At 44.8% G+C, this 70,661-nt stretch overlaps 2 protein-coding genes across 3 annotated transcripts; one reads left to right on the forward strand and one right to left on the reverse strand.

Moving 5' to 3' along the window:
• The first annotated feature begins 4,546 nt into the window (after positions 1-4,546).
• On the forward strand, positions 4,547-29,867 carry CAP1 (cyclase associated actin cytoskeleton regulatory protein 1). 2 transcript variants are annotated; one of them, XM_074305250.1, is made up of 13 exons: positions 4,547-4,746; positions 16,151-16,275; positions 16,769-16,872; positions 17,982-18,059; positions 23,105-23,248; positions 23,326-23,411; positions 25,226-25,331; positions 25,620-25,794; positions 26,525-26,709; positions 27,123-27,246; positions 27,366-27,448; positions 27,828-27,971; positions 28,589-29,867. In XM_074305250.1, exons 2-13 carry the CDS (start codon positions 16,164-16,166, stop codon positions 28,670-28,672), a joined length of 1,425 nt encoding a protein of 474 aa, XP_074161351.1. In that variant the 5' UTR covers positions 4,547-4,746; positions 16,151-16,163; the 3' UTR covers positions 28,673-29,867. The 2 variants fall into 2 exon arrangements, with proteins under 2 accessions (XP_074161351.1, XP_074161350.1); XM_074305249.1 differs by having other exon boundaries at positions 4,624-4,746; positions 16,154-16,275.
• Positions 29,868-29,923: 56 nt separating this feature from the next.
• Positions 29,924-57,449, reverse strand: PPT1 (palmitoyl-protein thioesterase 1). The gene is made up of 9 exons (XM_074305251.1): positions 57,239-57,449; positions 54,820-54,929; positions 53,428-53,555; positions 42,344-42,414; positions 40,929-41,031; positions 35,049-35,139; positions 34,382-34,480; positions 33,307-33,378; positions 29,924-31,110 (listed from the first exon to the last, which is right to left on the reverse strand). The coding sequence occupies exons 1-9, from the start codon at positions 57,366-57,368 to the stop codon at positions 30,988-30,990; spliced, it is 927 nt and encodes a 308-aa protein (XP_074161352.1). The 5' UTR covers positions 57,369-57,449; the 3' UTR covers positions 29,924-30,987.
• Between the last annotated feature and the right edge of the window lie 13,212 nt (positions 57,450-70,661).

The raw sequence follows: 70,661 nt of genomic DNA on the forward strand, positions 1-70,661 counted from the left end.
AGATCCCCATCAGTTGGGGCATGGCTGAACAAGCTCGGGATACGATTGTGGTGGAATACTATTGTGCAAAGAAATAATGAGCAGGCAGATTTCCAAAAAGTCCTGTTTTACATGAACTGATGCAAAGTTAAATGAGCAGAACCAGGGGGATATTGTACATAGTAACAGCAACATCGGACAATGATCAACTATGAGTGACTTAGCAAAAACAATGCTCCAAGACCTTTCCAAAGGACTTTGTGAGGAAAACTGCTATCCATGTCCAGAGAAAGAGTGGATGGAGTTTAAATAGAGATTTAATGAGGGAAAGGAAAGGGGGAACCCCATTTCTCGGCGCATAGATGATCCCATGAGGCGCAGCGTCCCCTGTAAAATGAATTTACAGGCCCGAAAACCTAGATTGAAAAATAAAAGGTTTATTGTAGGAATTTGGAAGTAAGGCTCAGTTAGAAAGATGCCAGGGCCAAAGGTGGCCGTTGGCGGGCAGGGACCCTTACATGGCCGGAAGGATACCATGTGTTGGCTGGGAGGGCTCCTGCAATGAGGGCGTTCCAGCTTGTTTTTTTTATACCCAGAAGATGATGGGCGGTACCCAGTTCTGGTGGGCTTTTCAGCTAGCTCAGATCAGGTGAGGGCTGGGGGAAGCTGAGCTGAGAGTGGGGGGGCTGGGCCCGGATATTCAAAGGGTGCCTTTGACCAGGATTTGTGAATCACGGTCAGTCATGGGCTGGGCAATTAGGAATCTTAAAGGGATCCCAACCCTCATCAGATTGAAACATACTATTTTCACTTTTTTCCTTAATTTTTTTTTTTTTTTTTTTGCTTTTTGGTCTTTTTTTTTTCACATGATCATATAAAAATACGATTTACATGATTGTATATATATATATATATATATATATATATATATATATATATATATATATATATATATATAAAACTTGAATCCAATTGCTTACTGTTTTAGGGAGGAAGGGAGAAAAATTTGGAACTCAATATTGTTTTTACATGAAGGTTAAAGATTGTCTTTAATATGTCATTGGAAAAAATAAAATCCTAATTGAAAAAACTAAATTCAAAGCCTAGAATGTCACTCAGCTCCACCACTTTGGCATTGCTCAAATGCCCCGTTTTTAAAAGTCATTTTTTCAGAGAGAGGGAACTTCAGGTGGGGGAGTGAGAGACTTGAGGGGGGAGGTGAAGTCTGGGGGAAGGTCGTCACTTGGCCGCTGATCTCTGCCGGGTTCCTGGGCTGGGAGGCCGAAGCGGGCTTCGGTCTGGCCCAGAGTGAGGCATCTCGGAGGTAATTTTAGCATCAGAGGAGGAATGTGCTTTAATTCCATTCATTTTCTCCCTCTGTGTAACCGGAGAAGGGAAGGCCCCACCCATCACCCAGGCTCTTGCAACAGACTCCAGAGATCCCGTCACAGCCGGCTGCTCCACACCAAATTTGACTGGTGTTTCTCCCACAGCCGCAGAAACATTACCATCTATGGTAAGACAGCTTGAAGAGAAAACAGGAAGTGGTGGGAAAGTCAAAAAGGGCCCACTGCTTTTCTTCCCCTTCCCCGCGGTCCTGGGGCTGCTGAAGCTGCGGGGCTTCTGCTCCTGGGCCGGGCCGCAGGTGAGGGAGCTCGGAGCTGCAGAGCATGAAGTGGGGGATTTAGAGCCTCCTCTTCTCAGAGAGGAGACGGACAGTGGTTTAGGTGCGCACTGAGCAAGATTTGAATCCGTGTCCCAGATCCCAGGCTCTCAGAGCTAGGCCAGATGCAGGGCTCATTCGGACTAAGGCAGGAATCCCGCTGCAGCATCCCCAGCTGGGGCTCCCAAGCCCCTGCCTGAGCCTCCCTCCAAAGGCGTCTGAATTTAAGTCCATTCATTCATGCTACACAGTTTGTATCTTGCAAAGCTCAGCTGCGCGGGGATCTGGATACCAGAACTCAGTCTGTAAGGAACGTAGGACAAACCCAAATTCTGCGTTAGGCAGGAGCCGCGGGGGGTACATGAGAGGGTCTCAGGTAACTGCGGCTTGTCAGACTTCCTGAGCCAACCTCATCACCGGTTCCCTTTGTTGGGGGGAAGGGGAAGGGGAGGGGGAGGGGGATGGCCCGTGCCCATTCTCCCAGCCTCCAGAGCTGACCCGACCAGGGAGGGAGTCCCCACTCTTCACTACCAAGGAGAGGCAGCTGAGTCCAGAGAAGCAAGGAAAGCGTGGGCACGGGGACCCCCTTTGGCCATTGGGTGCTATCGCCTTCTGCTGAAGGACAGAGCCCCCTTTTTCTAGGGGTGACGGGATTCCAGCTGCCCCCCTCGGCTCTGGGGAAGGCGGCTTGTCGCTGTCTCTGTTCCAGGCCCTCCTCCTTGTCCCCATGGCCCGGGATTCACTCTGCTCTGCTGCCCGCGGCCCTCACCGCCCCCGGAGCAGCCTCCTTCGAGGCTCTCCCTCTCTGCCAGCAGTCTTCACTGTCACTGACCGCCCTTGTGAATAAATCTTGTGAATCCCGTGTTTCAGCCTCCCTGTGGGCCCCGCATTCCAAGCTCCCCAAAACTCTCCTGCACCGTCTTACACTTCAAATTCTGTCTCCAGAAAGCATCTCTGTTCTCCCTCTGACTGGATTCTCTCTCCCTGTCCTCTCTTCACTTGTCTGCTGTTCTCCCCCTCTGTCTCTGCCTCTGTCTCAGTCTCTGCCTCTCTCTGTGTCCTTTTTGTCTCTCCTTCTGGGTGTCTCTATCTCAGTCTCTCCCTGTCTCTGTCTCTGTGTCTGTCTCTATCTCAGTCTCTGTCTCTGTGTCTGTCTCTATCTCAGTCTCTCCCTGTGTCTCTGTCTCTGTGTCTCTCTGTCTCTATCTCAGTCTCTGTCTCTGTGTCTCTGTCTCTGTGTCTCTCAGTCTCTCCCTGTGTCTCTGTCTCTGTGTCTCTGTCTCTATCTCTGTCTCTGTGTCTGACTCTATCTCAGTCTCTCCCTGTGTCTCTGTCTGTCTCTGTCTCTCTGGGCCTCTCGTGCTCTCTGAGTCTCTGTCCCTGTCTCTTTTTCTCTGTGTCTCTTCCTGTCTGCCTTTCCTCCCCACACTTTCTTCTATTCTGCTCTCTCTCTCTCTCTCTTCAGTCCGCTTTCCTGTTCTTTCCCACACACTCGCCCTCTCTCCCCTGCACTCTCTCCTTCCTTTCTCACGATTTTGCTAATTCTGTTCCCTATGACCAGAATGTTCTACCTCCCCCGCTTGGCTAGGGAACTCCTACTCAGCCTAACTCAATGCTTCCTACTCCGGAAGCTTTCCCTCTTCCCCTGTTTAGCTGCAACCTTCCTCCACCCTGGCTGCGAGTTCTGGTCTCTGTGAAGCATTTATGGTGAAACGCTGCGTTGTATTCACCGTACTTATGTCTGACTATCCCAGGGGACACGAACCCTTAGTAGATACATGAACGAACCATTAATGTCTGTGAAATCGTCTGGTGAAGGGTGGCGTCCCCAGGGACAAGAGAGGCTGAGAAATAATAAACACCCAGGAAAGGGCCCAGAAGCCGCCGCTCCTCTCAGTCAGGGCCCGAGCCCCCCGAGGGCTCCTTGTACACAAATACCCTCAGAAAGAACTGGAATCTAAGAGGAAAGTCCCCATCCCGTGAGAGGAAGGAGAAAAAGAGGCTGGTTTAGAGGTCAGAGACTTCCCTTTAAAATCCCACCTCTAATACCGTGTGAGCCTGGACAAGTCACTCTGAGCTTCAGTTTCCCCTGCAATAGAATCAGTAGAGGTGGGAACGAAGAGCCATAGTGATCCTGCAGTCAAGAAGGCCTAAGGTCTGAGCGTGGTCCTGGTGAGTTCCTCTCTAGTCATTCGCTACACAAACAAAATTAAAGTTCTACATAAAGGTTTTTTTTAAAAAGGGGGATACCACATTAAAGTTTGTGAAATGCTTTACCAATATCATTTCATTTGGCCCACACAACAATCTTGGGAGATAGGGGCTGTTATTGTCCCATTTTACAGATAGGGGCTGTTATTGTCCCATTTTACAGATAGGGGCTGTTATTGTCCCATTTTACAGAGGAGGAAAACTGAGGCAGACAGAAGTAAAGTGACTTGCCTAAGGTCACCCAGCTAAAGAAACGATATCAACAAACCGCTCGAAGGACAGCATGGGTAAGGGGGGAGATGCTAGATTCTCAGTTGAGGGAGAATAGGACGTTAAAACACCATCTGTGACGAGGGCAAATCAATGCCCTTTCTCTGAGACTCAGTTTCCTAATCTGTAAAATGCAGAGAAGTAGCGTCTACTTTCCTGGTGGTTGTAAAGACAACATGAGATTATGTAAAGCGCTTTGCGACCCTGAAAGTGGTATATAAATGTCAGTAATAATAATAGTGATCAAAATGATTTTTTTAAACTGAGGAGTGATGGACAGCACCTCAGCTACTCAGAGCTTCTCTCTTCTGGGGGCGGGCTCTGATCAGATCCTCATCCACTCTCCCAAAAGGGGGCGTGGCGTGATTTGGCCCCGCCTATTTGTGTTGCGTAACTCCTGGGGGCGGGGCTCAGTCGAGGTTGAACTGGCTCGGGAGAACTGGGCGGGTGGTGGATCTGACAAGCTCCGCCCCTTGCTAACGTACTTCCTATCACCGCCGCTGCCGCCGGCACCGCCCTGGAGAGGGTCCGGAAGTGGGTCGCGCGGAGCTTGCTGGGCGGTTCCTGCCGGAAGTGAAGGGCGGCTGAGCGCAGGCAGCAGCTGAGGCGGACGGAGGACGGAGGTGAGGCGGTCGCGGGGCCAGCTCGGGGACGGTTTGGGTTGGGACTGGGGCCCCCGAGAGAGCGCGGCTCCTTCCAGCGCTCGGGGCCGCGCCCGTCGGACCAGCGGCTGGGCCGGCTCTGTCAGGGCGGCCAGTGCTCTCCGAGGGGCGCCGGGCTCTGGGTCCCCTTCCCGGGCTCGGCCTGAGGGGACGAGGCTCCGCGCTTCCCTCTCCGAGCCCGAGCCCCCGAGCCCGGCGCTGCAGTGTGGCGGGGCCGGCTCTCCGCGGGGTCCGGACCCCGGGACTGCAGTGTCCGGGGTCTTTGACGGGAGTTTGAGGAGAGGGGCTCCTCTCAGTGGGGTGGAGGGGACTGGGCGCCCCCGGGGCCGAGGACCGACGTGGAGACGCTGGGGGACCGGTCCTTCCCCCTCGTGGGTCTGGGCTGAAAAGTTGGGGGCTGGGTTCGGGTCCGTGGGGCGGGGTCTCCGAGGAGGGCAGGGGGCAGGGCGCCGTGAGCCCCGGCTGAGCTGATTCTCCTTGGTCTCCTCCACTTCCCGGTCTTCCCCGGGGCGCCTAATTTGTGCAGGTTCCTTTTCCTCCCGCCGGGAGCCTTGGAAGCCGGGCAGGGTACAATCCCAGCCCCAGCTCGGGAAGCTGCCTTCCGGTGCAAGGCCGCCGGACTCCCCGCCGGGAGCAGCGTTTTCCCTTCCTCTGTGGCCTGGATGCTTCTGCTTTTATTCGCGTTGGTTTAAAGGGGGGAGCGGGGTGGGGGGGGGGAGGAAAGGCCGGAGACTGGTATGCAAATAGTTTGCCGATTTCCTTTGTTTGGCCAACTTTTTGAACCCTGGGAACCAGCCACTCTTTGGGGGTGGACTCGGCCACTTTCTAAGCAAGATGTGTGGATTGGGGGGAATCAGAGGAGAGAGTTCATTAAATAAATATTAAATCAACACATATCATGCCCCCTTCTGTGCTGTGTGCAAATCACAAGATAGACAGGATACAGACCCAACTCTGAAAAAACTTTGACAAGGAAGATCTCTAGTTTTTCAGAGAGCGCATTTATCTGTGCACGAGTCAATTCTGCAGACATTAAGTGCTTACTATATGCAAAAAACTGGTAATATAAAGAGAAAAAACGACTCTCAGAACTGAAAACCTATAGGAGGCAATAATGCAACTTGTTCCCTGAGAAGGAAACAAAAAGTATATACAAAGTCATCGGTGAGGAGGGAAGACCTGTAGGAGGCTGCATCTAAGAAAATTCCACAAGGGATAGTAAGAAAGGACTGTCTTCTAGATAGGGAGGACCACTCTGTGGTGGCGTGGAGTCTGGAGATGTGATGTTGAGTGTAGTGTCAGATACTCTCTAGTGTCCTGTTACGCTTGCAGGCCTCTAATCTCTGTAGCATCCTTGACTCTTTACTCTCACTTACCTCACATATCTAACTTCTTGCTCATTGCTACCATTACATTTCATATGGATCCGGGCTCTTTCACCTGGACAAATGCAGTTTCTTCTGGTTGATCTCCCCGCCTCACTTCTTCCCAGTTTCTACTTCAGTAGTCTTCCACTCAGCTGCCGCATTGATCAACCTGAAGGACGGTCCCTGATCATGTCATTTCCCTACTCAGACCCCAGTGGCTCCCTATTACCTCAGGGATCAAACATACAATTGTCTCAGCATTTAAGGCTATTTGTAATCTGCCCTCTTCCTGTCTTTTAGTCTTATATTTTGCTCCTTTCTTCGTACCCACTCTGACTCCCCTCACAAACTGTACTTGCTCTTCCTTGCACAGTATGCTGTCCTGTCACTTGGCTTAGCATTGACTATTCTTCCATTAGATTTGTTCCTTTCAAGACTCAATCCTACTTCTTGCAAGAGGCTCTTCTGGTATTCCTCTGCTTTATATGAACCTGGTTAGTTTGGATGCAAGCCCCTTAAAGGCAAGGACTATCATACCAGGCCCATAGGAAGCAATTCATAACTGCTTGTTGATGGACTAGTAGGCCAGTGTCACTGGAATGGAAAGCAATATGAAATAAGAAAAGTAAGAGACAGATTTCAGCATGCTTGTGTATGGACACTGCACAAAGCCCTTATATTATTTTGGACATTTGGGATGGCCTCTCCAATTGATGAGTGCAGTGGACCCAGAATTGAACAGGAGGAGGAGAGGGCTTCATTGGGATCCAATAATTAAATAGCTCTTTTACAGATCCCAGGCTACTCAAGAAGGCAAAGCCTCCTCTATTTTCTTTTATTTTTTTTTAACTTCATATGTTACTTCATGCCACAGCAAGCATTTATTAAGTGCCAACTGTGTGCCAAGTATGGAGCCAAGAGCTGGTGGAATTCCTGAGGAACTTAACAAGTTTAGAGAGTTGTTGAGAGTATTGAGAGATTCAGTGACTTGAGCAGGGCCACAGAGCCAAGTAATACTTGGCAGAGGCAGAATTTACTCCCCCACTAGGTCCTTTCCCAGCATCTTTCCACCAACCCCAACATTTTTTCAATGCTAATTCTTCTGGTATTGTTCAGGGAATGGACTATCCATAATCCAAAAGGAATACTGTGATAAATATAAAGAATAGTCCAGATAAAACACTACTAAAAATTTAATTTTTAAAAAGGGGGAGGGGAGACTTAGATGAGATGTGCACCAAACAAGTGATAAGTTGTTCTTTGCAAAATGTCCTGCCCTGATATATCCATTGCTACAGTGACTCGCCTTTCTGTCATGCTTTCAATATTACACAGACTATCCCAAGGACAGCTTTGTGAAGTTTTGACAGTACAGTTCTTTTCATCTGTTTTTCTAATGAGATAATTATTTTAAAATAGCTTTATTTTTCAAAATACATATAAAGATAGTTTTCAACATTCACCCTTGCAAAACTTTTTGTTTGTTCCAAGTTTTTCTTCTTCTCTTTAGATAGCAAGTAATTCAATATAGATTAAAGATATACATTTCTTCTAAACTAATGAGAAAATTGAGGTTCAGGTTATGATTTAACCAGAATCATTCCCCTCAGGTCCAAATGGGTACTGAAAACCCATGCTTTCTGACACTTGGTATCAATGTCTTATTTATGACATTCTGTTGCTCCCAAGATAGCGAATGCTATTTTGTTAGCAATCCCTAAAAAATTAATGTTTCCTAAACTTGGTATAGCCTCATTAGGATAAATGATTAACATGAGGTGCCAGTAAATTATTCTCACTCCATCCCATTTCTTGCCAGAAATTCGTAACTGGCAAACGTTGAATGTAGGTGGCTCTTCTACCACTGGGTGACTATTATGAAGATCAAATTTTATCATGTGGCAAATTCTATGCAAATATGAAATGGCACCTTCGTTGTTAATATCTGAGATAAATGCATCTGAGCACACTTTGAAAAGTGTGGTATATAGTGTAAAAGTATTGTTTCTAATTTGAGGAATAAAGCCTTCCTTTTGCACCTTGCTTGTTTTAAGTGTCTTCCCTTAAATTACATCTTATTCTGTAGTTTTAACCATGAGATGTGCTTGTTAAAGAAAAAAAACATTCTTAATTGATTTCAATTTGAGAGAGAGAAACCTCTAATAGTGCTGACTGTGTATAAATTGAGAGTTGTAAACCAGAGTACTGAATCATGAAACCTTATCTTTGACTTAATGCTACATATTCACCAAATACTTATTAGTTTTTGTTTTTTTATCCCTTTTTCTTCTAACACTATTTTAGTCCAGGCCCCTTCTAGCTTTATCCCTAGATTACTGGCCTCTAACTCCAGTATTCTATTTCTGCTGTCAAACTATTCTTTTTTCTATTTACTACTCTGCTCAAAACAATATAATAGTTTTAACTAGTCTAATTTACTTGGCTTTATTTTTAAGTTTTTTCCTATCACAGCTCCCACATAATCTTCCCCAATCAAGTTTTTACTGCCTCCTGATTAAATCATATTTATTCCATTCCTATGTTTGCTTATGTTCTATTCTCCCAGAAAGCCCTCTTTTTTTTCTTTCTGCTCCTGTAAGCACATTCCTTCATAAAAACTCAATGCATGTCTTATTTTCTCTTACAAGCCTGGGACAGAGCTAACTAAAATCGGGGTTTCTCTCATTCTTAATTTCTCTCCAGTAACACTTGTTTTTTGCCACAAATTCTGCCAGCTATAGTATTTCTTGTTTTCCCATGTTGATGCATGTAAAATCCAATATTCTCAGGAATAGGCTTTTTTTTTTTTTTTTTTTTAATGTCCTTGACACCCTAGTATCTGTCATGGTCCTAGATGTATGTGATAGGTGCTTTATAAAAGTTAGGCAAAAGTGTAGCTGAATTGAGCTGCCTTTGCTTGAATTACTCATTTGGATGTAAGGTAGATAGGAGAAGCCTTATATCTGATATCACCTTCTAATTATGATATATGAGGGACAAAGGGCCAAGTAGTTGGAGTAAGGTGTGTGGGCTATAAAAGAATTTTTTTTCTTGGCTTGATGACAGTTCATTTTATATAGAGAGGTTAAAGGTATTTAAAGAAAATAATTTTTATTGAGAGTCCTGGAAACAAGGAGTATTAAAGACCTTGTGTACCAGCCTGAGCCTTGTCAGTACCCCTTTAAGGGATTAAGTTCCTTCCTGTTTGAAAAGTTTCTGATGCAACTTTATGATCCCCAAAAGTCAGAAAAGTGACTCAGCAGCTTGGCTTAAGTTTTAATTAGCTTTTGGGGAACGGTCCAAGCAGTGTTTCTGATTTGAATTTTCTGAAATGTAGTAGCAACTCCTAACCTACTACCTTTTTTTTTTTTTTTTTTTTTTTTTTTTTTTTTTTGCTGAGGCAATTGGAGTTAAGTGAGTTGCCTAGGATCACACAGCTAAGAAGTATTAAGTATCTGAGACCAAATTTGAACTCAGGTCCTCTTGAATTCAGGACTGGTGATCTATCTACTGTGCCACCTCACTGCCCCCTACCATTTCTTTAAGCATCAAAAAGTCTCTGTCAAGGAGAATCTGGATTTTTCTTTGTTAGATTCTTTGACTTGCTCACACTCCTTGAGGGACAGGGTCAAATTATTTTGCTATTGGAGAGCAGAAACTTAATATTTTTACAAATATTTTTTTTAACCTAATAGGAAATGAATATTGCAGACTGCAGAAAATTATATGTGGAAGTTGAGAGTTGGAAAAAACCTAAGTCCAGCCATTGCATTTTGCATCTGTCTGGAGAAATCACTTGCCCAAAGTAGAACAGGAAGTTAGTGTTAGAGTGGGATTGGAACCCCAGGGCTTCTGACTTCCCGAAGACTACTTCCATTACATCACACTACTCCAGTGGTGGGGGATGGTGTAGATAAAATCCAAGTCTCTGCTTCCTCCCACTAAGACAAAACCAAAGAGAAGGTGTATGATGTCCTTGTTGTCTCTGTGTGCTTGTTGCCTGTCTTTAGATTATGTGCAATTAGTGAATGGTGACTATTTTTGTTTTAAATTTCATATATCTGATAAAGTGACTCAATTGATACAGAATTCCATTGTCCCTACATTAACACAAGTAGCATTCATCAAGAAGCAATAGTTTCTTTTGATTTACACCATGTCAACATAATTAATGAGTGCTCCAGAAACATTCCTCCTCACAGTATAGCTTTGTTTGCTGTGCATAATCAGTCTTAGTCTCAGTGTCTTAGGGAGAGAGAGGGAAAAAAAGTACTGAACTGAGAACCAGAAGAACATGGTTCAGGTCATGCCTTCATCACTTACTAAATGTGCTCTGGGTTATAGTACTTTTCTAAATCTCAGTTTATCTATAAATGGGAGTAAGAGTAGTTTCCCTCTCTACTTAATGCAGGCAGAACACATTGCAACCATAAACATATATATATAACCATATAAATGAGATCTTTATTATTTTTTAAATAGATATAGCTGAAATGTCTAATGGGGGAAGGGGGAAAGGGGTGCAAGCATTTGTGGCCTTTAAAGCTATTATTTTGAAGTCAATCCAAGCGATTGCTGCCTCAGTAGAGCTTTCCAGAGCACCTGGTAGGTTGGCAAGATACAAATGCCTATTCTTTAGGAAATGTGACTGAATTTGTGTATCAGGCCAAAGAGTAGAATTGAAACTAGATGGATTTTGGTCAGAGCTTTATATCACAGACTGGAGTCAGCTGGCTCAGTCCCTCCGTTTATAGACTGCCTGTTGAGCCTAAATTACTATATTGGTTTAAGCTCACCAACGATACAAAAATACAATTTAGTTTTATGCAGGAAGCAACAGAAGTATTTTTTGCTGAAGGCTCACAGAATCATTCAAGAACACCCACTATTGAGCTTATTTATTGGATTCAAGGATATATATTCTTCATTCCATAAAATTTTTCCTCTAAGGTAAGCTTTGTCAAGTCTGTTGTCTAAGGACCAGGTTAGCTAAGTACAAAGAGATTTTCACTTGGTGATTACTTTTTTTGTTTTTTGGACATGGTAAACTTAGGAAACTATTAAAATTGGAAGAGTTGTGATTTGCATGGAAGGAATTTGGTTGTGATTGGTGGAGGGAATTAACCTCATTCATGAAATTATATATCTTTTGAACTATTATTTACTTGTTCTATTTTTTTTTGGGGGGGATACTTCTTTTTGTAAAAGACTTTTTAAGGAGGAAATAGGACTTAGTCATTTGTATCAGATTGGATCCTTGCTATTCTTAAAAGATAGCATTTTCTTTAAAAAAAAAAAAAAAAAAACTTTTAAACTCAGGTGGCACAAGTAGTGAAATGTCACTGGTTTAATCGCTGAAATCAAACCCTGTGGGAAAGACAGTAAGTAATTCCTGTATTGTGCTGAGTTTAGATGGTAACTTAACTAATGTAGAGTTTTGTCTATTATTGGTTAAACCTCAGGCCTTAAAGAGTAGTTTGTCTGTCTTCTGCTCTCTAGCAGAAGTTCATGTCTCCTGTTGTATTGTCTAGTTTTTGACTTTGTGATATGTAAGAATCTGGTTATGAAAATTCATGTGCTTTTGGAAATGAAAAAAAATGGTGCTAGGTAGTCTAGTGGTGGCTAAAGAGTGGTATTCTGTCCTAGTTTCAGAGTCTCCAAGGGGAACATTTGAAATAGCTGTCTAGTTATTGTAGAATAGTTTGTCCTGTAGATTCTCCATCCTGCCAACTATGAAACATGGTAGTTGTACCTTTCAAACACACAGAGGAATGTTTGAAAATATACTAAGCACAAATCTCCTGTGCCAGTAGTGACTCTTGCTTAATCACCCAGGGAGACAGACCGAACTTCAGAGGAGACTCCCAGGAGGAGACTAATGAGCCCACAGAGAAAATTGACCTTAGCCCTGTCATAACAGTATTTTCGTTAAAGCTCTGAGCCTTCCTTCCAAGCTCTTTGTCCACCCCCAACTTCTCTCCCAAGCTCATTTTGATAAATTGTTGTCAACTGAAACTCAAAATATCTATGATTGGTTTTTCTAAATTATCCCAAACCATCAACTCTCTCTAGACTCTGTGTATAGTTAAAAAAAAGAGCAAATACAAGTCTCTTACCACCCCATCCCACCCCCATCTCCAACAGAGCTAAACTCAGGGTTTGTTTCAGTGAATATGTGATCTTATTGATATTGTTGCCTTCCCTTCAGATCCCCAGTTCTAAGCAATTCTTGTCCTTATCTTCCCATAGGGTTATAGATAGAGAGCTAAATAGGACTTGAAAGGCTATCTTACTCTATCTTATTTTACAAATCTAGGGAAGGAGGTTAAGAGTCAAGTAGGCAGTAAGCCTCAGAGATGAAGTTTGGACCCAAGTCCTCCACCTTCAGAATCAGAATTCAGAATTCAAAAATGTTCCAAACCCTTGGAGCAACTAGCCCTTCTAGGGCATAGTTGTTTTGACTTGGGGTCTGGAGAGCTGTATGCTTATTTTAGGAGACTAACCAGTCCTCCTTAAGAGCTTAGGAAATTGCAACCAAAAACAGAAAGGAGATTTAAATGGAGTGAAACTGGTATAGAATTATGGCTTTTTGTTTTAATAATATTGGCCCCTTGAAAAGACCCTTATTTAGCTAGCTACCTTACAATTCAATTTAAGAAATATTAATTTTAAGGTCCTACTGTGTGTAAGAGGCTCTACTCAGTGCTAGATATATTAAAAATGAAAAAATAACACTGTTTCTGCCCTTAAGGAGAGATTGTTATCTATGGAGGTTGCTATATATACACAAATCATATGTAAGGTAGATTCTGATAGAGATGGATGAAAATTCCAGAAGAAAATTGAAGAAGTAATGATTACTTCTAATTGGAGGATCAAGAAAAAGTGTCATAGAGGAGATGGCACCAGAGTTGAATTATAACAAAACTTGAAGGAATGAGCTTCTGAGTGAAAGTGGTAATAGATTTGAAGTAAGGGAAATAAAGATGATATTAGCCTTTAATAGGGGGCTAAAATGTTTATTAATTGGTAAATTCAGTGGGCTTTTCCTTAGTTCATATTCTTGACTGAACTCTATTGCATTTTACGTTCCCTTGGATTTTTTAATTATTTCATTTTACTGCTTCTGGCCTATCTCACTGCTCCTTTTTAAAATTCCAAGCTTGACAAACATTAAACAAAATTGATATTTCCATATGCATCGTTGAACCAGAAAAGGAGGATTATATATGAAAATGCAAGTGTTTATTAGTCAGTTTTTTATTTTTAACTAGAAAATAAAACCAGCATGTAATTTTCAAAGTTGTCTTGCTTGTCATTGATTCTTTCTGTTCTACATTTTGTTGCTTTTTAAGAAAAAAAAAAAATCCTAATGATCCTTTTTTCTTTTTCAGCACTATCTTTACATATGGTAGTGTGCTTGGCATTATGTAGAATTTAATGTAATAATGTAATTGATCTTCTAGTCACATTTTTTCCAATGACTGTCTTTTTGTCTAGAATTGTTTTTCCTTGTGTAATTTCCTAGACAGTAGTTGAGAACACTGGCTAGAATGAAGTTTTTTAACTTCATTATGATGACATGTCCATGTTTATATGATAAATACTAGCTTTCATTTCTTTAGAGCTTTATGGTTTACAAAACACTTATTAACACTTACTTTGGAATATATGTGGTACCTGTCTGTCCCCATTTTACAGATAAGGAAACGGCATCTGAAAGAAGGAAAGTCTTGTAGCTAATTGGTATTCAGATGGATCTGAAATCCCCCCCCCCAGGTTTTTTTATTCTAAGATCCGAGAGTTCTTTTCACTGTACCCTGCTAATTAACTCTCTTAAGATGCTTCTACTTTTACAGACTCCAAAATATCTCTTCCTGGTTTTGAGTTTTGACTCCTTATCAGTGTGTTTTCTAGCTTCAAGCCATGAAAAGCATTAGTGTTATGGAAATTAAAGCATCCTGGAATTGGAGAGGGGAATGTGTATGTGTTGATTGTGGAGAAGGCTGTAGAAGAAACCCTCCAGAAGCCAATTGTTGCTTTCATCTTTTGATTCAGACAGGAAAACCTTAGTTCACTCTTCATTCCTGGCTTCCAGACACCTAAAATCTTGTCAGTAACTTTTTTTTTTTTTTTTTTTTTTTTTTTTTTTTTAAGTTTGACTTTAGCTAGATAGAAAGAACTATAGCTTACTTGGGCTATTCAAGTTCTTTACAACAAAATGAATTATGGGGAAAGGGAGGTAAAATGAAGCCAAACAGTTCCGTGGAGAAACTGTCTTGCTCATCTAAATTGGGTAAGTGCACTCCAGCAGACAGACCTGTATGCCATTTAGAACATTGGCACTTGTATGTCTCTAGAGAGGGGAAAATGGCATGCTTTTTCCTATGACTTCAGCAGTTATCTTTGAGCTGACTAATGCTGGCCTTGGCTTGACTCTTCCATCTGCTGAAACCACACATTTCTATAGCAAACACTTGGGACAGTATCTGCAAAGGAAAGTTTATTGGATATTAGTAATCTTTTCCAGAGATCCATAGGGTGTGGTGGATTATGGCCTTTGAAAAATTATAGATGTTTAGGGTTTGGAGGAACCCCAGAAATCATTGCCAATAACTTTAATTTTTATAAATGAAATGAAGATTCATTTTAAGAGAAAGGGGAATTACTGAAGGTCATAGTCACACTGTGGAGCCTATACAAGAACTGAGGTCGCTAGACTTGGGCTGTTTTTTACCTTGTATATGTCTCTAAAGCAGGTATCTAAGGCAAATGTGTATCCAAAGATCCAAAGGATCTCAGGCCCTGTGGTCTCTTTCTTATTTTGAAGTTGGAAAAACAGGTCTGGGACATTTTAAGTGACTCACCCAACTTACACATAGATAAAATAGAGAGATCATTGCATTTTGTCAGAGAATGTAGGTTAAAACCTGTTTCTTCTAGTTGCTTGATTTATTTATTTATTATTTTTTAAACAAGACAGTCTCAAGCTAGATTGAATTAGAAGGGGGTCAAGGTAACTCTTGAATTCAGATGTTAGTATCATATTTGCAGAAGTAATTAATGTAGGTGAGAGTGTATCTGGTTTTCTTTGCTTGCATTTCTATTCAAAGTCTGGGTTTGGAAACTGGTGTTAATTTTCTAATCAGACAAGTTGGAAGGATTATTTGGTTTTGGTTTCTAATTTTCTCCTCTATCTTAAACAATTTTGCCAAACCCATCTTCCTTTTTGTGAGACAACTGGAGATCTGTACTGGTATCTAAAAAAAAAGTGAACAAGGAATGTTTTTGTTTTCTTTGCTCTTTTTTGACCAGCTCCTTATCTTTCGTTTTGGCAATACAAATGTGCCAAGCCCAACTGTCCTGGTATTCTAGATGTTGTCATTCTTTGGATGAATTTCATTTGATGTGGGAGTCTCAAGCAGTAGTTGATCACTCAGCTTCATCTCTCGACCTAGTTAAATCATGAATGCAATGGATGCTCTTGAGTGGAGCAGGATGATAAATGGACAGCAAATGAGATTGGCTGTTGGGAAAGCTGGGTTGTGGTCTCAGTTCTCCCACTAACTTTTTGTGTCATCTTGAACAAATATTTAAACCCTGTTTCTACCTTTAAAGCAAGAGTGTGTAGACCAAGATACTTTAGAGAGTGTCCTTTTCAGTTCTTGAAATTTACTTCCCTTTCTTAGTTACCAACTCATACTTCAACATAATGTTAGATAATTGGATGGGGCAAATTCTGATATCTCCCTGCTTGTGAAATAGGTAAGAGAGATAAGAATTCATTTATTTCATATGTATTTTTTACCAAGTAGGTTTAGTCGAGGAGTTAGTTCCTCATATAGCAAGCATTTGTGCAAAACTAGTTAGATTGGTATTATCAAATGCTCCTCAGAATGGATATTTCTTTGCCATCCCACCAGTTTAAAAAACAAAAAAGGGATCTTTTAGTAGGTGGTGTCATTTTCCAACAATAGCTGACATCTGATCTGTCTTAGCAGGTGGTGAGCTATGGCTGATATGCAAAATCTGGTGGAGAGATTGGAGAAAGCAGTGGGCCGGCTGGAGGCGGTATCCCACTCCTCAGGCATGCATGGAGGGTGTGGAGACAGTTCTCCAAAAGGTAAGTGATCTTGGGACACAGTGGAAGCTTTTCTTGTTTCAGGAAAAAGCCCATTTTCTGAGCTTACTGATTTGAGTATCAAAAATTCCTGAAATTAGTTGATCTGACTCCTGAAATTGATGTTGCTTGTGTGAGTACGTAAGTAGGGAGAGAGGAAACGACTTGTGTAGGAAAGCCTGTGGTTAAGCTATTTTAACACCAGAGCTTCCTGCTAGTGTAATATTTCCTGTTTTTCCTTCAGCAAAATGGCTGCATTTTGTCAGATGAGTATTTATACTAGAACTCTCCTCTCCCATTCTGCCCCCTCCACCCCACATTTGCTCACTCTCTTCAGCAGCTTGCTGGCAACTCAACCATTTCAGACCAACCCACATACGTTATAATTGCTAGGGATGTGAATTTCTCATTTAAAGGGGGACTAGAACTGTGTTTGGAAAAGTGCTTTTTCTTTCTCTGGCTTGCCTTCTAACTCTTCTATGTGGTCTTTCTTTAGGAGGAGTAGCCCCATATGTGGAAGCTTTTGACTCTCTACTTGCTGGACCAGTAGCAGAATATCTAAAGATCAGCAAAGAAATTGGGGGAGATGTTCAAAAACATGTAAGGATGACTTGTCCTTTCTTTCTAATAAGAACTGATTGACTTTCTCCCCCAGATCCCATTTTCTTGAGTTTAAAAATCATTTGCCCTTGTATTTTATTGCTTCCAGTAGTCATATAATGAATCCAATAGTCATAGACCATAGAATTTGGTCTTCGTCACTATGTGATGTTGGGCCAGTCACATAAGTTTTCTTAGCTTCAACTTCCTCTTATGAAATGAGGACATTATACTAGCTTTTCTCAAAGGCTTCTTCCTGCTGATATTATACTGTGCTATAAGTAGCCTTGCTAGTGAGAGATGCATCACGTGTGTCTCAACACATTGTGTGGGTTTTTCCACAGATCAAACTTCACCAAAGCATGAGACTCCACTTTGTTCATTTCTGTACTAGGGAACCAGTTACAGTCCTGATCTTAAAATATTATATAACAAGAGGATTCATTATCATGCTTTGGAATATGCAGAGCTATATTTTCATATAAGTAATTATGTTCCTTAATTATTGTCAGGTTTGTCCCTGGCAACATTGTAAAATAGGCAAAGACCTCTCTTTTCTGAGGCGCCTTTTTCTCCATACCTCTCTATCCCTCCTGCAGGAACCACCACTGTTCCATCTCACTAGGAGAATGGTCCATATTCATGACTTCCTCCTGTGTTGTTACTCTTTCCCTAGCCAGCTTTTATTACCTGGAGTAATAAGCTGAGGGAAGGGGAAGGAATTAGCATTTATTAAGTGACTGTTATGTGCCAGACACTATGCTAAGGTTTTGATATATACTTTATTGATATTCGGAACAAACTGATGAGGTAGATGCTGTTATGTCCAATTTCCAATTGAGGAAACTGAGGCAGGGAGGTTGTCCAGGATCACACAACTAATAAATGCCAGAAACTAGATTCTAACTCTGGTTTTCCTTATTCTAGGCCCAAAACACTCACTTAATTATACCACCAGCTGTCTCTTATCAATCTAGGAAAACTTGCATAATGCACTATAAAGTGTTGGACTCAGGCTAGAGATATAGAAGTGTCAGGTAGAGTGGTTCTCTTACCCAACTCCATGGGCTGTGGTGTGTTATAGACAGCTGTCTCTCTTCTTCCCTTAGGCTGAGATGGTCCACACAGGTCTGAAGATTGAACGCTCTCTTTTGGTGACAGCCTCTCAATGCCAGCAGCCAGATGGGGTGAGTTGTACTTCCAGTAGCTTCAGTTGTAATGCCTAATTTCTTTTGGGTCTGGAGGAAAGATGAATTGACTGAGATGGGGATCCTACAAAGCCAGACAGTATCCTGAGCTAGACACTATCTCATGGCCACTAGCAATAGACCCATGTTTATTAACAGTGATGGGAACATGCTGCTGAGTCTACTAGGGGGTCTTGGTTCATTCACCTAGGCTACCTGGGGCTGGATTGGGACTCATTGTTGATTCAACTATACTCTCTTATTGGCTAAGCCTCCAGCCTAAGCTGGCTGGATCAGTGAAAGATTGTGTGGCTTCTTAGGGTGCATAAGTTGGTCCTGCTGATGCCAAATGTCAGGCCATTCCTTGGCAATCTAAGGAGCATTGTCAAATAGGTTTTGGTGTCATTTAGTTATATCATGCAGCTCAAATAGAAAAGATTCCAATTTAGAAACATGTCTTAAAGTTAAAATGCTTTTTCTTCCTTTTCCTAGGGATGATACTCAGACAGTTCTTCTCAAAGAGAAGTCATTTTGATGAATCACAGCATCAAAACTCTGGCATTAGAACTTTTAGCTTACTTCACTGCACTAGCAAACATTCAATACATTTGAGTCTAATTTCTCTTCTGGATTTGTTTGGTTGAAATGCCTTGTCTAAACATTGCCTTAGAGTCTATATTTTCTGTAGTAAGTCAGGCAGCTGAGACCCTGGCACAAGTCCATGGCTTCAGCTTGCTCTCCTTGAGTTGAGAATTGGCTTCTAGGAGACATAAGGATGGAAACATATTTCCTTAGAGCACAGAAACATGACCCACCCACCATATGAACTTAGCCAAGGTTTCTGCCTGATTGCCATGGTCTGTAGTTGGATTTGAATGCCTGCTGTTTTGGGTCTTGTATGGACTACACAAGATCCAAGAATTACTACCTATTCTTTTTTTTTTTTTTTTTTTTATATCACCACAACTTCCCCCAGTATCCCTCCCCTTTTGCTTCCCAGGGAGCCATCCCATGTAACATTTTTTTAAGACAAAAAAAAAAAATAGGATAACTTGTCATTACATTTTTTTAAAAGTGAAAATAGATGCAGTAGTGGATCTATTGTTCTGCAAAAGAATAGGAGAGGATTATTTTATTCATAGCTCTTCTTTCAAATCAGTCTTGTTCTTTATAATTTTTCTATATTTACTTGAGATGATTGTGTTTCTTTTGCTTTACATTGTTTTAGACATAGTTTTCTTTGCTTACTTCACTCTGCATTGTTTCATAATAGATCTTTCCAGGGTTCTCTTTATTCATCAAATTCATAATTTTTTAAAACAAGTTATATTCTGTTATATTCACGTACCACAATTTATTTAGCCATTCCCCAGTTGAAAGATAACTACTTTGTTTCTTTGCAGTCACAAAGAAGTGCTGCTTTAAAATATTTTGGCATATAAGAGAACTCTATTCTTTTTAATGGTTTTCTAAGGAATATAAGCCCTACAATAGAATCCCCGGCTAAGAAGATACAGGTATTTTGGTTACTTTATTTGCATAATATCAAATTATTTTGCCAAATGGTTGTACTAATTCACAGCTCCACCAACAATGCACCAATCTGCCTCTTTTCTTACAATCTTTCCAACATTGCCATCTTTTGTCATCCTTGCCAATTTGCAGGATGTGAGATGAAACTTCAGAGTTGTTTTGATTTGCATTTCTTTCATAATTAGTGATTTGGAACATTTTTTCATGTGGTTAATATTTTACAATATTTTAAAGAATTGCTTGCTTTCATATGCTTGAACAACATATCTTTTTTAATTATTATTAAAGCTTTTTATTTACAAGATATATGCATGGGTAATTTTTCAGTATTGACAATTGGAAAACCTTTTGTTGAACAACATATCTTAGATGGCTTTTAGTCAGATGGGAGGTAAGAAGGGGGGGGTTAGTGTATATACACACATACACCCTTATAGTATGATCTTTCAAAATAGTCACATATCTAATTAGAGTGTACTAGGAATATGGTATATGGTTGTTGGGCTAAGCCTAATTTTTGCCACACTGCTTTCCAGTTTTCCGAGTACCTTTTTTTTCCCCTAAGTAATATTTATTTTCATGTTTATATACACTGGGTTATTGAGTTGTTATTTTTGATCCTTCTTTGTCAGTCTATATCACTGATCTAATTTTCTCTCTCTTTTTTTTAAAGCTAATATCAAGTGGTTTGATGACTACTGTTTTAAAATATAATTTAAAGTCTGGAAATTCCCTTTCATCCCTAATTTTAAATGATTTCTTAGTTATTTTAGGTATTTTGTTTCTCCATATGAATTTTCTTATCATTTTATCAAGTTTTATAAAATATCCCTTGGATAATTTGATTAGTATGGAATTAAAAAGGTAAATTAACTTTCATAGGATTGTCATTTTATTATATTGGTACAACCTAGCCATGAACACTGGCTGCAGTTCCATTTATTTAAATTATTCTTTATTTCTTTAAGGAGCACTTTGTAATTGAATTTATACAAGTCTTTTTTGTTGTTTGATAGCTTGATTCCCCCAATTCCCCCCCCCCCCCAGGCTGGAGTTAAGTGACTTGCCCAGGGTCACACAGCTAGGAAGTGTTACGTGTCTGAGATCAAATCTGATTTGAAGTCAGGTCCTCCTGAATTCAGGGCTGGTGCTCTATCCACTGTGCCACCTAGCTGCCCCCGATTCCCCAAATACTTAATGTATTTAGTAGTTACTTAGAATTTCTCTTTGTGCCTCTTGGATTTTGTTATTGTTTTCTTAAAATGTAGTTGACTTTTGAGGATTTATTTTGTAGCCTGCAACTTTGCTGAAGCAATAAATTGTCTCAATTGGTATCTTTACTGATTTTCACTGTTTTCCAAGGAACTGTTCTCTCCTCAACACATCTCTTTGCTCATCTCAACACTGCTTACTTATCTAGAGCTGCCAGTGTTGTTTCTTAGGTGGAGCATAAGAGCAGATCAAGTTTTTTGTTTTTTAATATCTGCGCAAAAATTTTAATTTTAATTTTCAAAATACATACAAAGATAGTTTTCAGCATTCATGTTCCAAGTTTTTCTCCTTCCCTTCCCCTCACACTCCTCTCCTAGAAAGCAAACAATCCAATATATGTTAAACATGTGCAATTCTTTTATAGATATTTTAACATTTATCATGCTGCATAAGAAAAATTAGATCAAAAGGTGGGGGGGAATGAGGGGAAAAAAAGAAGGAAAAAAAAGCAAGCAACAACAAAAAAAGATGCAAATACTATGTTGGGATTCACATTCAGCCCCCACAGTCTTCTTTCACTCCACCACAATTCCATTGGAATTGATCTGATCATCTCATTATTGAAAAGAGCCAAGTTCAGCACACTTGATGATCACATAATCTTATTATTGCTTTGTACAATGTTTTCTTGGTTCTACTCACTTCATTTATCACCTATTCATATGTCTCTCTCCAGGCCTTTTTGAAATCATTTCTTATAGAACAATAATATTCATATGCCATAACTTATTCAAGCATTCCCCACCTGATGAACATCCACTCAATTTTCAGTTCCTTGCCACTACAAAATAGGGATTCTACAAACATTTTTTCATATATGGGTCCTTTTCCTTTTTTTTTTTTTTTTTCTCCTGAGGCAATTGGGGTTAAGTGACTTGCCCAGGATCACAAAACTAGGAAGTATTAAGTGTCTGAGGGCAGATTTGAACTCAGCGCCTCCTTAATTCAGGGCTGGTGTTCTATCCAACCTAGCTTCCTCTTTTTTTTTTTTTTTTTTTTAAATGATCTCTGGGATACAGGCTCAGTAGAGACATTGCTAGATCAAAAGTATGTACAGTTTGATAGCACTTTGGGCATAGTTCCAAATTGCTGTCCAGAATGTTTGGATCCATTTACATTTCCACCAATAATGTATTAGTGTTCAGATCAGTTTTATAATAAAGGGAAAAGAGGGAGGAAGGAAGCAAGCATTTAATAGTATTTCCTTTAACAGTCTGATACTAAACATGGAGGTTACAAAACAAGTCACAGATCTTGCTTTCAGGGAGCTTACATTGTAATAGAGGAACACAAGCATTTAAAAAAAAAAAAAGGCTTGAGTTGGGAGAGGAACATATATGGCAATAGCATGATCTGGAAATAGTGACCTGGTTCTGGCACCAATAAAGTGAGGATCTCCTTGTGTTGTGCAAGCAATAAGTGTTTAAAGGAGTTTTGGGAAAGGAATGATCAGAGTAGTCTGGGATTACCTCAGAAAGGAAGTGGTGAACCAAGGCTGAAATAACTGAACAGTGTTTCCCAAATGCCAGGAGCCAGAGGGCAAGATTTGTGGTGGAATAGCAAGGCAGTAAATCCAGATTGTGAAGGCCTTAAAAAACAGTCAAGAGTGTTTTATTCACTAAATATTTATTAAGCATTATGCTAGGCCCAGGAAGAGACAAAATAAAGATACAATCCTTGTCTTCATTGACTTTATAATCTAGTCGGGTGAAAGATACAGATCCAGGACTATACTATATAATTTTACGTGGAAACTTGAGGCTTTCAAAACAAAGTACAGTGTGAGATCGCAGGAGAAAAGGTGGCTGCCAGTAGCAGAATCAGGGAAGGTTTCTATACCTTTTGCTTTGTGTCTTTGAAGGCTGAGTAGGAATTCAGGGGGAAGGATGCTTGTTCCAATTTGATTCTTAGGTAGTGTTATGTAAAAAAGTTAGTAATAGAAGGTAAGACTAGAAAAAGGAAGGTTGTAGGTGACTTTTGGGTGCTAGGCACAAGAATTTGAACTTTATCCTGAGGATACCAGGAAGTCTTTGAATTGGTAGGTTGGTTGGAGAGAGACATGATGAGTATGGAATATTTAACAAGCTCTGCATGTTTTCACAGTTGAGGGTAGGAATAAGGAAGAGATAACATGCAGGGAAAGAATTTATAACCATTTCTAAATGTACTAAGCTTCAGAATCCATAGTGTTTTATAGAAATCAGAGTCTGACTGTCATCCAAATCTTTTCCCCCCTTCAGAATAAGCTCTCGTCTTTGTTGGCACCTATCTCTGAGCAGATCCAGGAGGTTCAGAACTTTCGGGAGAAGAACCGAGGCAGCAAATTATTCAATCATCTATCAGCTGTCAGCGAGAGTATCCCTGCTTTGGGTTGGGTGGCCATGGTGAGCTGGTTGCATTTGGGAGCCCCTGGGAGGAGGTGGACCAGAGGATCGGGTATCTAATTGCCTTATGTCTTTAGGCTCCAAAGCCTGGCCCTTATGTGAAGGAAATGAATGATGCTGCCATGTTTTATACAAACCGGGTACTCAAGGAGTTCAAAGATGTGTGAGTACCTTCTTTTTGGCTTGCTGTCCCTATGGAAGAGTGTGCACAGTGTTGTCAGCATTTGCACAAATAATTGTATCTTGTACCTACTGCAAGTGAGTGCTTTTCATTCCATGTGGTTGGGCCCCTTTCTCATGGGCATTTTACAATATGGCCAACACATAAAACTTCTTGGATAATGGTTTTTAGTGCATGGTAAACATGAGTGAGCACTTTGTATTGATATACTTTAGATACTTTAATCCTTCAACAGATTGATTTCTTTGGTAAGGACATTCCTTTCATGGATTGCATCCCTTCTGCAGCTCAGCAGATAGTTTTCAGGAATTAATGTGGCTGAAAACTTTTCATTGAAAACATTTTCATTAGCCATCCTGCTGATGTACCTGCTACATGTACTTCTATAAAGTGTTAGGTGTTAGTAAAGTGTTTGCCCTATTACAAAAGCCTAGAGATTATTGCCCCATTTCACAAATGGAAAAAAAGTACAGTGACTTGCCCAGGACCTTACCAGCTAGTGAATGGCAGTGTGGATGCACCCAAAGTTCTGACTGCGGATTAAATTGGTTTTCTAATACATTATCCCAGATGTCTTCTTTTAAGAAGAATTAAAGACAATATTTCTTTTTTCCCCCCTCTTCCTGCTTTCTGTTGTTCCTACAGTGTCCCCAGTTCTTCCCTTTTTCCCCTGTCCCATCCTCTCCTTTAGGCTCATGGAGTTAGGAACCTTGCAGCAGCAGGTAGGGCTGATGAGGTGTTCTTTAATTCACCTTCTTAGTTATTGGTTTCTTTGAGGACTTTTTAGCTGGAATGATGGCCTTGGGTTAGGCTTTTTTCAACCCAGAAATCTGGCTGAATCAGCTAGCTAGATATCTAAAATTACCTGAAACTGATATTTCAATTCATTTTTTTCAGTTCTATGAATCTTTACTGAGTGCCTGCTGCTGTTCATGACCCCTGTTAGATATTTTCTGGAGGTTGGTTGACAAGCTGGTGCTGCCTGATGCTGCCTTCTCTCTTGCCCTTCAGCCTCCCTTCAAAGGCCTACCAGCCCTGACTACTTATTTCCCTTTTCTGGTTCTGGTTTGGAGTTGAGGGTAGCAGGTGTTTTAGGCAGGGGCTTCTTTCTCACATAGCTTTTCTAAGCCTATCTCTCTGTTTTCCTGTACTTACTGAGTGGCATCTGCTGAGCTCTGGGAGATTGCAAAGCTATCTAGACCAGGACCCCCACTTTGAAGGAATTCACGGTCTTCACAGAGATGGGACATAACAAGTCTTAACATTCATTTTTTAAAAATTTAATTCCAAATTCTTTTCCCTCTGGCCTTTCCTCTGTTCATCCAGAAGGCAAGCAATGATACTCATTATATATGTGAAATCATGCAAAACAGTACATTTCCATATTAGCCATTCAATAGCCGTATTCTTTGAAAGATCTGTGATTATGTCAGTGTGGATACTCCCACAACTAGTTCAGAGCACAAAACTGTGCCCACAGTAAGTGCTCATATATGTTTATTAAATAAAGGGGTTTTTAAGACCTGAAGTGACTGCAGAACCCATCCCTTTGTGACCAGTATTGTAGTTTCACTGAAAGGTACATACCAAGCTTATACTCCCAAAGCACTTAGAACTTGGTAAATCCTGATAAAGACTGCACTCTTTGGGTATTTCAGCACGAATCCCAAGATGGGAGTAAATGACGTGTGTTGTGCAACCAGATACTGAATTTAATGATTTACAGTCACTTTCTGGCGTTGCTGCATTTGAGGCCACTTGCCTAGCTGTGACTGCCCTTTCTTTTTTCTCTCTAGGGATAAGAAGCATGTGGACTGGGTAAAAGCTTACCTGAATATCTGGACTGAGTTGCAAATGTACATTAAGGAGTACCACACCACTGGCCTAGCCTGGAGCAAAACGGTGAGTGTTTCCCCCTGTATCCCTCCATCCAAAAAAGAGACCAACTACCTTCTTAGACCAGAGTGCCATCAGCAGGGCAGAGTATTGCCTAGAGGGACCTCACTGCTTGATTTAAGTCCTAAAAAGTATAGACAGAAGAAAAAAAGGAGGAGTAATGGTGGTGGGTCAGGAGAGAGAACAGAACGGTTCCTGTGCTGGGATATGATGGGTATCCCCAGGACACAGAACAATGACAAGATAGCTGATTGTCTTGCCCTTTGCTAACTAATCTCTTTTTTGCTCTCCCAGGGACCACCAGCAAAGGAACTGAGTGGCGCGTCATCAGGCCTCTCAGCTGGATCAGCCCCTCCTCCCCCACCTGGCCCTCCTCCTCCACCCATCCCCACCAGCGCTGGCTGTGATGAGTCTGCCTCACGGTCTGCACTGTTTGCTCAAATTAATCAGGGAGAGGGCATCACACATGGTAAGTGGTTAAGGAATGTAGCTTTGCCATCTGGTCAGCCTGTCCTTCACTGCCCTGGCCATCCCCCATGCCCAGAATACATTCTTTCCTCACGTCTATTTCTGAGCATTTCTATGGTCCTTCAAAGCTCAGCTCAGGTGCTATTCTGCAAATGAAGCCGTTCCTGATTCCCAACAACCCTTGTCCTTGCACCCAAAATTTTCTTCTATTTGATTGTTGGTGTATAATCATATATGTACATGTTGTCTCTCCTGTTAGGGTATAAGCTTGAAAGTAAGGACCATTTGGTTTTCTTCAAGTCTCTAGGGCCTGGGATGTAGTCACCATGTAATGGGTTGACACTTTTGGTTAGCTTTTAGGGAAGGTGGACCAGAATTTGGACAGCAGGTGCATGGCGCATTCTGCACAATCTGAAAGGAAAATCTGGCTTTGGAGCAAGATGGAGACTTCCTTGGTTGCCCTTTGTGAAAAGACCACAATGGCTAATGATTAAATAGGGTGTGAAAATAAGCTCTTCCCCTGAGGGAGACTGCTTGGCCCGAACAAAACCACATTTTTAGAAATCTAACTGGTGCCTTTCCTCATAACCCTTAGAGGCATCTCCAGAGAGGAACTTCCCATGTTCCCACTTAGGGCTCTCAGTTCTGTCTTGACTGGAACACAAGCATTGACCATGTTCATCCTGACCTATTTCATTGCTAACAAACTGAAATTTTCTTGCTCTTGGCAGCTCTGAAGCATGTATCAGATGATATGAAGACTCACAAAAACCCGGCCTTAAAGAGCCAGAGTGGCCCCGTGCGTAGTGGCCCCAAGCCTTTTACAGCTCCCAAGCCTGCTGGCAGTGCTGCTCCCAAACTAGTCGCCAAAAAGGAGCCCCCAGTGCTGGAGCTGGAGGGCAAGAAATGGAGAGTGGTGAGTCTCCAGACCTGGGAATAAGGATGGGACTTGGAGGACTGAAAGAGTTTCTTTTAATGAGTTGTTGTTGGATTTTTTTTTTTTTTAACATTTTTTGTTGGTTTGACAAGGCTCTCTAGTGTTTGATGTAGGGAACAGAAAAATCAAATTAATTCTTGCCCTAAAGAAGCTTATAATCTGGTTTTTAGCCAGAATGTAGGATTGGCAGCAGCATGAGAGTAACATGGAAGGGGAAAGTAAGGCTGCCTCATCCAAAGCCTCGATGCCCAGGAAGATTTTGGACTTTGAGAGCCTTTGCAAATAGGTTAACCTGAGATTCTGCTCAGAGATCACTAGGTCCTCCTAGCAGCAGAAATGTTTTTTAGCAGACTCTAAAAAGGAAGATAATGGAGGTGTTCCATCTCTAACAGGAAAACCAGGAGAATGTTTCCAACCTAGTGATAAGTGACACAGAGCTGAAGCAAGTGGCTTACATATACAAGTGTGCGAGTTCTACACTTCATATCAAAGGCAAAATCAATTCCATCACATTAGGTGAGTGCAAAGGGTCCTTCCACATGGGGTTTCTGGATGCCACAGTGTATCAGAACCCAGTCTCAAGAGTAGGAGACTTTATGGGGTGTGCTAGTAACAACAGCCCCTTCTCTCTCTAGATAACTGTAAGAAGCTTGGCTTGGTGTTTGATGACGTCGTGGGTATTGTGGAGATCATAAACAGCAAAGACATCAAAGTTCAGGTAACCCAATCTCTTGGCTTCTTCTCTTGGTCCCAGAGGAACCCTGGAGACAGACATAGGAGCTCTACCACATGTTACTTTGCATTCTTTTCCTTGATGGCGAGTCAGATTCAGCAAAGGGCTGAAAGCTGATCACTTGGATGGTAAGGGTAGAGGAGCAGGAGCCCCCTCAGATAACCTCTGAAAGTACATTGTGGAGCCAGGTAAGACTCATGACCTCAAGATGTCAGACCTGGAATAGACATAGAGACCACCTAGTTTAGTCCTGTTTTACAGTGGGGGGGAACTGAGGACCAGAGATGAGTGTGAATCTTGGCCCTGCCACTTAATATCTGGCCCTTAGTGTTAGACTTAAATCTTCTGTTTTCTTATTCTTCAGGTGATGGGTAAAGTGCCAACTATTTCCATCAATAAGACAGATGGCTGCCACATATACCTGAGCAAGAATTCTCTGGACTGTGAGATAGTCAGTGCCAAGTCTTCTGAGATGAATGTCCTCATTCCCACAGAAAGTGGTGACTTTGTAAGTGCCCTCCCCCTCGGAGTTCATGGGAACGGTTTCTTGGAGTAGCTAACTGAGAGCAAATCTTCACTGAACAGCAAATAACTCAGTGCCACTTGTGAATTGGGTCCGGATGTGCAATCCAGACTGGAGATTCTTCCTCCGTGGCTCCCTGAATGGGGGTATTGCAGGGAGCAGCCCACCTCAGTTCCCTCCTGTCTTAGCATGAGAACTTCAAGGAGCTAGCCTAGAGCTGGGCTGAGGCCAGTCTCTGGGGCACACTCAGTAGTATGGGGCATAAACCTGGGCTTTGACATGGGCAGCAAACAGACTGCAGTCCTTTTTAGGGGTTATTCTTGTTTCACTTTGTTACCAGCCCCAGTCCCTAGTCCCCAGGATCCTTCCCATAGGAACAGAAGGAACCCAGGTCCAGAATCTAATCATTTAGTGCTTTCTAAAACTAAAGGTTTTTCCCTCACCAGAATGGCAGGGAGGGAAAACAAGGTTCATAGGCATCTAATAATTGATCTAGCACCACAGAGCTTGAATCAGTGTCTCTTGACTTCACGTCTAATGTCATTAGACCACATTGCTTATTCAAGTCGTTTTACTTACAGTCTCTTTCGCCTTATTCACAGAACGAGTTCCCTGTCCCTGAGCAGTTCAAGACGCTTTGGAATGGGCAGAAGTTGGTTACCACAGTGACCGAGATTGCTGGATAAGGAGAGTGCCACTGGGTCCTGTGCCCTCCCCCCTCCCAAACCATGGGATACACCTGCTTTCAGACGATTCTCTTCCTAGATTTCCTCTACCTTTCTGCTCTTAAAGGCTTCTCTCTCCTTGGAGAAGTACAGCTACCTGCCTTCACTGAATATACCTCAGGCTGAGACGTGGGGTGGGGCAGCAGGTCAGTTGGGCATCTGCATGTGATCTGCAGGAAGGTGCGTCTTCTCCATGTCGGCTTGAACCACACCACCAATCCCTCCTTGGGGAATTTGAGACCCTTGCGGATGGGCTTCAGCTTTGGGAAGGGGGACACACATGGGTCCCTCTGGATGAATGGACCAACTTGTTCCTGCAGGGGTCAGGCTTTTTTGTAATGCTTTTCAGGAAGGTAGTGGAAGCTGATGTGTAACCCCAGCTAGATATTCTAACCAAACTAATTCACTGGCACCAAGTGATATATGTTCCTGGGCCTGGTGACATGGCTGCCCTGGACCAAAGGCCGACACTTGGGCACACAGCATTCCAAGCCGAGTTGTTTCCCTGTTAGCATTCCTTTTATTCCACGTTTCTTCTCATTCTGTCTGTGCCATGCCAGGAGGTTCCCTTGTACCAACTGCCAGAGGAAGTCGGGGCTACAACTGACAGTCCACTCTACAGCGGTTAGGTGAAAGCTGGGCCCTCATCATGTGAGCCTTTGGGGTGTTGGCCAAGCACCTCCTTTCAGAAAAGTTTTTTAAAAATCATTCCAAGGAATCTGGCATTCCTTCTTCCCCTCCACTAACTATTATGAATCTTGACAGGTGCCTGTCATCTATTCTCTTTCAGAATTGTCTTGGCTCATGTCACATTTCTTGGCGTCTGCCTTCTCTTGTCCCTAAACGGTTTGACTTTTTCTTGGCGGAAGCTTAAGGCTTTTGTTTCTATCCTGAACAGAGAAGCATGAAGCTTCCAAAATGGGCTGTTGCATGGGCTTGAACTTGATGGTTTCGGGCCTTGAATAGCTTTTCCTATGTATAAATGGTTTTTATTTTCCCTTTAGAATATTTACTAAAATATGCAATTTTTTTTAAATTTTTGGCGGGGGAGGGGGGAACTGTCCTGTGACTTCTACCCATTCCTGAGGCTTGTGGGAATAAACCTTTATGTACTTAAAATTATACAGAAACTAGAATAAAGTTAATGCCAACTTGCTCACTTGTTGGCTATGATCTGTGTTGGTTAGAAATATCACAGTTAAAAGACTGATAGAAGGTAAGAAACCAGCATTTTTATTTTTCAAAAAAGCCAACAAAACATACTTGGACATTTTCTTTAATATTTTTCCACCTAAAGAACAGGAATCTAAGGATGGCTATGAGACAAGATGCTGTAGGCTTTCCCACACTTGTTTCACCTCCAGGGTGTGATACACTTGTGCCTCTTGCTTTAAGAGCCTTTGCACAGAGTCTAAAGGAAAATAATACTTTTATTGCTCCCATAGAAGCACAATGAGAAGAGAGGCTTTAGCAGTCATTCTGAGCAAGCTGTGAAAACTAGACCAATTTGGAAACAGTCTAATCCTCCAGGGACTAGGACCCTATCTCCTTCCTGGGCCACACAGGCCTTTTATACCAAAAGGCTTGTTTTCTTTGGTATCCTCACACAGTAAGCCACACAGCAGGATGCTCCCCCCCCCCCAAACACATACATAATCCAAAGGCAGGAGCCAAGACCAAGACCACCATGCAGGCATCTCTGAGAGCTCCCAAAGTCTACAATATACCAGCCAAACTCACTCACTCCCTTGATCAAGACCCCACTAGCAAAATTGAACATCCAGACAATTCAGATCATTTAATCACCTCATTTGGCTTAATTTTTAGCCAGTAGGAGTTATTTCTGAATGGAGTATTTCTATACTATATCCCTGTAGTTATAATTCAGACTGGTCCCCTACAAATGACACTGGGGAAAAGGGAGGGAGAGGCTGTTGTAGGTTACTGTTTTGCTCCTGGTTTTCTGCAAAGCAGCCTATAACCTAGAATTGGGTTTGACCACAGTCAAGGACATGTAAAACAATCCTCATGCTTATTAGCTAATGAAACTTGGACTCCCTACCATATGGCAGTGGATTGGGCCTGAGTAATAAGCAGATAAGATGAGGATCTTCTATCTCCTCAGACAGTGTCAGATGAGGAAAAGAGTGAAGTGTTAGTTGCATCTAAGGGCAGAGTACAGTCTTGATTGACCCCCTCCCCCCCCAAGTTGCTGTGGAAGGGCTGGGGTGCCTGGAGTTCTTGTTGCAGTTAGTAACCTCAGTGAAGCAAGGATTTCACACCAAGAATGGGAGAAGAGCTGTACAAAACCATTGCTCAGAAAATTGAAGGTGGTCCCCCTCTACAGCCAAGAAGACTAGTTTGCCTGCTTTGTCCATTTCCTTAAGCCCCAAGCGGTCCTGGAGGGAGTAAAAACAGCATTAATCTTCTAACTAAAAATCAAGTTAATAGAAAAAGGTTCACTGAAGCTTCCTGGCAAAGGCTTCTCTGAACCTTTAGCTTTAAGAAAGCTAAACATTGGTCAGAAGGATAGAGCTGCATTTGTGCCAGATGCAGGTGAGCATGGAGTCAGGGTTTACATCCTAGCCCTCTGTGGTACCTGCTATTTGGGGCATAATTTTACTGTGAAAATTGGCAAAAACTTCCTGCCATTGTCCTGTTCAAGTTGTGTTGTGATGTTGTAAGAGGAAGTGGTCTGTACTCATACAGCAGTTGAAGCTTAGGGCTTTATGTGTAGGTATTGGGGGGAAGGGGAGAGGGAAGATAGCCATCCACTCTATAAATGGCCCAAAAAGCACCATGGTCCTGTATGTTTAATCTCAGGGCTAAGAATAATCTAAAATTCTTCCCCTTAACACCCCATCTCCACCCCCAGCCTCACCCACATATAGCCACCATCTTGAAAAGTGAAATTCTATGTAAATAAAGGTCAAGTAAGTCTTACCCTGGGGTCCACAGACCCTATCCCTTCCCCGGGAATGTAGAGAAATTTCAGGGAGGGCCATGAACTTGGATGGGGAAAGAAATGGACATCTTTGTTTCAATATAAGTGGTTTCCTTTGCAATCCTCTTTTATTTTGTTTATTTAAAATGTATTCGGAAAAGTAGTCCATAGTAGCACCAGACTCCTGATCCTGAGCAACCTGGAATTCAAGTCCCCATCAGAGGGTTTGGAGTCCAGTGTTCCTCTCACCCCATCCTGCAGCCTTGTAAACATGGCAGCTAACTCCAAACTAAACTAGCATCCATGTAATGTCAAGCTAAAACTACAAGTCAGGAGACTGGGTTTTTAGAATGTCAGTACAAAAGTACAAAATGATGTACTGCCCAAAAGATGGGCAGTACAGCCTGAGAATATATATGGAGGAAATAGGCTGGTCAGCAGGTAGTAATATAAATATATAATACATAAAAAGACCATGTTCGGAGGAGAATCAGTTGTTTGTTTAAAAGCCTACCACAGCAGGCCCTGTGAAAAGTCAGCATGGGAAGAAAGGTTCCCAAAGGGGCCCAGATGCTGACACTCAGTGCTCTACGTTCCTTTACATAGCAGTAACATTACTCTACTTCCCTTGGGTTTATTGCACATGGGTTGTGGCCTTCCAAAACCAGAGAGGCCTAAAGCAAATGGCCTGTTCCACCTCTCAAATGAGTCAGAGGGCTGGGTCACTGGGCTGGCTGGCTCTGTTCAACTTGAACTGGAATAGATTGCCCAGTGGCTGGTGTGATTGCTGTGGGGCCCAAATACTAACAAGTCCATGGTAAAAGACCCAGGCAAGCAGGAAGTCACATTCCCTAGTAGTGGGTACTAGAGGAATTAGGCTCCCCTAGGCTACCCTCACCAAATCCACACCCTTGCTTAAAACCCTGACAAAATTTCTTCTCTGGCCATTAATTATGCACTTGGGGTTTAAGTGAAGATTAGTTTCTAAGTGCTTCATCTCCCAGATGGCCTAGTACTGGCTCTGAATCCCTGCCAGAGGGAGCCAGCATGCAGCCAACACACTATGTAACCCAAAATCTCTCTGTACAAAATAATTGATAGAGCAAAAAGGGATGCTGTTTTTCTTCCTACACTGCAAAGCTTGGCGGACTAATAATAGCCTGACATTTAGATAGTGCATTAAAGTTGACAAAGTACTTCCCCCAAAATACTGTGGGGTAAGCTCTGCAAAATCTCTTATTTTACACAGGAGGAAACCAGAGCTTGAAAAGACGTGACTCGCCTAGTATTATATGGTTAGCAGGGGCAGGAGCCAACATTTTCCTCTGACTCCAAGCCCAGTGCTTTTTATTCTCTCAGCTATGATTGGGGTGGGGGAGTTCTTCTCCCGCTTACATTTTGAGCAGTGGCCCAGGAAGGCCTTCCTTCATTTCCCCAGCCCTCCCTGAACTGGCACAGTAAGCATTCAGTGACTGCCTGCCTGATGGCCCCAGTGCTTCAAAGCCATGGAGCAGACTCCTAGAGGACATCTGAGTCAGGGCCTCCAGAGAAGTGCCCAGATGGCCTGAGGCAGCCTCCCCCCCATCCAAGGGACTTGGGTTTGTAGTTTGCAAGCAAGTCCCTCCCCATGTGCCCACCACCTGAAAAATACCTCTGTGTACAGGGCAGTATCCTGCAGGGGGACAGTCTCCTTGGCTTGGCCACTCCGGTAAAATCCAAACCACTGGGAAAGGAGAGTGTAGGGAGACAAGAGACAGGGAAGAGATATGGGTCAGTCGCTCAGCCTTTCCTGGTGGCCAAACATCTCAAGTTCTTGCTACTATTTACATGTGGAGAAATGGGAAAGAACCAAGAGCAAAATCCCAGATCCAAACCCGGATTTTTGGAATCCAAACCCAGCTCTCCTTCCCCTACCCTACAGGAGGTTCCCGGATAACAGGCCAGCACCCTCATGCTGCCACTGTCCCTAAGAGCCAGAATTCATGGGACGCTCTGGTTTGTGGAGCACTCAGGCAGGGTCTGGATTCAGCCTTCTGATTCCCAAGCTCAGCATTCTCTTCCTTAATCTACCTGTTTTCCATATTGATGGTTTCAGGAGAGGGGTTCCAGTGCGGATCCCAACCCTCTTGATACCTTAGCAGACATCTTTAAGAATCTTTAAGATACCCAGCAAAGCACCCTTACAAGTCAATCTGGTTTAATCCTCACAACCCTGGGAAGTAAACACTACTATTGTCCCCATTTAACAGATAAGGTAACTAAGTCCCAGGCAAGATCTGAACTCTGATCTCCTCGGTGGGCAGCCTTCTGGGAAGCTGTTCCTCACGAAGTGAGGCTGGTCCAGGGGCATACTGCCAGGGCCGTGGCCATGCTGTTCTGGCCTAAGATCCCAAGGCACTTTCTGTACAACAATAGGGACTTGGGAGTACACAGCAAGTGAGGGAACCCTTCCTAAAAATGACTAAAAACGCCTGCCACTGTGGCGCAAGCCCCCCATCATCTCTGACGTACGGATCGGAGAGGAGGCTCAGAGGGAACCTACCTCGGCCACATGACACGAGTGTCAAAAGTGACCCACAAACCGGGGTGTCCTGACTGGGTGCTGATGCCGACAACACCGGCCAGCGGGCACTTCTCAGGGTGTACCTTGGGCCCGAACTAGCTGCAGGTGCTCCTTCCCAGGCCAGCCGTCTCCTGGACCCCCTTCTACACCCCCGGCACCTCACCTCAGAATCCACGGGGTCCACCACTGAGTCATTGAGGAACTTCACCATCACAAAGTTCTTCAGGGCCATCAGATTCTTCCGGTAGGTCTCATTGATGCCCTGGGAGAGAACAGGGTCACCCAACGGGCAGTTCCTTTGACCGGGGCCTTTGTGGGAGAGGGCGAGGGGCTAGTTCCAGCCGGCGTCTGCCCAGTGTGAGGAGTCCCTTCCCCATCTGGATGTAAAAGCCCTTTTCCTCCCTACTCTTGTTAAAGATTGCCCCATCTCTAGCTCCCTTCAGGCCCCTAGATCCGTCATCAATATTACAATTTAAATATTACAATAATTACAATATTAAATATTAAATAATTACAATATTACATTTAAAGTCCTGCTTCCCCCAGGACTTCACTGAGGGCAGAAGTGCCTGGGCTCCATGCCCTACTTTTCATCCACATTTAAAAAAGGAGAGACAATGGACAAACAAAACCAGGCCGTGGAATTCTGCAATTGGAGCCAAGCCCCCGGCCCCGAGCCCAGAAGGTGAGCCAGCTGGGCAGGCCCTCGGAGCCCAGGGCCAGGGAGGCCGGGCCGGCCCACGAGCCCCAGCGGCTCTCCCCTCTCAGAGGCCGTCTCCTCACAGCCAGGCCAGGCCAGAAGCCGGGCTTCTCCTAACGCCGAGACTCACCCTCTCCTGGTTGATGTCGGCCAAGAAGATGCTGCTGTTGCGGTAGATGTCCTCCTTGATGGGGTCGTGCCAGTACTCTGCTTGGACCAAGCTGGGGGAGACGGGAAGGAGAGCATCAGGCCATGGCCCGAGCCCCGCAGTCCCTCTGGAGCACGGCCACGCCCCTGACTGGGGACAAACGCCCAGGGACATTCAGGAGCTATCGGGAGCATCTTCTCTGGCGGGGACAAGGGGCCGCCGCTCTCGCTGAGAGCTGGAGCTGAAGCAGACCCAAGGACCACCCCCCCGCCGGCTGCCCCATTTTACAGGCAACAGCAGGCAGAGTGAGGGGCACAGAGGCACAAAGGGGGATAGGACACAAACTCCGATCTCCGATTCCATCAGATGGAGCAGTCACAGGTAGCATGTACACAGCAGAGCACTTTACAAGTATTATGGCAACTGATCCTCACAACTACCCTGGGAGAGAAATGCTATTATTATTCCCATTTTACAGATGAGGAGACTGAGGCAGACAGACATCGTGACTTACCCAGAGTCACACAGATAGTGTGTTTGACTCCAGGCTCAGAGCTCTGTCTATCCTGCGTGATTCCGCCTCTATTAGTTGGGCATGATGCATGTTCACTTCCCTTTGTAGCATATTCTTACCACCGCCCCCTGCCCTGAAGCCTCCTCCAGGATGTCTTCCTTGAGTTAAAAACAGTAAATTTCCACTTTCCTTGGCCAACTATTATCATTAAAAAGAATCACACATGTAACACACACACACAGCCTCAGAGGTCTGGAGGGCAGATATCCCCGCTCGACAGGTGGTGAAACCTTTTAGAACTCCCCCCCACAAAACTGGAGATTCTAGCTGGGACGCGTCCCCAAGTTTTCTGTGTTCCTTCCATGTGGCGAACCTCACAACCACAGCACGCATTTGCGCCAAGTCTCCTCTGACAGCGTTCCCTAGTGCTCCTTTGGAAAGACAAGCCTTCTATAGAAAATAATCAGAGGAGGCAGCTTAAAATCAGGGGCCACTTGCAGTTTGGATGATCAGAAAAAAGGACGAGAGGCTGAGGGAACACCGTGCAAGGAAGAGTCGGGGGGAGACTGAGCTGCGTCGGGAAGGGCGGGAAGGATCTGGCTGGAGCGAGGGGAAGAGGTGACAATAGTCAGGGAGAGAGGGATGGATGCTTGTCAAATATTACAGAGAGGTCACAGAAAATGAGGGGTGAAGAGCTTTCATCTTTGGATATGACAAGAAAATAACAGTATTCCCCATCGAGAAGTGGTCAAGAGATAACAAAACAATTCGACGAAGAATTGCAACTCTTTCCAGCTATGAAAGAATGCTCCCAATTACTAACAAGAACTGTCTCACCTTACATTCAGCAAATTTTGATTAAGGTTTTCAAAGATGGGAATAGTCGATGTTGGAGGGATTTTGGAAAGACAGACAGGCGCACTGATGCATTGTTGGCCACTGGAGATTTTCAGTTATGCAAATACAGTAACTACAAGTCCACTCCGGAGCTTCCCTGGCTAGACATATGCCCCAAGGTGGCCTTTGAAGAACAGGTTCCATAAATAACAAAATACTTTTGGCAGCATTTTTTCTGTGATATGCTGCTAATAATTAGGAACCAAGGAGATGCTCGTTGATTGGGGAAAGGCTAAATAAACTGGTATGAATGTAACGCAATGTCACTGTGCTGTAAGAAATGACCAGTATGATTTATAAAGACAAACCTAGAAAAATATTCATCAAGAAGTCAGATAACAAGCATTTATTTACTGAGATGCAAAGAAGGATAAAAAGCCGTCCATACTCTCAGCCTAATGGGGGAGAAAGCAAGAAAACAACTTGGTACAAACAGAACACCTAACAAGGCACTAGCATTAAGGGGGACTGGGAAAGGTTTCTGGTGGATGGAGGGATTTCAGCTGAGACTTGAAGGAAGCCAGAAGACAAAGACAAGAAAGGAGAACCTTCCAGACATGGGGGACAGCCGGTAAAAGTGCCTGAAGTCGGGAGATGGGGTGTTTTGGAGGACCAGCCGGGAGGCCGCATCACTGGTACAGCGTGTGACGGTACTGAGGCACAAGGGCCCATGAAGTAAAAGACTGAATACCCAAAAGGGGATTTATATTTGATCCTAAAGGCGATAAGGACGGGCTGAGTTACTGATTTGGAAAGAAAGGGGGAGAGTGGACGGGCCGATGTGGTCAGCCCTGGGCTTTCGGAAGGTCCTTTTGACAGCTCAGTCCAGGATGCACTAGATGGAGCAGGCAGAGCCACTTGGAGGCTTCTGCAGGGACCCAGGGCCTGCAGCAGAAGAGTGGCAGTGCCCCAGGAGAGGAGGAGATGCAGAACAGCAAGTTAGATGGGCAGGACGTCCCAGGATGGAAGTGGGGAAGAACAGGAGGGGGCACACACCCACATGGGGGCCTGGGGATGCCCTTGACAGTAGCAGAGTCTTAGGAAGAGAGAGGGGTTTGGGAGAAAGAGAATGAGCTCAGCTTTGGACACGCTGAATTTCAGATTCTGTAGGACCTCCAGGGAAGTCAGGACATCGGCCCGAAAGGGCTACTGAGGAGAGGGCCAAGTCTAGAGTGAGAGAAGAGGGTCCAGAACCTGGGGGCTACCCCCAGGAAGCAAGATGCCAGATGAAGATCGTCAGCCGGGCCAGGGAACAGGACTACCGGCTGCTGAGAGCGAGCCCACCAACACAAGGACCTCCGGCCCCAGGAGCAGAGGACCCCCCCCCGAAGGTGACAAGGACCACCCCCCGGCCAGCTGCCCCATTTTACAGGCAACGGCAGGCAGGCTGAGGGAGCAGAGGCACGAAGGGGGCTAGGACTCACACTCCTGCCGCTCTGCGCAGAACACATTCTTCTCACGGGCTCACTGGTCTCACTGAAATTTGTTTTGTTTTTTTGTTATGACAGAAGACTCTGGAAGGAGGAGGATAGCCAGGTGATAAGAAAACAAAAGATATCAATGAAAACCTTTTTTCTTAAAGAAATTCTGATAACGTGGTTTTGGATATAGTGCTGGGCTTGGAAGCCAGACCACAGGGGCTGGGAGGAAACAGTGAAGAGGGCAACTACCTCATATTTAGCCCGGCAATGAAAGGAAAGAGAAGATGGATCAATGGCTAGAAGTGGTCACTTGTTAGGGATGTTAGAGTCCAAAGTTTTCTGAGAGGAGACCCACGTGTTTAAAGGCAGGAGGGAAAGAATCAGTGAGGAGGCAGCAAGTATAGAAAGAAGGGCTCAGACTGGGAAAGGTGCCCCCGGAGGAAGGAAAGGGTGGGGGGCGTGGGACTGGCCCAGGACCCAAGGGGCGGTGGGCTTTCCCTTTGAAAGCTAGACAGGCAGACTGACAAATATGGATAAAAAACAGCTTCCTGAGGCACTGCTAAGTTTCCTCACAACCACCCGATGAAGATTCAAGCGGTTTTTTTTCCTATTTTAAAGATGACAAAACTGGGGCTCATGGTTCCTGATTCCAGGTCCTGCTTTCACTCTGCTCCTTCAAGCACTTGACAAAGCTTGTGCCTCGCCCACCCTAAGTCTTCTCCTTGGAAGACCCCCTGATTTTTCTCCCAATCTTCCAAAGGCGTGCTCTAGCCCCTCCATCCTGCAGATGTTCCTTCCCAGGGACTTCCTAGCATGTCCACAAGAGCACGTCACACTTGGTCAGCGTCTGCAGCCGCTCCACGGCTCCAAGTTCTGCCCTCTCGGGCTGGGCAGGACCAATGCCTCTTCCACACGAAAGCCAGAACTTGTTGGGCAATGGGTATTTCAGAAATGGCTCAAAAGTGCAGAGAAAAGCTGGGGATGAGCCACTTGGCCAGAGAACTCTACAGGGAGGGAGGGGAGACTCCCATGAATGAAACACTGAGGTTGGGTTCCTGAAAGACCCCAGTGAAGCTGAGGGACAGATGCCTAGGGGCAGCAATCGGTAAAGAACATGTGGGAACGGTGAAGGAGAGGGGCCCAGGAAGGCGGGCACCTGAAGTTAGCTGTGGCTCAGGGCAAGTGCTGAGCATGGCAAACAAGGGCGGCTGAAGGGGCATTTAGAACATAAACATTAGCCAGGCTCTGTGGCTGTCTCGGTGGGGCACCCCGGGCTGCAGCCCATCCCTCCCCAGTCCAGCAGATGATTCACCCATTTCCCTGGCGAGTGGACAAGAAAAACCCCAAAGCCTTTTTAGCCTGGCAAGGACCTGCAAGGGCATGTTTCTGCTCCAGGCCAAAGAGGCTGCCAGTAAAGGGGCGCAATGTCAGCCCACAAGAAAGAGCAATGTTAGGATGAAAGGAAAAGGTTGGCACGTGGCTTGCTTTGTGCCAACTCCTGGGGAATGCGAATGCCAGGCGGTGGCCACCCCCAGGCTCTAACCCTGCCAGTGGTGGCCTAGCGAGGAGGGTCCGGCTGCCAGGCCCCAGAGGGCTGCCTTCCCAGCAGGTGCTCACGCTGAGCTCCCCGACGAGCACGAAGTTGGGTCTGTCACTTCGGATGAGGAACAGGCGTCCTCCTGCCTCTGGGCCAGGGCGCCAGCCGCCGCGTGCCCCGGCTGCCCGCTGACTCCCAGAGGGCACAGCCAGTAAGGAACGCCACCAGAACGTGAATCCGGCTTCTCAGTCCAAGACCGACAGGCTCCCCTCGCTCCAGCCCACAGTCCTTCTATCTTATTCCTCCATTAGAATTTGGGTCTCACTACCAAAAAGACCAAACATCCCAAGAGAATGGAATGCCCAAACAATGGAAGGGCTCCTGGCTTCCAGGCCCAGACCCAACTGGGTATTGGAGGAACGGCCGGGCCTCTCATCCATCTCTGGGGACTGGCCGCCACTCGGAAAGGCCAGGGGGCTGGAGACGGGCGACGGGACTTTCAGGAAGCGGGGAAGGAAGTTACAGCCCGGCCCGATGCTCCCTTGGCCAAATCCCCCCACTGATCACTAGACGGAGGGTCTGTGGACACTTAGAAAGGGAAGCAGCAGTCGCTGGGAGTCACAGGCTCGGCCAAACTGAAAGCCCTGAGGAGAAGATGCAGGTTTTAGCTGGCAAAGTCACTTGTAAACCAACAGAAATGTGAGCTAAGTTACGGGACAGTCCGAGGGGCATGGAGCTGGCTGGGTGACGGCAGCCAAAGGGTTTTAGTTAGGGGAACAATGAAATCCTGGAGAACCCAGCCAGGCTCAGCAAGAAAAACACGGACGCATTTCCAGGGGACGGCAGCCTGGCAGGGACAAATCCCGAAAGTCTTTTGCAATCTCTCTATCCTGGTTTGTTTAGTGATTTGCCCCTTTTCATCATAGTTCTCAAAGATTCCTCCTTCCATTTTCCTTTTTATATGTTTACATGATGACACATTCTCTATGTGTGTGCACTGAAGCTTCTTATTGACTAAAGAATTAGACAAAGGGTAGAAAGAACGCTGGCTGAGGGTTCAAGAAACCCTGACTCACATCACCTGTCCCTTATTCCCTCGTGGCCCTGGTGCCTCCATCTTCAAAGACGGGGTTGGAGCAGCTGACCTCGAGGGCACCTCTCAGCTCTATGCCCCAGGAGCTGGGTGGGCTTCGCCAGGGGAGGCCCAGTCTGGGGCATAACTAGGGGGCTGTTGCTCAGACTCTTCGTGACCCCATTTGAGGTTTTCTTGGCAAAGCCCTTGGACCGGTTTGCCATTTCCTCTCCCAGAGAAAGTGAGGCAGACAAGGTGAAGTGACTTGCCTGGGGTCCCGGAAGTAGTTTTCTCAGGTATTTCCTGGAAGTACCAGGGGCATGGTGGCCCTGCCCTGGGCAGTAACAGCAGCAGGGCCCGAGGCCTTCGGAGCAGGCCGCTCCCGGTGCTGCCTGGGAGCAGAAGCGCTGACAGAACCTACCGTTCCTGGACACCCTTGGTGTAGGCGCCCACGTTCAGTGTTTTCCTGAGCCAGTCACAGATATGGGAGCTCTCCCCTGGGCAGCGAGGCAGCCCGTACACACCTGCAGCGAGAGAACAAGCACATGCACTCACTGGTGGGAGCAGCCCCCAAAGGGCCAGGCCGCTCCTAGGGTCCCAGGATCGGGGAGTTGTCCAGAGCAAGACTGAACAGGGAGGTCGGGAAGTTATGGTTTACTATAATGCTGGATGGGCACACCTATTTTATACACCTCGATATCGGGTCATGTGAGGATTTCTCAGGTGAAAAAGAAGCCCGGGCAGAAGAGTCCAAGCTGTATCAGAGTAAAATGTAACTGGAAAATAAGAATCCAACATAAAAATACAAGAGGAGGTTGCTGATGTTCACGTGTAGTTTTCCAAGTCCACGAGGGCCCCGGGGATTCTTCCCTAGGCACTCTGGGGCCGCTGTTCAGGCCTGAGTCTTTGTGACCCCCTAGCGCGCCAGCCCTCTCCATGGGGTTTTCTGGCCCTTTCCTTCTCCTGTGCATTAAGGCCGGGTGACTTGCCTACAGTCACAGCAGTATCTGAGGCCAGATTAGAACTCAGAGCTCTATCCGCTGAGCCCCCCAGCTGCCTCCTTGAGGACGTCAGCCCCCAAATTCTCCCGAGCTTGACCTCCCGGCTCTCAGGCCGTCCCTGGGGTCCTCGGGGAGCTCCTCATGAAGACCCAGCTTTGGGGGTCAACTTCTGCAGCCATCGACACAAACCCCCAAATACCTCTAGGCAGCACAGACCAAGGGCCAAGTTCAACCCTCCAGGCCTGCTCCCCAACATGCAGAGCAGTGAGGGCGGGCTACAGAAACTATACACTAAAAGTAGAGCAGTATTTCCACTTCCCGTCATTGTATTTGTGTTTTCCTTCTCAGGTTTTTTTACCTTCTTTCTAAATCCAGTTTTTCTTGAGAAGCAAGATAACGGTATAAATATGTATACTTACATTGCATTTAACTTATACTTTAACATATTTAACATGTATTGGTCAAGCTGCCATCTAGGGGAGGGGTGGGGGGAAGGAGGGGAAAAGTTGGGACAGAAAGTTTTGCAATTGTCAGTGCTGAAAAATTACCCACGCATACGTCTTGTAAATAAAAAGCTACAATAAAGTAGATCAAGTTCTCTAAGTCAGCAGCCTCAGAAGCTTCCCTCCGCTCCCTCCCCCCCTGCCCTGGGTCAGAGGTCCCCATGGGAAGGCCATTAGCCCAATCAGTGATCAGCCCTTATCGTCCAGGTTCCCCTAATTCCACCAAGTTGGCGGCCGACCCCATCGGGTTCTAGGTTTTTGTTCTGGCCTGAGGACAGGCAGCCCAGGGAGCCCAGAGTCCAGATGGAGCCAGGGAAGGAAGCGGGAATTACCTTGATGCTGTCCACCCACGGAAATCAGGTTGATCATGGGAGGTGAGGGACACCTCTGCGCCACTGCCCTCCTGTGGAGAGAAACATGAATGTCAGCGTGCTTAAAGGAAGCCCTCTCCACAGCCCTCCCTGCTCCTCCTCATGAATTCTGGGGCTGCGAGGGACCCAGAGGCCACACTCACCAGAGCCCACCTTCTGCAAGGGCCCTCCCCCTCTCAACCTGTGCTGGCGCGTTCCCTCTGAGACTGGCTGTAACATAATTAACATAGTCTATATATAAGTTGTATGTATATATTTTATACACATCGCTATGTTATATAATTGTATATAATTAATATAGTTATATCCTAAGAATCTTGGGGTTTTTAAAAAAATGTTTAATAGCATTTTGTTTTCTCAAATACACGTAAAATTAGTTTTCAACATTTACCTTTGCAAAGCATTCTTCCAAATTTTTCTCCCTCTCCCCCTCCCATAGACAGCACCTTGGCTGGCACATAGTAGGCGCTTAATAAGTTTGCTGCCTGACTTCCTCCAACAAAGCGCCTGAGGATCACTCTGCCTCTGCCTTCAAAGGGTGAGCTGAATTTACTACAGGCAGAAATTACTACAGGCTTCTTCCTTAAGATCCTCTCCGGTTCCACAAGGATAAGGAAATGCTCCTTTTATTTCCTGCTCAGGTTCTGAATAAAATTCACAAGGTTAAATAAACAAAGTTCTCCCCTCACATCACACCTAAATCTGCCTCTTTCCTCCCAACTCTGCCTGAGCACAGAATAGAACAAGCCTAACCCCAGCTTAATCCTTTAAAGAGAAGGCTTCCCTACTATTTTTACCACTGAGCAGATTAAAAGAACAATCCAATTTACCCTGCAGGTTTGTCTCAGGTGACCAAGCCCCAACCAGAAGTTTCCTTGGAAGCTACAGGCCCCCCACCCCTCCCCCACTTCCCCTTTGGGCCGTCCATTTCCCCCCCCCAGACCTGCAGGGCCCAGGAACTCCTGGGCCCAGTCCTTCACCTCATCCTCCCTGAGGATCCCCGCGGGGATCTGGGTCTCCCTGCTCCTTAACCATGCGGCTTCTGGCCTTTTGTGGGTCCTGGACGCCCGGGCAGTCTGGGAAAGCCGGCGGACGCCCCTCAGGGTTTTGGATGAATAAAATAAAATGCTGGGGATCACAAGGGAAACCAAGGGTGTAAAAACAAGCCCACAGACTGAACCTAAAGCAGCAGCTAGGCGGCACCGTGGAGAAATCAGGAGTCTGGCCTCTGACACCGAACACGCTCCAGTTGTGTGACCCTGGGCCAGTCCCCCTCCATCTCTGACTCTCCCTTCCTCTCTCCTTCCCTCTGTGTCTTCATTCTATCTCTGTATGTCTCTGACCCTCGGTCCCTCCCTCCCTCCTGCCTCTTCTCCCTCCAGAAGGAACCCGACAGATGAGCCGAGGCAGAGGGTTTTTTTGGGGGGAGCGTTGTACAAGACCCAGTCCCAGGAGCCCAGGGTCACATGGCTCGTCCCGGCTGGAGGCATCTGAGCCAAGTCTTCCAGTCTCAGCCTTCTACCGCCAGGCCCTGCCCCTCTCCCCTAGTGCAGCTGCAGGCTGTTTGCCTCCTCTATTTGCCCAAGCTAACTAGAGGCAGAGCCGGGCTCCCTGAGGGTTCTGCTCCTCGGATCAGTCCCAGGTTAAAGCCAGGAGTGGGGCAGGGTCACAGGGGGCGGCCAAAATTCCCTGAAGTCACTGAGCCCAAGAAGGGGCCAGCTGGCAGCTCAAGACGCAGCTTTCAGAGAAATCGGGTCCCAAGTTTTCTCCAGACTTTCTAGAAAAGACCTCAGGGCGAAAGAAGCCTCAGCCAAGACACAGAAAGTAGATGCAGGACCACTGAAGAAAGAGGGATGTGGCAGGATTTGCACCCAGGTCCCCAGGGCTCAAAGGAAACCTTCCTAGTGCCCCAGGTGCTCCTTATCTCCCCATGTGTACGGCTATCTGCAGGCTCTCAGATGCTTCCCTCCAAGGTCTAGTGCCCCCTTAGCTCCCCTAAAACAGCCCCAGCTGGGCAGCCCCAGAGCCGGAACACCCCCAGGGCAGCCTGGGCCTGGAGCAGAGGACACCCCGCTGGCCACAGAGGAAGGAATATTTATATATATTTATAAATTTATAATTAAATGTATAATTAAATCTTTCCCTTAAAATCCTCTTTCAGCCATGAAAGTAACCCTAAGATCTAGAGAAGGCTGTCATACAACAAACATGCTGGGGGGGAGGAATAAAAGCAGGAAACCTGGACTGTTGGGTGCAGGGGGAGCCCGGAGAATCAGAAGGGATCCTTCATGAGCACAGGTCTGAACCCAGACACCTCCAGACTCTGGGACCCTGGGCACCAAAGAGGGGGGTCACGCAGGACAACATCTGGGGGAGCAAAGGAGGAGGAAAGATGCGGCCCCAGCGGATTCACTTGTCAAGTGAAAAGTCACAAAACAGGGTTCTGTGGGGTGCTGGGGAGACCCCACTGCTAGAAGTCCAACCTGGTATTGATGAGTAGTAAATGATGAGCAGTAAATTGAGGAGTAAATCGTGGTTTAAACAGAGATGGTTCAGTTCCTTTCTCTCTCTCCTTCCTTCCCCAAAGTAACCAATGGCGGGTTCCCCAGCAAAGGAATTTGCTACTTAATGCTGTATGGAAACATAGTCTTTATTGATTAGAATGGAAACACCGAAGAGCCGGTGGGCAAAATGGCTGCATGGTACAAGGCCATTTGCAAAGAGAAGATCCCCGTTCTCTCTTTTATGCAGTGATGTAAGGAGGTTCCTGAGAGTGATGTAAATTAAGATAAGGATTCTCTTGTTATCTTTTGGGGACAGACAGAAGTCTCTTCCCAAAAAGGAATTTCCTGATGCCATTTGGTCTGTTTGAGCAGATTTAGAATGGAAGCTGTAAAACCCTGGCCACCTCAGATAGCCCAAACTAGTTTGACCAGATCTTGTATCAAAGGTCCAAGTCCCAAAGGAAGTTGGAGATCAAACAAAGAATACCAAAGGGGCTACCGCCCTCAACAGTATGTGATGGACCACGGATGGGAGCAACTCAGAACCACACTGATGAAGAGACGGCTCAGCCCAGAACGCTGCCTCCTGACAAATGGGCCGCCCACCCTTCTCTCCTCCCCGTCTACCACTGCTGCCTCCCTGCTAATCCGAGGACCAGCTGCCCCAAACCACCTGTCTCCTTCGGCCCATCGTCCCCCTCCTGCATATTGTTAGCTTCTCTACTGCCCGATTCCCCCATCTTCCCTTGATTCTGTCCTCAATAACCATCATCTGGCTCCCAGCTTTTTTTCATTTTGTGGGTACTCTCCAAGAAAAGAATGCAGAGATACTTCAATTGTTTCAATTCACTGTTTTTTTTTTTACACAGTCTGGTTTCTGGCCCCGCCATTCTGCCACAAATGTCGCCTGCAAAGTTACAGAGCTCTCTCAACTGCCCCGGCTAATGGCCTTTCCTCAAAGCTCATTCATCTGCAAAGCCTGATACTGAAAACGTTCTTCCCTCAATATTCTCCGTCCCAATTCCGGTCTCCATCCTCATCCCGTCCAGACGGCTCCTGCTCCGGTCTCCATCCTCATCCCGTCCAGACGGCTCCTGCTCCGGTCTCCATCCTCATCCCGTCCAGACGGCTCCTGCTCCGGTCTCCATCCTCATCCCGCTCGCTCTCCATCCTCATCCCGCTCGCTCTCCATCCTCATCCCGCTCGCTCTCCATCCTCATCCCGCTCGCTCTCCATCCTCATCCCGCTCGCTCTCCATCCTCATCCCGCTCGCTCTCCATCCTCATCCCGCTCGCTCTCCATCCTCATCCCGCTCAGACTGTATCTGCTCCAGTCTCCATCCTCATCCCGCTCACTCTCAATTCTCATTCTGCTTAGACTGCTCCTGCTCCGGTCTCCATCCTCATCCCGCTCGCTCGCCATCCTCATCCCGCTCGCTCGCCATCCTCATCCCGCTCGCTCGCCATCCTCATCCCGCTCGCTCGCCATCCTCATCCCGCTCGCTCGCCATCCTCATCCCGCTCGCTCTCCATCCTCATCACACCGACTGCTCCTGCTTGGTCTCCATCCTCATCCTGCTCATACTGGTCATGCTCCGCTCTCCATCCTCATCCCGCTCGCTCTCCATTCTCATCACACCCAGACTGCTCCTGCTTGGTCTCCATTTTCATCCAGCTCAGACTGCTCCTGCTCCCGTCTCCATCCTCATCCCGCTCGCTCTCCATCCTCATCACACCCAGACTGCTCCTGCTTGGTCTCCATTTTCATCCAGCTCAGACTGCTCCTGCTCCCGTCTCCATCCTCATCCCGCTCGCTCTCCATCCTCATCACACCCAGACTGCTCCTGCTTGGTCTCAATTTTCATCCAGCTAAGACTGCTCCTGCTCCCGTCTCCATCCTCATCCCGCTCGCTCTCCATCCTCATCCCGCTCAGACTGCTCCTTCTTGGTCTCCATCCTCATCCTGCTCAGACTACTCCAGTTTGATCTCCATCCTCATCCCGCTCAGACTGGTAATGCTCCGCTCTCCATCCTCATCCCGCTCGCTCTCCATCCTCATCCCGCTCGCTCTCCATCCTCATCACACCCAGACTGCTCCTGCTTGGTCTCAATTTTCATCCAGCTAAGACTGCTCCTGCTCCCGTCTCCATCCTCATCCCACTCGCTCTCCATCCTCATCCCGCTCAGACTGCTCCTTCTTGGTCTCCATCCTCATCCCGCTCAGACTGCTCCTTCTTGGTCTCCATCCTCATCCCGCTCAGACTGCTCCTTCTTGGTCTCCATCCTCATCCCGCTCGCTCGCCATCCTCATCCCGCTCGCTCGCCATCCTGCTCTGGTTTGGTCTCAATTTGGCCCAGACTGCTCAGACTGCTTCAGCTCGCTCCACATCCTCATCCCGCTCAGACTGCTCCTGCTCCGGTCTCCATCCTGCTCAGACTACTCCAGTTTGATCTCCATCCTCATCCCGATCGCTCTCCATCCTCATCCCGCTCGCTCTCCATCCTCATCCCGCTCGCTCTCCATCCTCATCCCGCTCGCTCTCCATCCTCATCCCGCTCGCTCTCCATCCTCATCCCGCTCGCTCTCCATCCTCATCCTGCCCAGACTGCTCCTGCTTCGCTCTCCATCCTCATCCTGCCCAGACTGCTCCTGCTTCGCTCTCCATCCTCATCCTGCCCAGACTGCTCCGGTTTGGTCTCCATCCTCATCCCGCTCAGACTGGTCATGCTCCGCTCTCCATCCTCATCCCGCTCGCTCTCCATCCTCATCCCGCTCGCTCGCCATCCTCATCCCGCTCGCTCGCCATCGTGCTCCGGTTTGGTCTCAATTTGGCCCAGACTGCTCAGACTGCTCCGGTTTGGTCTCCATCTTCATCCTGCTCCTTCTCCATCCTCATCCTGCTCAGACTGCTTCGGCTCCTTCCACATCCTCATCCCGCTCGCTCCACATCCTCATCCTGCTCAGACTGCTTCGGCTCCTTCCACATCCTCATCCCGCTCGCTCTCCATCCTCATCCCGCTCGCTCTCCATCCTCAGCACACCCAGACTGCTCCTGCTTCGTCTCAATTTTCATCCAGCTCAGACTGCTCCTTCTCGCTCTCCATCCACATCCCGCTCAGACTGCTCCTTCTTGGTCTCCATCCTCATCCCGCTCGCTCTCCATCCACATCCCGCTCAGACTGCTCCTTCTTGGTCTCCATCCTCATCCCGCTCGCTCTCCATCCTCATACCGCTCAGACTGCTCCTTCTTGGTCTCCATCCTCATCCCGCTCGCTCTCCATCCTCATCCCGCTCAGACTGCTCCTTCTTGGTCTCCATCCTCATCCCGCTCGCTCTCCATCCTCATCCCACTCAGACTGCTCCTTCTTGCTCTCCATCCTCATCCCGCTCGCTCTCCATCCTCATCCCGCTCGCTCTCCATCTTCATCCCGCTCGCTCTCCATCCTCATCCCGCTCGCTCTCCATCCTGCTCTGTTTGGTCTCAATTTGGCCCAGACTGCTCAGACTACTCCAGTTTGATCTCCATCCTCATCCCGCTCGCTCTCCATCCTCATCCCGCTCAGAGTGGTCATGCTCCGCTCTCCATCCTCATCCCGCTCGCTCTCCATCCACATCCCGCTCGCTCTACATCCACATCCCGCTCGCTCTACATCCACATCCCGCTCGCTCTCCATCCACATCCCGCTCAGACTGCTCCTTCTTGGTCTCCATCCTCATCCCGCTCGCTCTCCATCCTCATCCCGCTCGCTCTCCATCCTGCTCCGGTTTGGTCTCAATTTGGCCCAGACTGCTCAGACTGCTTCGGCTCCTTCCACATCCTCATCCCGCTCGCTCCACATCCTCATCCCGCTCAGACTGCTCCTGCTCAGGTCTCCATCCTCATCCCGATCGCTCTCCATCCTCATCCTGCTCAGACTGCTCCTGCTCAGGTCTCCATCCTCATCCCGATCGCTCTCCATCCTCATTCCGCTCAGACTGGTCATGCTCCGCTCTCCATCCTCATCCCGCTCGCTCTCCATCCTCATCCCGCTCGCTCTCCATCCTCATCCCGCTCGCTCTCCATCCTCATCCCGCTCGCTCTCCATCCTCATCCCGCTCACTCTCCATCCTCATCCCGCTCAGACTGCTCCTTCTTGGTCTCCATCCTCATCCCGCTCGCTCTCCATCCTCATCCCGCTCAGACTGCTCCTTCTTGGTCTCCATCCTCATCCCGCTCGCTCTCCATCCTCATCCCGCTCAGACTGCTCCTTCTTGGTCTCCATCCTCATCCCGCTCAGACTGCTCCTTCTTGGTCTCCATCCTCATCCCGCTCAGACTGCTCCTTCTTGGTCTCCATCCTCATCCCGCTCGCTCGCCATCCTCATCCCGCTCAGACTGCTCCTTCTTGGTCTCCATCCTCATCCCGCTCGCTCTCCATCCTCATCCCGCTCGCTCTCCATCCTCATCCCGCTCGCTCGCCATCCTCATCCCGCTCGCTCGCCATCCTCATCCCGCTCAGACTGCTCCTTCTTGGTCTCCATCCTCATCCCGCTCGCTCTCCATCCTCATCCCGCTCGCTCTCCATCCTCATCCCGCTCGCTCTCCATCCTCATCACACCGACTGCTCCTGCTTGGTCTCCATCCTCATCCCGCTCAGACTGGTAATGCTCCGCTCTCCATCCTCATCCCGCTCGCTCTCCATCCTCATCCCGCTCGCTCTCCATCCTCATCACACCCAGACTGCTCCTGCTTGGTCTCAATTTTCATCCAGCTAAGACTGCTCCTGCTCCCGTCTCCATCCTCATCCCGCTCGCTCTCCATCCTCATCCCGCTCAGACTGCTCCTTCTTGGTCTCCATCCTCATCCCGCTCGCTCTCCATCCTCATCCCGCTCAGACTGCTCCTTCTTGGTCTCCATCCTCATCCCGCTCGCTCTCCATCCTCATCCCGCTCAGACTGCTCCTTCTTGGTCTCCATCCTCATCCCGCTCGCTCTCCATCCTCATCCCGCTCAGACTGCTCCTTCTTGGTCTCCATCCTCATCCCGCTCAGACTGCTCCTTCTTGGTCTCCATCCTCATCCCGCTCGCTCGCCATCCTCATCCCGCTCGCTCGCCATCCTGCTCTGGTTTGGTCTCAATTTGGCCCAGACTGCTCAGACTGCTTCAGCTCGCTCCACATCCTCATCCCGCTCAGACTGCTCCTGCTCCGGTCTCCATCCTGCTCAGACTACTCCAGTTTGATCTCCATCCTCATCCCGATCGCTCTCCATCCTCATCCCGCTCGCTCTCCATCCTCATCCCGCTCGCTCTCCATCCTCATCCCGCTCGCTCTCCATCCTCATCCCGCTCGCTCTCCATCCTCATCCCGCTCGCTCTCCATCCTCATCCCGCTCACTCTCCATCCTCATCCTGCCCAGACTGCTCCTGCTTCGCTCTCCATCCTCATCCTGCCCAGACTGCTCCTGCTTGGTCTCCATCCTCATCCCGCTCAGACTGGTCATGCTCCGCTCTCCATCCTCATCCCGCTCGCTCGCCATCCTCATCCCGCTCGCTCGCCATCCTCATCCCGCTCGCTCGCCATCCTCATCCCGCTCGCTCGCCATCGTGCTCCGGTTTGGTCTCAATTTGGCCCAGACTGCTCAGACTGCTCCGGTTTGGTCTCCATCTTCATCCTGCTCCTTCTCCATCCTCATCCTGCTCAGACTGCTTCGGCTCCTTCCACATCCTCATCCCGCTCGCTCCACATCCTCATCCTGCTCAGACTGCTTCGGCTCCTTCCACATCCTCATCCCGCTCGCTCTCCATCCTCATCCCGCTCGCTCTCCATCCTCAGCACACCCAGACTGCTCCTGCTTCGTCTCAATTTTCATCCAGCTCAGACTGCTCCTTCTCGCTCTCCATCCACATCCCGCTCAGACTGCTCCTTCTTGGTCTCCATCCTCATCCCGCTCGCTCTCCATCCACATCCCGCTCAGACTGCTCCTTCTTGGTCTCCATCCTCATCCCGCTCGCTCTCCATCCTCATCCCGCTCAGACTGCTCCTTCTTGGTCTCCATCCTCATCCCGCTCGCTCTCCATCCTCATCCCGCTCAGACTGCTCCTTCTTGGTCTCCATCCTCATCCCGCTCGCTCTCCATCCTCATCCCACTCAGACTGCTCCTTCTTGCTCTCCATCCTCATCCCACTCGCTCTCCATCCTCATCCCGCTCGCTCTCCATCTTCATCCCGCTCGCTCTCCATCCTCATCCCGCTCGCTCTCCATCCTGCTCTGTTTTGGTCTCAATTTGGCCCAGACTGCTCAGACTACTCCAGTTTGATCTCCATCCTCATCCCGCTCGCTCTCCATCCTCATCACACCCAGACTGCTCCTGCTTGGTCTCCATCCTCATCCCGCTCAGAGTGGTCATGCTCCGCTCTCCATCCTCATCCCGCTCGCTCTCCATCCACATCCCGCTCGCTCTCCATCCACATCCCGCTCGCTCTACATCCACATCCCGCTCGCTCTACATCCACATCCCGCTCGCTCTACATCCACATCCCGCTCAGACTGCTCCTTCTTGGTCTCCATCCTCATCCCGCTCGCTCTCCATCCTCATCCCGCTCGCTCTCCATCCTGCTCCGGTTTGGTCTCAATTTGGCCCAGACTGCTCAGACTGCTTCGGCTCCTTCCACATCCTCATCCCGCTCGCTCCACATCCTCATCCCGCTCAGACTGCTCCTGCTCAGGTCTCCATCCTCATCCCGATCGCTCTCCATCCTCATCCTGCTCAGACTGCTCCTGCTCAGGTCTCCATCCTCATCCCGATCGCTCTCCATCCTCATTCCGCTCAGACTGGTCATGCTCCGCTCTCCATCCTCATCCCGCTCGCTCTCCATCCTCATCCCGCTCGCTCTCCATCCTCATCCCGCTCGCTCTCCATCCTCATCCCGCTCGCTCTCCATCCTCATCCCGCTCGCTCTCCATCCTCATCACACCCAGACTGCTCCTGCTTGGTCTCAATTTTCATCCTGCTCAGACTACTCCAGTTTGATCTCCATCCTCATCCTGCCCAGAAAGTTCCGGATTGTTCTCCATCCTTATCCCGCTCAGACTGCTCCTTCTTGGTCTCCATCTTCATCCTGCTCCTTCTGCGTACTCATCCTGCTCAGATTTCTCCAGCTTGTTCTCCATCCTCATCCTGCCCAGACTGCTCCAGCTTGTTCTCCATCCTCATCTCGATTGCTCTCCATCCTCTTCCTGCTCAGACTTCTCCTGCTCCGGTCTCCATCCTCATCCTGCCCAAACTGTTCCCGTTTGGTCTCCATCTTCATCCCACTCGCTCTCCATCCTCATCCTGCTCAGACTGCTCATGCTCCGATCTTCATCCTCATCCAGCTCAGGCTGCTCCTGCTCAAGTCTCCACCCTCATCCCAATCAGACTGCTCCAGTTTGGTCTCCTCATCCCGCTCAGACTGCTCAGACTGCTCCTGTTTGGTGTCCGTCCTCATCCTGCTCAGACTGCTCCTGCTCCAGTCTCCATCCTCATCCCGCTCAGACTTCTCCAGTTTTTGGTCTCCATCCTCCTCCCGCTTGCTCTCCATCCTCATCCGGCCCAGACTGCTCCTGCTTGTTCTCCACTTTCATCCTGCTCAGACTGCTCCAGTTTGGTCTCCATCCTCATCCCAATCTCTCTCCATGCTCATCCTGCCCAGAAAGCTATGACTTGTTCGCCATCCTCATGCCAGTCGCTCTCCATCCTCATCCTGCCCAGAATCCTCCTGCTCGGTCTCCATCCTCATCCTGCCCAGATTGCTCCTGATTAGTCTCCATCCTCATCCCACTCAGACTGCTCCTGCTCTGTCTCCATCCTCATCCTGATCGCTCTCCATATTCATCCGGCTTGTTGGACTCGGCCGCTCGGCCCCAGCAGCAAATGCACCCCAATTCCCTCTTTACTATGGGCTGCTATGGGTCTGTGCTCATTCTGTAGATGAGGAAGCTGAGACTGCATGTAAGGTGAAGCTCCATGACCAGAATCAGGAAGCCCTGCTTTGTGTTCCTCTATGAGACTGGCCACTTCCTCATGCACTGCCTCTGCCCATCCCCCAGGCCCCTCCGGGCCCCCTTGGACACTAAGGCTTTCCCTCCACAAGCCATCTCTGCCTCCTATTAGCAAGAGCTTCTCGGGGGCTGGGACTAATTTTGTCTTTCTTTGTATCCCCAGCACTTGCACAGTGTCTGGCAGGGAGCCAGACACTTAATTAAAACCTTACTGACTGAATGTAAGGAAACGCATCTGTTTGATAGGTAAAGAAAATGTAGTTATGGAATCAGGAATCCCGAGTTTGAATCCAGCCTCAGATACTTACCAGCTAGGAGACCCTGGGCAAGTCACTTAATCTCATGAAGCTCAGTTTCCTCATCTATATAATGGGCTTAATTACCTTAGTGGAGTGCTTTGAAGCTTAAATGAGACGATGTGTAAAAGATCCTGCAGGTCCTAGGAGGACTGAGCACATGCTACTGCTTTTGTGAAAATACCAAGAAAGTCCTTAACCATGAAGGTGAGAGAAAGGTACTTACAGAAACTGACCACCTTGGGAAAAGCCCATGGCATTGTAGCCCTGCTGCAGCTTGGGGTTCTTGGCAAGCATCTCACACACCAGAGCCACCTGGTGATTCACATTTAAGAAGAAGCTGTTCTCCATATCCTGAAGAGGGGGGAGGGAAGGAAAGGAGGGGGGCAGAGGGGATGAAGAAGAGGAGAAGGGAAGAGGGGAAGGGAAAAGGCAGAAGGGAGGAGGGGCAGAGAGGGAGAAGAGGAGAAAAGGGGAGAAGGAAGGAAGGAGGGGGAGAAGGGAGGAAAGAAGGGAAGGGAATAGAGGAGAAGGGAGGAGAAAAGGAGGGGGAAAGGAAAGAAGAGAAGAAAGGCAGGAGGAGGGAAGGAAGAGACGGAAGTAGCAGAGGGGAAAAAAGGGAAGAGAATAGGAGAAGGGAAAAGGAGAAGGAAAGAAAGAGGGGGCAGAGGGAGGAAGGAGGAGAAGAAGAAAGGGGAGTGGACAGGGAAAGGGAGGAAAGAGGAGGAGATAGAAGGGGGGAAAAGTGATGAAGAGGAGGAAAGGGGGGGAAAGGAGAATAAGAAAAGGGGGATAGAAGGGAAGAATAGAAGGAGATAAGAAAGGGGGAAAGGAGAAGAAAGTGGGAAAGGTAATAGAGGAGAAGGAAGAAAAGGAGAGGCAAAGGAAAGGAGGAAAGAAGGGAAAAAAAGATGAAAAAGAAAAGGAAACCAAAGAGGGAAAGGGGAGAGGGGAGAAGAATGGAGGAGGAAAAGAGAAGAGAGAGAAAGAGAAAGAGAAAACAGGAGAGAAATTTGAGTAGGAAGGGAAAGGAGGGAGAGAAGGAAGAGGAGGAAATAGAAGGGAAGGAAAGAGAAGGGATGAAAATGATAAGAGGAAAAAAGAGGAGAGAGGGATATATGAGAGGAGGTAGAGGAAAGCAAAAGAAAAGGAAGAAAAGGGAAGAAAAAGGAAAGGAAGGAGAAAAAAAGAAGGGGAAGAAGAGAGTTAATGAAAACCAAGTTTCTACACAGTTTAAAATCCTCTTCATTTCTCTTCTTCCTTTGCTCTGCTTTTAACTTACTGCTTTGTTATGAGTCATATCTTTGGGTAAATACTGGTCCCCTTTGTTCTTAGTTTCTTCATCTTTAAGTGAAGACAAGATATGGCTTCTAACAGGCTAGACATCTCTTATTCTAGAAGGATTCCAGTTTCCTTCAACATGAAGGAAACATAAATCCTCCCACTAGCCCAGCAGACTGGTAGTCTCTCCTTTGGGCCACTGAAAGCTCCAATAAAATTATCTTCTCAGGAAAAATGCTAAAAGAAAAAAGTGAAACCATATGAATCACTTTTCAACCATATCATGAACTCCTCAAAGCCAAGGTCCCTCAGTAACTTAGCTTTGTGAGTGTATTACCTCAATCAGAGTCTTTCCAATCTCCAGTGATAACACATAAATTCCTGGTATTTTGAGCTCAACCAACTTTTTTATGGCCCCCATACTCAAGGGGTTACAGCAGCTGTCTCCTAGACAGGACAAAAAGAAAGAAAACACATGAAGGTTTTGGTATCACACATCATCAGGAGCCTCAGGAGCCCCAACAATGTAATGAGGTACCAATAATGCAGCTGTGCTTCAATTTACACATTTAACAAGCCTGGTACAACAGAAAGAACACTGGCCTTGGGATTGGGAAAATTTTCTAGCTGTAATTTTGGGCAAGTCACTTCCCTCTCCTGAGTCTTATCTCATTTGTAAAATGAGAATACTGGCTTGCTTGACATGTACTATCCTAAGATCACAGAAGAGATTTTTTTTTCCCCTTTGCTAAAGCAGTTGGGGTTAAGTGACTTGCCCAGGGTCACACAGGTAGGAAGTGTTAAGTGTCTGAGACCAGGTTTGAACTCAGGTCCTCCAGACTTCAGGGCTGGTGCTCTATACACTGCGCCACCTAGCTGCCCCGAAAACATCAGGTCTTGTTTTACAGCTGAGCAAACTGAGGCACAGGGCAATTAAACGATTTATTTTTTCAGGGCCACCTAGCTACCAAGAATCTGTAGTAGAATTTAAAACTGTCCTCCATGTCCAGTACTCCAGGCAACTGTTCCTCACTATCTGGTAGTACCTATTTCACAAAATTACTGGGAGACTTCAAGGATCTAGGTAAACATGTAAGATACTAGGGATGAAAGATATCATTAGTCCTTATTCTCAGTGTGATATTCTGGAATAAGAATAACATGTGGGGAAAAAAACCTTGCTTCATGTTCTGGCTCTGCTAACTAACACTGTTAACTCGGGCAAATCACTGAAGTTCTGAGTCAGAATGAAGACATTAACAAATTAATAAACTGATAGTTATTGTACTATGAAGATGAAATGAGACAAGTAATTTGCAAACCATAATGAAACTAACACCATTGGATCAATTTTCCAAGTGTAACAATTAGCTTTAAAGCTACTTCTCGCTCTAGATTCCATGGACTTACAATAGCCATGTTAGAATGTGATGAGAATGTGATTGAGTGTAAAGGGCAGAAAAGCAAAGGTGAGCTAAGATCAGGGAAGGGTTCATAGAAGTGCTACTCAAGCTACCTTTTCTTCCTATGGAGGGCTGCTGGAGTACTACTGATAATCACCTCTTCCTCCACTGATGTTCTTATGTAGCCAGGGCAAACTGCAAAGAACTGTATTAGGTGGGAACTATATCCCACCTAATCACAGAGAGGCTGGTCAACAGAAAGTTAGGCCCAGGGCAGGATTTTTTCCATCCAAACCATGATATATAGCAATAAACTCCTTGCCCTGGTGAAGAATGAAATCATGTTTGCATAGCAATTTTGAGGCTACAAAAGCTTTCACATCCATATTACTCATAGCTATAAAGGAATATTGGCGGCTCTCACTTCCCTTTTTTTTCATCCCCAGAAAATGACTGTCAGTCCACAAACGAGAAGTATGGAGACAGAATTGTGGATTTGAAGTCACCAAACCTGGCTTCCAATCTCAGCTCTGCAACTTTCTGGGTAGCACATTAATCCACCTCTGAGAAGACACTTATTAAGCACCAACTGTGTGCCAAGCATTGCGCTAAGTGAACGAAACTGGGAATAAAGAAAAGATGCTTCCTGTCCTCAAGAAGGTTAGCTCTCTCTCAGCCTTTATCTGCATATGGGGGGGGGATTAGACTAGATCGTTTTTCTAGCCATTGATCTAAGGCGATTCTAGTATATCAGGGCTAAAAGGTAACAGATACTATGGAAGGAATGCTCGTCTTACAGGCAGGTTTCACGAGCCGGGCTTGGCGGCCTCGGCGGGCTGCTGGGTCACCCGATAGAGAGCACTGACCTGGCATTAGGAGGAATTCCGGGGGACCACAGACCCTTTGCTCACGTGTGGTCTCTAAGACCAGCACCAGCGCTCAATCTTTGGCTTAGCGATGCTTGGTCCCGGTTCAGCTACAGTCCGTGGGTCACAGGAGGGGGCCCAACACCAGCTACCTGCAGCCCAAATCCTTGCTTGGGGCACAGGTTAAGTGACCAGCGCGCCGCCCGCTCGCGCACAGCTGCCTCCGGCGGGCATTCCCTTCTAAAGGGGCCTCCCAAGGCTGCCGGCAGGAGAGCGCCGGGACACCTTTCCGAGCTCCCGGAAGGGAGCCTTCGTTAAATGAGGCCCCGCAGAGGAGCCGCGGCTCCGGGGCAGGGCCAGCGGCGCGGCTGCCTGACCCCGACCCGGGGATCTCCTTGCGGATCCGTTTCTTCCCCAAGGAAAGGGACCCGGCAGCGGCTGCACCCCGCCGCTATTAGCGGCCCCCGCCCGGCCTTGCCCCGCTCACCCATGCCGTGCCAAATGACCAGAGGCGGCGGCTCCTTTCGCGGCTCCGTCAGCGGAGAACCCGAGCTCGGAGAGGGCCATGGGAAGAGCCCGGCGCTCAGCAGCAATGGGAACAGCTTGAGGAAAGCCATCTTGGCCCCATCACATGACCGCACGTTTAAATATCCTCCTGTCACGAAAGCGCCGCCCCCCGGGTCTCTGATAATCCAATCACAATTAGGTCTTCCCACTTCTCTTCCTCTCTTCTCCTGCCTTGTCCCGATTCCCGATCTCCTCCACCGCCTCTCTCCCCTTCCCCGCCCCTTCTGTGGCCCCGGCGGGCTGGGGAGCCCGTGGCTGTGGTTTGGGGGCTGGCCTTCAGGAAGCACCTGGAGCGTTCAAACCCTGGCCCGGCTCTGTGCCGGTGCGATCGCGCGTGCGCACAAATGCGCTCACCCGTGAGCACTCTGCCAGTGTTTTCATTCTCCCGGGACTTGAATCTCCCGCACTGTCAGGCTGTGTGACCTTGGCGCTTCCTTTCTATGTGAGAAGAGCACTGGCAGTAGAATTTAGCTTTGTGCGCTGTGTGCAGGTGCGGGCTCCCCCACTCAGCTGCGTGGCTTCCGGCCTTTAGCTTCCGAGCTTCGTTTTAGTAACTGCGCGCAGTTATTTGTCACTTGGTGGTTTGCAAAGGACCGAACATTCTTAGTCATCGATTAGAGCCCCGAAGCTTAGTCTGTCATTATCTCCACTTCCGGGTGAAACATGAGGGAATTGAGGTAAATGACCTGCCCAGGCCCACACCTCTAGGAAGTATAGAAGTGGGGTGAGAGCCTCGTCTGCAGGACTTGGCTCCCCTCCAACTCCTCTTCGGATCTGCTCACGGTTACATAGCTAGTAAGTATCTGAGACCACATCCGAATTCTGCCCTCCCACCTTCAGGGCCGGCGCTCTACCCAACATGCCATCTAACTGCCCTGACTTCTCCTTTATGGCCTTCTCTTCCCAGTTTTACCCTAAATGTGAGCACTACCTCAAATTTAAGCCTCGGAGCTCTCCTGCCACTTTCCATGCTTTTATCACCAAACCCCAAATCTCCATCCCCATGTCTAATCTTGTGTAGCTGAAGAGCATACATGTAACCCCTGTGAACTCTGGGAGTCCTTATCCCAACTCCCACTTGCACTGAATCCTCCAAAGCAAGGTCACACCTTACCCTCAGGATTCTAGGGTACCTCTTCTCAATGACACAGGCTCCAGCGCCTTCGTCTAGGCACATTTTTCCCAGTATCAGTCACTAGAGATTAGCAGCCCAGTTTCATTTATCTAATTAATATCAATTAGCTTTTTCAAAGGAATATATGCTGTTAAAACAGAGCAAGAATAAAAGTACCACAAAGTAATAGCATTATAAAGTTATCAGCTGTGAATGATTTAGCTAGTCTTAGCAGTGCAATGATCCAAGATAACTTTGAAGGATTTATGATGAAAAATGCTACCCATATCCAGAGAAGGAATTGATGGTGTCTAAATACAGACTGAAACCTGTTTTTTAACCTTCTTTATTTTTCTTAAGGGTTGGGTTGTTGTTTTGTTGTGTGGTTTTTTTTGTTTTGTTTTTGTTTTGAGTCTATGTTTTCTTTCACAACATGATTACTATGGAAATGTTTTGCATGACTACACATGTATAACCAATATGGAATTGTTTGCTCAATGAGAGAGGGTGTGGAGGTAGGAAGGAAGAGAAGTTTGAACTCAGAGTTTTTTAAACAAATGTCAAAATTTGATTCCATGTGTAACTGGGGGAAAATACTAAATAAAAAGAATAAAAGTACCAACCACTACCTAAAACCTATGGACATATTCTCACTTATATCGCCTCAATTCCTAGGGAGAAACCAAAAAGCTCAAACCAAAAGCGTTTACTACAAGTTTTTCGTTTCCCCACCAAATTCATTTCTAAATGTGCTAATCTATGAGTGATCTGGAAGATTGGCTACAGCTTCAGTCTCCTGCTGAGCTAAGTCCCAGTCATTCCTTGAGGCAGCTCACAAATTCAGACTGTTCTTTTGTCCCTACCCCTTTTCAAGCATCTAAAAGTCAAAGAAAACAAATGCAAAGAAGTAAAACACAGAAACATCATGCATTTAGAAGTCACCTCTTCCTAAACCCAGAGGCCAAAGCATGTCTTACTTCACAGCCCAGAAATGAACCTTTGTTATGCATTCCCAGTTCTGACTCAGGAGTCAACTAAAAGGCATGCAGTAAATGGACTGAAAATGCCATATCATCAGCATGCTCATGACATTCATTGATGGGATCACTACAAATGTCCAGTGTATTAATTACCCAATGGAAATCTATTTTTCCTTTGCCTCAATCTCAGCACATTCTAAACTGAAATCATTATCTTTACCCTATATACTAGTTTCCCTTCCTTATTCCCTATATCTGTCTGAGAAACCATTATTTTTGAGGTTATTCATGCTTAAAAACTTTTAAGTTATCTTTTTCTGTCTCCCTCCTACCTTTCCAGTTTTGGTTTTGTTTTGTTTTTTATATATCTCATGATCCAATACACTGTCCTCTGGACATGTTCACTACATGAAATGTTCTTTTTCCTCCTCCATGCCTCCTGAATTCCCTGACTTCCTTCAAGTCTCAGCTAAAATTCCACCTTCTACAAGAATCTTTTCTTGATTCCCCCAGAGTGCAAATGGATGCAGTTGTTTTTTTAATCACGTCCAACTCTTTGTGATCCCATTTGAGAGTTTTTTGGCAATGAAACCAGAGTGGTTTGCCATATCCTTCTACAAATGAGGAACTGAAACAAACGGCTTTCCCCATACTGATTAATTAGAATTTATTCTGTCTATATACTTATTTGAACTTTGTCTTACCATTAGACTGCAGCTTCTTGAGAATAGGGGCTGTTTTTTGCTTTTCTTTGTATCCACGCCTGGAACTTAGTAAACACAGGCTTATTGACTAACTGACTTCCTATTTTTTTCTTGATCTGCCCATTCCAATCAATCACAAATTCCTGTCAATTTTTCCCTCATAGTTTCCATTTCAATGTTTGATTTCTTACTTTGTACACCTCCACAGGAAGACCTACTCCAAAGCCAAGTTGTGTTACGGAGGTGATCCTGGATTTTCTCAGCAAAGCACAAGCTCCTTCCAAGCTGTGAGAATCACAGCAATAAGCAACAGCAATAATGACTACTGCTGCTACTACTACTATTATTTAAATAATGCTTTAAGGTTTGCAAAGGATTTTATAAATATTATCTCACTGACTACTCACAACAACCCAGTGAGAAAGACCTTGGGAAAATCCCTTTAAAAAAAAAAAAAAAAAAAATCTCCATTTGCCTCAGTTTCCTCATCTGTAAAATAGAAATTCTATTAGCACCTCCTTCCCAGGGTGGCTAGGAAACTTAAAAAAGGAAAAGAGGCAATTCTTTAATTCCCAAAGTTTCACTGGTATTAATAATCATCACAGAAAGGGGATCCTACTTATTGAGCTCCTTTTTTTTTTTTTTCATTTAAAATTTTTGTAACAAGGGATGGTTTGCTAAATAGAGGAAGCATGAAAGATATATTTTTTAAAATGAAGGTAAAATTTAATGCTCTGCTAATCAAACTATTAAGGATATCCTGAACAGTACATGGTTGTTTTACCATAACAAAATTCATTTGAAGAAACAAAACAACTAAAATATCAAAGAAATTATATGGAGAAAAGTTGGACTGAAAGGGAACTAGTACTTTCAGACCTCAAGTTATTTTATAAAGCAGCAGCCATCAAAAGAGATATCTCCAAAAGGGAAAAGTTCTAAAAGCGCAAAGAGCTCACTGCATGGAAGTACAGTTACTTCATATTTGTTGGTGGTCTGGAGTGAGACACCTCCATTTCTTCTTAATCACAAGGTAAAGCTTTTCTTCCTCTGCCCAAAATAGGAAAGAAAGAAAGAATTAATAAAAGACAATATTAGTGGTATCTTCTTAATTGTCAGTGCTTTAAAGGATCATTGATCTCCACATTAAAAGAATCAGAGAAAGACTTCCACAATATATTTGATGGATCCTAGATAGAATGTTTGTGGAATGATATATGAACCAAAGTCACCCAGAAGAACAGGCATTTTCCCATTGGCCAGGATAGAGTAACCACCACATCTTCCATCCTTAGGTCCTATCTAAGGCGGTGGTATCCTTCCTATGTGCTTTTTCATAATGTCTAAAACAGAACCTATTATTCTTTTTCTTTCTTTCTTTCTTTCTTTCTTTCTTTCTTTCTTTCTTTCTTTCTTTCTTTCTTTCTTTCTTTCTTTCTTTCTTTCTTTCTTTCTTTCTTTCTTTCTTTCTTTCTTTCTTTCTTTCTTTCTTTCTTTCTTTCTTTCTTTCTTTCTTTCTTTCTTTCTTTCTTTCTTTCTTTTTTTCCCTGAAGCAATTGGGGTTAAGTGACTTGTCCAGGGTCACACAGCCAGGAAATGTTAAGTATCTGAAACCAGATTTGAACTGAGGTTCTCCTGACTTCAAGGCTGGTGCTCTATCCACTGGGCCACCTTCCTGCCCCCTTAATCTATTATTATTTTCTCTAAACCCTTTCCTTTTCTCTTTCTGTTCTCTATCCTTCCCAATTGTCCAAGTTCATCACCTTGGAGTCATTCTTAATTCTTTCCTTTTCCTCACACTCCCCATATCAATTAGTTGAAAAATCTTGTCCCAATACCTTTTGTTTTTCTTTCTACTGGCAATGTCCATCCTCATCAACTCCTTGCTATTGTTGGAGCCCAATGGGAAAAGGCTTTATTATTTTGAAATGTTTTTATTGAGAAGAAACATTGGGTGTAGAAAAGCAAATTCTCCAATTTGTCTGGAATAGAAAATGTAATGCCAGAGAAACTGAGCAAGATAGAGATTAGAGAACAATGCAATAATTTATTTAATGGAGAGATTTACCGGAACCAAATCCATAGTTTGGTACCAGGACTGAATGAGACTATCATCCTAAAGCATCCTGCCATGAATATCAGATACAAAATTATTTTATAGGGTAGTAAGAACAATGACATAATGGGGGAGTTACCTGGATGGGGATGACCTAATGTGGGGAGGCACATAGTGTTAGGATTCTTACAAAGTGCACTTAGTTCACACCTTTGAAGGAGTTCAAATCTTTAAAAGAGTTCATTCTTTGGTCCACACGTGAGATTCACCTTTAAGAGAGCATACTTTTAAGGAGCTCCCACAAGCCCAGGGAAACCTACAAGCCCATTCTCTGGGAGGATATAAAAAGCCAGGATTCAGAGCCAGATTGAGTGAAGGAGAAGACTTCCCGGGAGAACTTCAGGGAAGCTCAAGGAGATTCAGAGTCAGGATTTCAGTGGGGACATAAGCAAGTCCGGGAAATTCAAAGTCTAAAGGAAAAGCCTGTTCATGGACTTCTGGGAGATTCACAACTAGGATTGAGTTCTGGGAAACCCACAATCTCAAACTCTTGGAGGCAGAGTCTGATTCATTCCCACTTTGACTTCTGTGGTGACTGGAGACACTCGGACAAGAGTTCTCAGGAACCTAAGAGAGAGAGAGAGAGAGCCTCTAAGAAAGCTAACTGAGCCCCAAGTGAAAGAGACAAGGCTTGAAGGAGAAAATAAAGAATCTGGAGATAAGATTTGGAAAGAGACAGTAAAAGACTTTAACTCTTGGCTGTATTTTGGGATTGTTGAACTGAACTGAAAGGAAGAATGCCTCCAGAAGCTCCCAAAGAAACCTGCCTCCCAGAGAACTATTACAATTTAGAGACTAGGGGCAGCTAGGTGGTGCAGTGGATAGAGCACCAGCCCTGAATTCAGGAGGACCCGAGTTCAAATGTGATCTCAGACACTTAACACTTCCTAGCTGTGTGACCCTGGGCAAGTCACTTAACTCCAGCCTCAAAAAAAAAAAAAAAAAAAAAAAAAATTTAGAGACTACAGAACATCACAACCTAGGATGACATAATGGGAGGTACTGGAGAGGCTCCCGATATTTTAATGACATCTAAAATGGATAAAGACCTTTATCCCATCAAACATTAAGAGGGAATGGCTATAACCTGAGGCAGAGTAAGTGAATAGGACTATTAGGGAAAGTGGGTGAGGACATTAAAAGAGAACTGTGGCACAACAAAAATAGAAGAAAGCAAATAATGTGAAAAAAAGAGAAGCAGATTGATGCCAGATAGGGGTCATTTATATTCTGTCCTAGAGGCAAAAGGAAATCATGAGGGTTTTTTGAGCAAGAGAGTAACATGGGATCTTTGCATCAGAAAGATTTTGTCTGTTATGTACAAGACAGGATGAAGAAATGCTCTTGCATTCTTGCAAAAAAGAGATGTCTGAATCTCTTCATTTCTTTTGTGGTATGCTTTCAACAACAAATGCTTCTTTATATTAAGGTCACATAGCCATATTATCGAATGTGACAAAAGATGTTGGTCTGTGTTTAGTTGCTGCCAAAGTGCTTCCTAGTTTTTCAATTTTTATCATGGGAAATCTTTCCTAACTAATTTATATTTTCAGTATTATCAAACATTGAGTTCCACTGTTTCTGATTTTTCCTGGCTAATGTGGTTCATTGTTCTTCTATTTTTTTTTTAAACTAATAACCAAATGGTTTTAATGGCTGCTGATTTATAAAATAACTTGAGGTCAGAAAATATTAGTTCCCTTTCACTTCCACTTTTCCCCACTTTTTTTTGATATTTTAGGTGTTTTGTTTCTTCAAATGAATTTTGTTATTTTTACCATGCTCTGTTCAGGATACCCTTGATGGTTTAATTAGTAGAGCATCAAATTTTACCTTCATTTAAAAAAATATCTTCCTCTATTCAGCAAACTAGCCTTGTTTCAAAAAATTTTAATGGGGGGGGGAGGCAGTACAATAAATAGGATCTTGGGGAGAGACTGCAAACCTGTAAAGTTTCTGCACTTCCAAAGTGGTGGTTTGATATGGGCAAAGTCAGATTGCCACTCCTCAGGTATGAGCTCTACAATTTCCTGAATCAATGTTTTTTCATTCATTTTATTCATATCAAAGGTTAAAAACAAAATATTGCAAATATACAAAATGCAATCAAAAGCAAATTCATATCCTTGAATATTTGTGTTGAAGAGAGAAAAAACAGAAACCAAGGAGGTATCAATTATAGAAATTACAAAATTAATAAATTAATAGACTAAACACTAGCACAAAACAAATCATCAAATTAAAGGGGAAAATAATAAAATATTAAATGGAAAACAACTGCATAAAAAAGCTATTTTCCTGCTTATATTTTCTTACACTTTCTTTCCTCTTTCTCCCCCAAACCATGTATTCTTCTATCTAGTGACATTTGTGTCGTTTTTGTTCTTTGAATAAGACATCATCTCCCAACTCCAGATATTCTCTCTAGACATCCCCCATGTATAGAATGCTCTCCCTCATCTTGATCTCCCTGGTTAAAGTCCCAACCAAAATCCTATTCCCTAGAGGAAGTCTTGCTCAATAGCTCTTAAAGCTAGTTCTTTGCCTCAATTGATTATATCTGAAGTTTATTTTGTATACTTCTTTGCACATTCTTATTTTACATATTGTTTTCCCCAGGAGAGGATAAGTCCCCCCAGAGCAGGGACCATCTTTTGTCTTTCTTTATATCTCCATCCCTTAGCACAAAGCCTGGCTCATTCATAGTAGGTGCTTAATAAGTGTTTGGCCAGGCTAGGTGGTGCTATGGATAGGATTTAAGGCTTAGAGGCAGGAGGACTTCATTACTGATTTTGCCTTGTTAGTGTGGTTCATTGTCCTATATTTTTTTAAAACCAATACCAAATTATTTGAGGTTGAAAGTATTGGCTCCCTTTCACTCTCACACTTCCCCATAATTTCTTTGGTATTTTAAATGTTTAGATCTGACTTCAGACATTTACTAGCTGTGTGACTGACTCTGCTGAAGTCACTTAATCCTTTTTGCTTCAGTTTCCTCATCTGTAAAATGAGCTGGAGAAGGAAATGGCAATCCATTCCAGTACCTTTGCCAAGGAAAGCTAAATGGAGTCATGAAGAGTTGGATATGACTGAAATGACTGAACAACAATACATAAATGTTTATTGACTAATAATTTGCCAAAATTAGAAAGTGAAAATCAGTGTGAATAAAAGATATAAAGAAAATTGTCAGAGAGCACATAGCTACGCTTCAATCTAACGGAATATGAAAGAAATTATTATTTACCAAAAATATAAAATATCCATCAGATTTCAAATTATAGCATAAAGCAGTTGTCAGTAAAAATAATTTGTGTTAAGTTAAATAAAAGGAAAACAGGTTAGTAGAATGAATGTACACATGGAATATACTAATGTTAAATGAACTTAGAGGACTCCAACTACCAGGAAAAAGCTTACTTTTCAAAAAATAAAAACTAGAAAAGCTGAAAAATATATATTAGGAGTTAGGGTTAGACCAATATCATTCTATCGACCATTTAGAACCCCAAAGAGGTACAAGACTTAGTTATAAAAGGTTAGGGGCTGAGTTTTTGATTACACAGAGAATTCTCACAGGAGAAAACCCCCTCTAGCAAAGCAGATCAGCACCTTCTTTATAATTTATAATCCCAAAATGCTGGGAGAGTAAATGAGTTTCCTTCCCAGTATCACATAGGCAGTTCTCTAGGGAGAACTCTTTCTTGTTTGAAAACCATCTCTCTCTTTAATGTGCAAATCTTCCTAAAAAGATATCATATGTGAATTAGAAGAACCGAGAAAGTGGTAATTTCCTTAACAATATATCAACACAAAATTTATAGAATTACAAGACACAAAAACAAATAATTTTGATAACAGCAAATTCAGAAGCCACTGGACAAACAAAATCAATGTAGTTGGAATTAGAAGGAAGATGGTTTACAGAAAAAATATCTTTGCAGCAAATTTCCTTATATGTTCAAGATAAATAGAAAATAAATACAAAAGTGAAGCACTAGTCTGACCCTTTCCCCACAGATCAAAATTAGGTGGGTGGTTCAATAGAATTTGTAAGTAGTCAGGAAAACCTCAATTCAAATCCAATCTCAGATATTTATTAGCTGGTGACCCTGAGTAAGTCATTTAACCTTTGCCTTAACTATAAGAGGGGAATAAAAATGTTATAAGAGAAAATAAGATATTTATTAAGTGCTTTACAAACTTTAAAGATTAATTATCATCATCATCTTTCCCTCAGGGTTCTAGAGAGTACCCCTGAAAAGTTGGAATGATTCTTCTCACATGCTATCAGTTTGCTCTCCCTTCCTATATGTCACCCCCACTCTACCTTTCATTCACCTAGGCAGGAATAAGGACTTCTTGCCTTGAACACAAAGTACATTTGAATGTACATCAGTTCTGGTTCTGCAGCCAGTTGATAGTCTAGCTCTTTTTAACATGATCAATAGAGTGGCATCTGTTACAAAATGTCTGTGCTTGCTCCCAGGTGGGGACCAGAGCCTTTCCATTACATGCATTACGTGCATTTCCAGAAGCAGGTTCTGCAGCCTATGCATTTGGGATTACATCAACTGAGTACAATGTTTATGCTCAGAAACTGCCCATTATACCTAGAAGAAAGAGACTAATTCTCCAATAGTCACAGATAAATAGTCCAAATGATGTGAACTGGAATTTCTCAAATCAATTAAGGTAATCATATAAAAATGTTCCAAATAAGCTTTAGGTTCCTATCTCATTTACCCATCGAAGTAGCAAAAATGTCAGAAGAAAGGAAAGCCTGTTGGAGGAGTTGGGGAGAACAGTCATAATAATGCTTTGTTGATGCATCTGTGAAGCAGTTCATTCATTTTAGAAAATAATTTGAATCTCTAAAGAATCACTAAACTGCATACTCTTGGACCCTCCGATTCCACTTTTAGAGCTGGAGTCTGAAAGAGGAAAAGGGCCACAAATATGTATAACAACACCTCTTGTTGTGGTAAAGATCTAGAAATAAAAGGGGGGGGGCATCCATAAAAGAACAATTGGGAGGAAAAAAAATATGGCATAAGAATGTATGCTGCAAAAAATAATGAAGGGGACAGTTTTAAAGCAACTTGAGAGGGCTTATATGAATTGATGAAGAGTAAAGTGAGTAGAACCAGAACTATTAGGATGACTACAATATTGTTAAAAAAAAAAAAAAAACCTTGAAAGATTAAGAACAATGATCATTACAATTACAAATTCCAACTCCAGTGATTAAGACTAGATTAAGACGGATAATTAATTGTGCTTTCTACTTCCTGTTGCATAAGTGTTGCATAAGTGATAGGTATACAAAACATTTATTTTTAAATACAGTCAATATGTGGATTTGTTTTGTATGTCTATGCTTCATTCTTATTTCTTGGAGAAAAAGGTAGAGTTGGGAAAGATTACTAGGATTACTAAAATTACAAAAGAAGGAAGAAAAGGAAATTGGCTTCAGTGATGATTGAATCCATTAAAAACACATAGAAGAGAACAGAAGAAAGTTTAGACAGGACCACAGACAAGCAGGGCAGAGCTAGAATTTAACTATGTTAAATATGAATTAAAAAAAAAACTGAGCATAATTGAAAAAATTATATATAATATGAAAATTATGGAATATTATTGTTCTGTAAGAAATGATCAACAGGATGATATCAGAAAGGCCTGAAGAGACTTATATGAACTGATGCTGAGTGAAATGAGCAGGACCAGGATATCATTATATACTTCAACAACAATACTGTATGATGATCAATTCTGATGGACACGGTCCTCTTCAACAATGAGATGAACCAAATCAGTTGCAATAGAGCAGTAATGAACTGAACCAGCTACACCCAGCAAAAGAACTCTGGGAGATGACTATAAAGCATTACATAGAGAATTCCCAATCCCTCTAATTTTGTCCACCTACATTTCTGATTTCCTTCACAGGCTAATTGTACACTATTTAAAAGTTCAATTCTTTTTGTACAACAAAACAACTGTTTGGACATATATACATATATTGTATTTAATTTACACTTTAACATATTTAACATGTATTGGTCAACCTGCCATGGGGGGGGGGAAGGGGAAAAATTAGAACAAAAGGTTTGGCAATTGTCAATGTTGTAAAATTACCCATGCATATATCTGGTAAATAAAAACTATTAAAAAAAAAAAAAAGAAAAAATTATACATAACAGGAGGCCACAGTTTCAAATATAATCTTTTTATTTATGTAATTGATATGTTTCCATTTATTGATGTTTAAGTTCATAATAAAAAAGGAAAAAAATTTAAACATATACAAAATACCCAAACTTACAACACAAAAAAATTGGTGAACCTAAATAAACAAACCTCAGAATGAAAAATTAAATGGCCACAATGAAACTGCTGCAGAAAAAAAGACTAGTTGGTCTATGAATGTGTATTAGAATTCATTTATTTGTATGGGATTGCCTGTCATCTACGGGAGGGAGTAGAGGGAGGGAGGGGATAATTTGGAAAAATGAATACAAGGGATAATGTTATAAAAAAAAAATTACTCATGCATATATATTGTCAAAAAAATTAAAAAAATAGTAATAATAAAAAAGATCTTATATATATATAAAAAAAAAGAATTCATTTACTAATCAATCTGGTCCTTGTGTCTTTTTTTCTTTGGGATGGGGGAATTTTTTGTAGCTACATTTCTTAGTATGTCATCTTATTGAATGTCATTACTTTTATTTTTAAAAAGTATTTTACTTTCCCCAAATTATATGTAAAAATAATTTTTAGCATTCATTTTAAAAACTTTTGAGTTCCAGATTCCTTTCTGTACTTCCTCCTCACTCCACCGCCAATGAGAATGCAAGCAATTCAGTACAGGTTATATATATGTCATAATGTAAAGCATTTCCATAATAGACATGTTGTGAAAGAACAAAAATTAAAAAACTTTAAGAAAATAAAGTGTAAAAAAAAAAAAAGGATGCTTCAGTTTACATTAAGACATCTTGCAACCTAGTAATTTTCCTTTTTTGTTGTTTTGTTTTAAGTTTTTTATTTTCAAAGCATATGCCTGGATAATTTTTCAACCAGATTTGTCTTGAATCATTATAATAGTTAATGTCATTTACAGGTGGCCATCTTACAATATTGCTGTTACTTTGTACACAGATGACTGCTAATGGTAAACTCAGTGGCAGGAGCTCACAAACTACAGTTTTAGAAGTCCAGTCTATGGGGTAATTTAGAGCTTGGAATGAGTAGCCATGGAAATCTAAGGTGGGCAGCTTTACAGATGAAGAACTATACTCTTTTTTTTTTTTTTGGAAGTACTATACTTTTAATGGCTACCTTTTATAGTTCAATAATATCGCATTAGTTCATATCCCATGATTTCTACAGCCAATTCCCAACTCCCAAAGTAGCAACTTGTCTCCCAATTTTTTGCTACAACAAAAAGTATTGCTATAATGTATGTGTGTGGGGGGGGGGGTTCCTTTTTCTCTATGTATGACTTCTTTTAGGGAAATGTCTGACAGGAGTGTTGCTTGGGCAAAGAGATTCTGCACTATAGTAACTTTTGGGATGTGATTTCAAATTGTTTTCCAGCTCCCAATCTGGAATTTCCCCAAAACAACCTAATTTGCTTTCCTCTTTGTATCAAACTCTAAATGCAAATCTAGGACAATCACTGTATAATATTTATGTACTAATTAATGGACAAGCTTCAGGGATTGTTTATCAGGAATTGTTTATATTGTGATATTGGATATCACAATCTGGACAATACTCCTTTTACATCTAATTGTTTCCCCTTTGTGGATGGTTAAGCCAAACTCCTTTGAATTCTTGATTTCATTTAACTAGTTCTGCAACATTCCAGGGCTTTCTGCACCAAACACAAACATCTTCAAAGAACATCTGGAGTGCTTCTATGAGCATAGAAAATCCTCCTTTAATTCAGAACTTGCCTTGGATCCATTATCTGGTGATAATAAACATCTAGTGCTTATCATTGTTTTATGAAGTAATAGAATCTTGCACCATCCTCCTCTGTAGCATTTGAGTTTATGTTCCAGACCAGAATTGCTCCTGCTTGCTTAATCCTATCAGTCGCTCCACTTGGCAAAGGAATCAAGTGTTTGCTTGCTGAGGACATTGCTTGGCTCTTTTGATCTTTTCATATCACTTACAAAAATTAAATTTATTTAGAAAATGCTGACTAATTTAAAAAATCTATTTCTCAATGTCTGGTTGCTTAAAAATCTATTTCCCATTTTTCAGCAGCAACCACTAGTTTTGTAGGTCAGTTTTGAGTTATTTCAATACCATGCCATATCTTTCCTTCTCAATTTTATTATTTCTGCTAATTTGGTCATTTTTGTCCTTTGTACTACAAGGCAGTGATCTGATTATACAAAAACAGC

The sequence above is a fragment of the Sminthopsis crassicaudata genome, chromosome 3 (assembly GCF_048593235.1).
Source record: "Sminthopsis crassicaudata isolate SCR6 chromosome 3, ASM4859323v1, whole genome shotgun sequence".
Lineage (NCBI taxonomy): Eukaryota > Metazoa > Chordata > Mammalia > Dasyuromorphia > Dasyuridae > Sminthopsis > Sminthopsis crassicaudata.

Excerpts from the sequence above, each read along its gene's own strand:
- CAP1 (XM_074305250.1), top strand. The coding sequence starts at position 16,164 with ATGGCTGATATGCAAAATCTGGTGGAGAGATTGGAGAAAGCAGTGGGC. Across the intron at positions 18,060-23,104 it reads AATGCCAGCAGCCAGATGGG|AATAAGCTCTCGTCTTTGTT; the intron begins GTGAGTTGTACT and ends TCCCCCCTTCAG. Across the intron at positions 26,710-27,122 it reads AGGGCAAGAAATGGAGAGTG|GAAAACCAGGAGAATGTTTC; the intron begins GTGAGTCTCCAG and ends CATCTCTAACAG.
- PPT1 (XM_074305251.1), bottom strand. The coding sequence starts at position 57,368 with ATGGCTTTCCTCAAGCTGTTCCCATTGCTGCTGAGCGCCGGGCTCTTC. Across the intron at positions 35,140-40,928 it reads ACCAAGGGTGTCCAGGAACG|CTTGGTCCAAGCAGAGTACT; the intron begins GTAGGTTCTGTC and ends CGTCTCCCCCAG. Across the intron at positions 34,481-35,048 it reads CCGACATCAACCAGGAGAGG|GGCATCAATGAGACCTACCG; the intron begins GTGAGTCTCGGC and ends GTTCTCTCCCAG.